Raw genomic sequence first — 69,015 nt, 5'->3', positions numbered from 1 at the left:
AATTATGAAAAAACAAACAAACAAATATTTTTATTATAAAATTCAGAATTAATGAGTAACTGCATTACAAATAATCATTCAAAAATAAAGCATATCCTAATATCACAAATAGTCAATTACAATATGTTAAAGAAAATAAACTACAACAACTAATAAGTTTATATACTTAGAGTTTGAAGGATATATTGGTAAAATGTCATTTAATTAAATGGGTTAAACGTACAGGTCAAACGGGTTCTATGTGTTGAACACTAACTCAACTCATTTATTAAATGGGTCAGTCATGTCAACTCGAATATGACATGAACCCATTAAGCCTCAACCTATAACTTGTTAATTTTGTGTCGTGTCGTGTCGTATCTGATTCGCGGGTCGTGTCCAATTTTGCCACCCCTATGAATCATAGTAGATATGCTTGTGTTGGAAACTCCTCTCTTTGCCAAAAGATCAACACAACCATTAGCCTCTCTCCATAAGTGACTAGAGTGCACTTCCCAATCTCGGGTCAGTAATTACTTGCAATCCATAATCAAATTAGTAAATTTATAAGGAAATTTTTTAACTTGTGAAGTTATCCATTCTATAGACAATTTTGAATTTGATTGGAGCTAAACATTACATTATCCCCTATCCCATAATATCTTAAGACCATGTCTAATTGCCCATAGTTCAACTATCATACTGTTAAATTAAGGCATTCCTAGCAAGTCACAAACCCCAGATATTGAAAGCAAAGAAAATTCTCTAAGGGATGTGATGGATAGGAACAATTTTTCTTAAGTTTGTTCTACACCATCCTGAATTGGGGATAGGAAAATGTTTTTGAGGAAGATTGTTTTGACCTAAAGTTAACCAAAAGGCTCTAGTGAAAGTATAGTCTCTTAGAGCATGTGGGGATGTTTCTTTGTTACCACAACGAAGACCTGATTAGGCATTTGGGTTTGTATGTCTGAAAATTGTGGCCCCTGTTGGTAATTTGTTGTAAGCACATTTCCAAATAAAAATTCTCAGTTTTGAAGGTATAGGAAGTTTCCAAATCAAGTCCAAGTCCAATTCTCAATTTTATATACACCAGGTGTTAGTGTCTATCTCCCTTTGTATTGCTTTAGGCGCTTAGAGGTTACCACCCTTCCCTCCCACACATTTGCTTAAAAAAAAAAAAAAAAAAAAATTCAAGGTGATTTTAGTTTTATGTTCTTCATCATTAGTTTTATAATAATAATAATAATTGTAGGGATAAGGGGCCCAAGAATATATGTTGGGCCTTGGGTCTTGTCTGAGGATGCTTAGTAGTCTGAGGACAGATAAACAATAATGAAGATGTGAGACTCAGAACTCCATGAGCAAACTACGAATGAGAGGGCTGGGGAAGGTAGGCTGAGGAGGAATATCTCCTCGGCTAAACAAAGCAGAGATTAGAAAGTGTGTTCTGTCATCCAGAGTGACACAACCCAGAAACCCAAACTCACTGAACCCAGTGAAAGAAGAAGAAAAAAAAAAAAAGATGAAGAAGACTAGACCAAATCTAGCGTGAAAGGGAAAAGAAAAGAAGAAGAAGAAGATCACCTAGTGTGAAAGGACAAAGAAAAAAAAGAAAAAAAAGAAGAACCCAAACTCCCCAAACCCAGTGAAAAGAAAAAAAAAAAAAAAATAGAAACCCAAACTCATCGAACCCAGTGAAAGAAGAAGAAGAAGAAGATGAAAAAAAAAGCTTAGTGAAGAAGACCAAGACCCAGCGTGAAAGGGAAAAGAAAAAAAAGAAGAAGAAGAAGCCACCTAGTGTGAAAGGAAAAAGAAAAAAAGAAGATGAAGAAACAAACTCACCGAGCCCAGTGAAGAAAGAAAAAAAAAAGGGTCAAAAGTTGCGGCTGGATTCTGACCGTGGGACCTAGTATATAGTTTTAATTACGGAAATGCCATTGAAAATAGAGTTATGAAAACTGAAAACATCTAAAATGTGTTTTCAGTTTCCATAACTCATCACTCAAAAATTAGAGAATTGAGTGATAGAAACAAAAACTGGAAACAAAAACCAAACAGACTTCTCAGCCATGGGTCCCACTATTTTTAAGTTATGGGTGATGGAAACAGAGTTATGAGTTATGGAAATATAAAATCCAAACAGCCCCTTATTGGCGAGAGGTGAGCATGAGAGTTATCTAGGTTGGGGAACGACGATCTTTGTGTCGAGATGAGGTGGTGGATCTTGGCGTTGATTCCTACCGGTTGGGTCGAGTTCGATAGTGGCTAGCTATGGACCTCTTGGTAGTGACTGAAAGAAACAATTATTGACCGACATCAATACTGGGAGGTGGGTCTCTCATTGGAGGCTTTCTTTTTTGGCTAGGTGGTTTGTCAAAAGCCTCACAGACCAAAGATTCATTGGCTCTTATGTCTAGTAAGCTCTTAACATCACCCAGAGCATCAGACTACCTATGCCTATGACTTCTAAGTTTCCTTCTAAATTGAAGCTTCTGGCTAGGTGAAGGGAAAAAGACCCAGACTAGGGGAAGGGGAAAAAAGAAAAAATAAATTAATGCTGTTTGTTGAATCGTTTCTTTAGACAGATGGCAACAATTTAAAAGGGGTACCTAAGGAACAATACCTAAGGCACTGTATCTAAGTTTTGTCATTTGCATAAATAAAAGAGCCCAAAATTTGGTAAGGATGAGTTGTAAAACCCAAGTTTTACACCATCTAATAAGTGATTGCCACATCAGCATTTTACTTAAAATTCAATACATCCTACCACACTTAATAATATCTCAATTTGGTTAGATTTATACAAGGGTATTAGAATTAATTAGACATGGTTATACTTATTCTTAAATATGTAATAAGATAATGTGGCGTGTTAAGATTGGAGCGGTAAAACATGAGTTTTATACTACATCCTTATTGAATTTAATTTATAAATAAAAATAAAAAATACAATAAATTTCATTTCACTCCATTTTAAATGGCATCTTACACTTTGTTATTTCAAATCCATCAATAAATTTTATCAATAGAAAAAAATTCCTTTCCATATTTTATTCAATTTATTTAAGCTAAAATTTAACATCAAAATCTTTCTCTTTAAATACATCTATCCAAATTACAATAAGCACAAGCTTAGATTGTAGGTGCATCGTTTTCTTATAAGTGTTACAACTTTCCATACTTATACAAATGAAGTGATGTGAAATTATTATTATTATTATTATTGTGGGGTACAGAAATTAATAAGGTGATAATGCCACGTGTCATACCCAAGGGTAAGGAGGCCAATACAGTTCCGAGGAGCCCATACACTCGAACGGTAAAGCTGGAGAGGCAAGCCATAGCCACGTCAAGGGCACATTACCAGAGGGGGGCCACACTGTAGAGGAAGAGTTTCAGAGAGGGGGTTAACCCTAACGTGATTGGAGGGATAATAGCTGCCACTACATTTATGCCACCACATTTATTGTACTTCACCAAACCCTCTGGCCGCATTTATGTGGAAAAGACCCCTGAACAGTGTTGTCTTGGTTGCTGCAACTCACAGAAGACTAGGAAGGGCGTCTGATGGGATAAGCACTCAAGTAGTAGCCTGCATAATCAACAAATGGAGAGTCAAGATCAGCGAAATGAACATATATAATGTGAGAGATCCTCCAGGGATGGGGGATTGAGAAATCTGTAGAGAAAACACTGTAGCAACAAAAACTAAAATTGTATCCAAGTCTAAAAGAAATATATTCAAGGACTACCTTTCTCGGATTTTGCCGAGGAAGGCTTTCTTTGCATAGAGTTTGTCTTTCTTTACTTTCTCACTATCTTTAATTCACTGTGCATGTTGTTCGATTAATTGAATCTTAGTTTTTAAGCTTACTCTCTACAAATTCATTGTGTCAGACTCTTTGGACCCTAATCCAACTACTTCTTGGGCTTAGGATCCAAACCGTGACCCTACAATTGGCTCTGTCTATGGGAAGCTTGAGTTTTAGTGAGATCAATATCTAGCTATGGTAGGTTCAGGGTCCAACCGGGAGGAGTCTGTTGGTTCTCAACGTCAAGACCAATTTCTCAATCTTGAATGAAGGAGGGACCACGAGGTTAGTGTGCACACCATGCATACTAGTAGGAGCCAGTCTCGAGGCGGGAGTTACATCTCTCATGAGGAGAATACCAGAAGCATGTAGTTGAAGATTGACTGTCTTCGTAGGAGGCTACGCTGCGAGCGACAGAGAAGGACTCTCTCAGATTCTGACCCTTCTTCTGATGATGATAGAGATGGCAGTTACATGCCCAGGTCAAAGACTCCCCCTAGCGAGTCTTTTTCGTGTGATGAGGGTAAACATTACAAGCACAAGAATAAGGGCCCGTCTCGCAAAGGCCTAGGGCACTGAACTAAATTTCCAAGTCACCTTTTGCACGAAGAATTGAAAGAGGAAAGCTTCCTCGCCAGTTTACGCAGCCAACGTTCACCATGTACAATGGTAGAACAGACCTGTGGAGCATGTGAGCCACTTCAACCAGAGAATGGCTATACACTCCAAGAATGAGGCCTTGATGTGCAAGGTGTTCCTATCCAGTTTGGGGCTTGTGGCGATGAGGTGGTTTGACGGCCAGAAGGAAGGCTCTATCAACTCCTTTAAGGAGCTTACTTTGGCGTTTGACGTTGGTTTTGTTACTTGCAGCAGGGTTTCTTGGCCTTTGGACTCCTTGTTGTCCATGACCATGCAGGAGGGAGAGACCCTGAAAACATATTCTGACAGGTACTAAGAGATGTTCAATGAGATTGATGAGAATTTTGACGATGTGGCCATAAGGACTTTAAGGTCGGCCTGCCCGCCGAGCATGATTTGAGAAAATCTTGAACAAGAAAGTCTGTTGGGAGTGTGTGTTAGCTCATGGATTGTAGTAGCGAGTCCAAACAGATTGAAGAGGATCAGCAGTAAGGAAAGGAAAAGGCTAAGGTGATCCCCCAAGAGCGGAGGGATTTCAGGTCGGATAGGTATAATAGAAGTCGACCTCAGAGAGATTTTGCTGGGCACACTGGCTCGGCTACCACCCATATGGTGAGTACTGTATTCGGAGAACCCGTGCATTAGGTTTTAGAAAAAATTAAGAACGAGCCATACTTTAAGTAGCCAACTAAGTGGGAGGAGACCTCATGAAGTGCAACTAAAGCCTTCATTGCTAGTACAACCAGGAACGAGGGCACACTACAGAGGATTGTAGGACTTTATGGAGCCATATAGAGCAATTAGTTAAGGCAGGAAAGCTGAAGCAATTCTTGTATCAACCCAACAGACAGGGTGGTTAGGCAGGGTTGGGGCCTCAGAGAGATACTTCTACAAGACTACCTCTAGGTACAATTAGTGTCATTCTTGCTACTCTGGAAAGGACTGGTTCTCAGCCATCTAGGGTGATGTCTATAGCTCGTCCGTCTGCAGAGGGCTCGTCCCCTGATCCGAAGAGGAGTAGAATGAAAGTCCGGTCGACTTTGAGCTTTTCGGATGAGGATAAGGTTGGAACCTTGTAGTTGTATGATGATGCGATGGTGGTCACCCTCAGGATAGGTGGGTATAATGTGAAGAGAGTGTTGGTAGATCAAGGCAGTGATGTAGAGATCATGTACCCTGACCTATTTAAGGGGCTGAAGTTGAGGTCCGAGGATCTGACTTGCTACGATTCCCCTTTAATAGGGTTTGACAGGAAGATTGTCTTTCTGAAAGGCCAAATCCGACTACCCGTTCAGGCAGGGACAGAGGTCGTGGAGGTGAACTTTATCGTGGTAGATGCCTACTCCCCTTATACTGCTATTGTGGCAAGGCCCTGGCTCTATGCCATGGGGGTTGTTTCCTCCACCATACATTTGAAGGTGAAGTATCTGTCTGGGGAGTAGGTTGAGGAGTTGGTGGGGAGCCAGTCTATGGCCAGGTAGTGCTTGGTGGCCGCAATTAGACATCAGACTGGTGGTGAGTTCTCGACCTTTGCTGGACGGGATTTATAGCAATTAAAGGTGCTAGTGTTGTCCATAGAGGTAGTGGTAGAAGGGGCAAAGTGTGAGCAACTGGAAAAAGTTGTTATTGGTGACGATGAGGAGAAGTTCTTTCAGGTCGGAGTTTAGTTGCCTCATTAGGAGAGGCAAGAGCTGGTAGATTTTCTTAGAAAAAATATTGATGTATTTGTGTGGAGTGCTTACGAAGCCCCTAGGGTGGATCCAAATTTCATTTGTTATCGTTTAAACGTCAATCCATCTACCATCTCCAAGAAGCAACTACCTCGACACTCATTTAGGGAACATTCTGATGCCACCAGGGGGGGAATACTGAAGCTTAAGCGGGTCGGGGCCATAAAAGAGGTGTTTTACCCCAAGTGGCTGGCCAACACAGTAGTGGTGAAAAAGAAAATTGGGAAGTGGCGAGTATTCGTAGACTTTACAGATTTAAATAAAGCTTGCCCAAAAGACCCTTTCCCCCTACCTTAGATAGATTAATTGGTGGACACAACTATAGGCCATCCTTGGATGAGCTTTTTGGATGCCTTTCAGGGCTATCATCAGATATTGTTAACTCAAGACAATCTGGAAAAAACTGCTTTTCATACACTCATTGGGAATTACCACTACAAAGTAATGCATTTTGGATTGAAAAATACAGGGTCTACCTACCAGAGAATGATGACCAGGATGTTTGAGCCTTAGTTAGGCAAAAATATTGAGGTGTATATAGATGATAGGGTGGTAAAAAGTAAAGCAGAGTCCGAGCATATAGATGACCTTGGGAATATTTTCGAGACACTGAGGAAACATAAATTGCGCCTTAATGCAACTAAGTGTTCTTTTGGTGTAGGCTCTGGCAAGTTTCTGGGTTATATGGTTACCCACTTTGGAATTGAAGTTGACATTAATCAGATTAGAGCAATTAACAACCTGCAGCCTCCTCAGAATCCCAAAGAGGTCCAGAAGTTGATAGGAATGACTGCTGCTTTGAACTGATTCATTTCTCGATTAGCAGATAGGCGTAGGCCCTTTTTCCAGTTGTTGCATAAGTGGAAAGGATTTGAATGGATAGGGGAATGTTCCTCGGCCTTCCAGCGGTTGAAGGAATATCTTTCTCAGCCACCTATTATGTCCAAGCTCGAGGAGGAGGAGGTCTATTTACTTATATTGCTGTAGCCTCACACGCGGTGAGTCTGGTACTGATACGGGTTGATGATGGGGTGCAGATACCAGTTTATGATGTGAGCAAATCACTACATGAGACAGAGGTTTGCTATTTACCATTAGAGAAGGCCATCTTGGCAGTAGTACATGCTATATGGAAGCTCTCACATTACTTCCAGGCTCACACTGTTGTGGTCCTAACTCAACTCCCTCTTCAATCATTGCTTCAGAAAGCTGATTACACAGGAAGAATTGCAAAATGAGGAACGATCCTAGGAGATTTCTGGTACACATGGTATTACCCATTTCTGTCACGTGACATGGAGTCGATGAGCCCACATTGGAGACCCTCTTTTTTTTGTTCAAGAAAAAAAATCATTACTAAAACAAAAGAATTTGTAGAAATAGGAACTAAAAGGAGAGCCAAGAGACACTAGACAAAACAAAATAAACAGACCAACAAACTAACAGACCCCTATCTAGTTCCACAACAACCAACAAAACAAAAACAAAAACAAAAAAAGCTAGATGGTTCTTGTCAAATATGAAGTATAGGAAATTTCCACAAATATTTCTTCAAAAGAAGCAAATCTGTTAGTCTTGAAATCCATGGAGTCCCAAAAGAAGCATTGAAATAGGAATGTTGGACATGTATTTATAGTAGATTTGCCTGTGTTGGAAACTCCTCTTCTTGCCAAAAGATCAACACAACCATTAGCCTCTCTTCATATGTGACTAGAGTGCACTTCCCAATCTCGGGCCAGTAATGACCTGCAATCCATAACCAAATTAGTAAATTCATAAGGAATTTTTTTAACTTGTGAAGTTATCCATTCTATAGCCAATTTTGAATATGATTGGAGCTAAACATTATAGTATCCCCTATCCCATAATATCTTAAGATCATGTCTAATTGCCCATAGTTCAGCTATCATACTGTTGGATTAAGCCACAAACCCTAGATATTGAAAGCAAAGAAAATTCTCCAAGGGATGTGATGGATAGGATAATTTTTCCTAAGTTTGTTTTGCTCCATGCCTGAATTGGGGATAGGAAAAAGTTTTTGAGGAAGATTGTTTTGACCTAAAGTTAACTAAAAGGCTCTAGTGAAAGTGCAGTCTCTTACAGCACGTGGGGCTGTTTCTTTGTTACCATAACGAAGACATGATCAGGCATCTGGGTTTGTATGTTTGAAAATTGTGGCCTTTTTTGGTAATCTGTTTTGAGCATATTTTCAAATAAAAATTCTCAATTTTGGAGGTATAGGAAGTTTTCAAATCCAAGTCCAAGTCCAATTCTCAATTTTATATACACCCACGTTATATAGAGGAAACTTCAAAAGGTGTTAGTGTTTATCTCTCTCCATGTTACATTGGACGTGTAGAGATTGCCAACCTTCCCTCCCACGCATTTGCTTAAAAGAAAATGAACTTCAAGGTGACTTCGGTTTTATGTTCTTCATTCATTAGTTTTATAATAATAATAATAATAATAATAATAATAATTATTATTATTATTATTATTAAGCTAAAATGAAAAACTAAGCCTTTAAGTTTTACCTTTTGTCATTTCAGTTCTCTAAGTTTCAGTTTTTTCATTTTAGTCCTCTAAGTTTTAAGTTTTGTCAATTTAGTCCTTTGTTAATCTTCTATTAAGTGCTACCGTTTACTAATCAAAACAATGCTGTTTTGGAGTTATTTATTTATTTATTATTTTAATTTCTTAATTTAAAAAAATGAAAAATGTTAATTACAAAAAAAAGAAAAAGAAAAAGAAAAATAAACTAAGGCTTAGGAACAACGTCATTTCCCTACCCACTAAAAGTCAAAAACTATCCCCATGCCCACCGATATCCTAACTTGATTAATTGAAAATTTGAGAGAGAGAGAGAGAGAGAGAGAGAGAGAGAGAGGACTCTAAAATTAATTCTTGGAGAGAGCTTCTTGATGATCTAAAACAATGGTGGGATAACCGTGATAGTAAGCGCAGTGGATCAGTGTGGACCCCTCTCTTCATGTGATTGTGTTATCCGATTGATTTTTTTGGTGAAATATATGACTTTCTTGTTTTCTTTACAGGTGAATACAAAGAGTCCTAATTTCAAACATAAGGTTAGTCAGCATTCACTCTGGCTTACCGATGCACCAAGATGGGTTTTGTCAGAACTTGATAGAGTGGAATTTGATATGCAAACTCAAAAATCAAAACAACTGAAGTGGCATAGAGGTGAGCACGGACACTTTTGGCTTGGCAAGAAGACCAAAAAAAAAAAATCACTTATTTAATTTAAAAGAATAAAAGTGATAGTATATATCTCTTTATCGTTCTTTTAGTAATAGTATATAACTATATATCTCTATGTTTCAAGTGAGGACTTTTTTTTTTTAATTAACATTTTTCAGTTTTTTTTTTTTTTTAAATTAAGAAATTAAAAAAAAAATTAGTTAGTAAATGTTAGCACTTAACAGAAGATTAACAGAAGATTGAATTAACAAAACTTAAAACTTAGAGGACTGAAATGATAAAATGTGAAATTTAGAGGGTCAATTTTGCATTTTAACCTTATTATTATTATTATTAAAATATTTATTATGTTAGGTGATTGATTCACAATCATTAGCCACCAAAGGATGATAGATAGCCACAAAAGGATGATAGATTGACAGCGATTAAGCCAAAACGCCATTGACTTAAACATTAGTTTACTAATATAAAATTATAGTGACAATACATTGCTAATCTTGTAACTCAAACTCTTTTACTATTAGTGAGTTAACGGTAGCGACTAAATCAATTGCAAGTTGAAAATAACAAGAACCAAATTAATTGAGGCAAAAATGTAGGGACTAAAATAATATTTTTACTAAAAGCTTATTTTGCATGAATTATTTTCAACATGAGAAAGTAGTTTAGCTTTAAGCAAAGTACTTGAGTTTCCCTCATTTATTATGCCTCAAGCAAAGTGCATTTGATAGCAGGGAATAGGTCACTCCATTCAATTCACATAGGTACATAAATACGCAACATATATCATATAGACTTTATTAGTCCTCTTAGTATTCTCATTTCACAGTCTAACTTTCTGTATGAAAGATTTGCTATCCAAACCCTTGCTGTAAAAGTTTTCATAAAATTCCGGCACCGTGAATTTGCGGTAAAGAGCTGGTTTATCTGGTGATAATAATTCTGGCAGTGGTCCGAAGTAATTAGAATCAGCTATAGTGCCCACATTGAAAAATGTTAGGACTGAAATACGAGGCTCTTTAGATGCCTTAGCCAAAACACGGTGCTCCACGCTTATGTAATTATCGTTGGAGATTATCTGTTAGAAAATATAAACAAAAATTACAAAATTAAAGAGAAAGATGACAAATATTTTTAACATCCATGTTGAGAACATGAAATGGCAAAAATCAGGTGATGCAAGTGTTTTTAATGCATAACATACACAAAACCTTACAAATGACGTTTGAAGTTGAGGATTTTAAATTAAGGGAGTTGAAGAAAAATTTCTCATTATAAATTGAACATAATTGGAAGAAATGACAATGACAGTTGGCTACCAAAGGTGGAGAGCACAAATAAGCCAAAGCTTTTGAACATCAATTTACTAACATATAATCGATAGTGACAGTTTGTTAGAAACAATTTTAATTTCTCAAAAAATTTACTTAATATAATAATTATGTTAATTTTTTAAAAATATACATGTGTTACCTCATTATTTGTGAGAAATTAAATAAAAAACATTAAAAAGTTTTTGTAATTATTTATTAATTTTTTAATGTTTTTGAAGAGCCGTGTAACTCAATAGAATAATATCCTCTCTTTTATTAAAATAATTAGGATTTAAAACACATTAATTATTTAAAAAATATCCACATTTCTTTCTATAACTTACAATACATCTTGTGATGTGATTCATTGTGATACTACTTACACTATTTTATTAGGTCCCAACAACAATTTTTAATGCATAGTGGCGGCTCCAAGAAATTTTTTTAGGATGGTCACTATAAGAAACTTAAATCCTACAAAATTTAATATAAAAAAAACTTGAATATATCAACTTACAAAATATGCATACAAAATCATAAAATTTTATAATTTCATTATTCGAGTTTTCATATTTTGAATTCATTACCTGATAGTTTCATTACCAATGCTATAAGTTAAATATCTTCAATATACATAACTAAGCATTATTTTTGTATTGTATACATATTATTATGAATTTTTCTTAATACTTAATTTTTTTTTGTGTGTAACTAGTGTTACTCTATCAACAATTCAATTTGTAAAAGTTGTAAATACGCTACCTCACCCCCAATGACTTTAATAGTCTAATTTTTTTCTTTAATAATTACTGCCATACTCCCACACATGCCCCACTCAAGAGACTATTAGACAATAAATCAATAGTAAACATACTAAGAGGACTCACATAGGTTAATGCAAAATAGTATAAAAAAGTTATTTTTGTACATTTAACCCCAAAATTCACCTACAACAGATTAGCCAAAATTGTGTTAAAAAAAAACTACATTGTTACTATCGCTATGTAAATTGATAAAGAAATAATAAAAAAATAAGAAAAAAAGATATATGAATTGGGAGAATAATAAAAAATTGATAAAAAAATTAATATTTAAAAAAAAAGTATTTAAAATAAATAATTTGATATAAGATGTTTTAAAAAATGATTATATAAAATAAAAATAACACGTTCTTATACTAAAATAGACAAAAAAAATTGCACATTGACGCAAATATCACAATAATTCAGTAAATAATATAACATATAATTTAAAATTTAGGTTTTAAAGCTTTTTACATGAGGCTCAAAGTCCCATAGAAAGAATAAATAACTTAGAGCATTTGTAGCAGTGGAGCTAAATACCTATATAGCTATTTTAGCTCCACCAAAACACAAAAAACACCCATACAGCAGTGGATCTATATCTATATTTTTTAGCTTCATTGCTACAGTGCACATCTATCTATGACTGTGCACTGTAGCTTGGAGCTAAAAAAAACAAAAGTTTATTCAACCCGGGATTAAAATAATTCTTTTGTTCTCATCGTGCCTCTCTCTTTAGTCACTCTCATCTATCTGAAGCTCTCTCTCAAAACTCTCTCCGCAAGCTCACTCTCTCAACGTCACTCTCTCAAGCTCACTCTTTCACCGCTGTCAACCCGACTCATCCTCAACGTCGCCGCCATTGAAGCTCGACGTCACCGACCCACCAGCCGTCCCAAACCGCCGATCAGACCCACTTCTCTTCCATCGTTCAGACCCACGCCAATACTGTCCTCCTCACCGAAACTTAGCTCTGTGATTGGTGATTTTTTATTTTGTTTGTGATTGGTGATTTTGTTTGGTCTGGGTTGAGAAAAAGGATTGGAGATTTGGGTTGGTGTTTTTTTTTTTTCTTGCTATGGACTACTGGTGGTGGTGGTGGTGGTTATGGGTGTGGCTAATGGTAGAGGTGGTAGTGGTTGGTGCTGTGGATGTTTTTTGGGTAATGAGATATATTATTTTATTGTAGTGAATATATTATTTTATTGTGTTGAAAGTTAAAATAGATCCACAGCATGTGTGTAGGTAAAATAAATAAAGTAATTTTTTTGTGATGCCAAATAGCTAAATTTTTAGCTTCACTACTGTGAATGCTCTTACGTCGCTTTATTCTCTAATTTACTATCCAGTAGTACTCTACTATCAACATTTGCACAACTCATCACCGATATACCCACAAAATTCCTAGCTCAAACTAACTCAAACTGGAGAAATTTATAGAGCCACAATAACAAAATAAAGGAGGGCGAAGCATAGTACCGAAGACTAAGGAGGGAGGAGGTGATGAGAGCAATTTGGGTTCGGTGAATGGATGAAGAGGGAGGCGATGAACAGTGCTTGAGAGCAATTTAGGTTCGGTGAGTTTGGGTATTGGGGGTTGAAGAAAAATAATAATAATAATAATAAGAAGCTCTGGGTTCGGTTTTTTTTTTATTTTTATTTTATTTATTTTTTATCATCTATGAGACCTGATGAGAAATAATTGACAACAAATAAGGGAATTTGAGGAAAACCCAGGTGGGAAATTGAGCTCGGCATAGCAATACGCCTACTAGGTACTACTAAAATTTGTAGTCTTTTACAGAGAATACCAAACATAATTTTGACTCACTGGTGTTTGGCTATGTACGCTTCAACTATAGGAAGAACCCTCTTCCAGATTTTGACGGAGAACAGCTTCAATTTGATAATAAAGGTTGTATATTGCTTCATTGGCCACCCCTTATGACAGTTACTAGAGAAGCCCTAGGCGCGCAAAAAGTTCAAAACCCTGCAACTTTAAGCTTGGGGTTCAGTGAGTTTGGGTATTGGGGTTGAAGGAAGGAAGAAAGAAAAAAAAAAAAAAAAAGGTTATGTCAAGTCATTGGGTTCACAAAAAGTAAAATTTTTTGAGTTATCATAAGTTAAAAATAAGTGTTAAATATGTCACCTTAAGAAATTGAGATATTTTAAATAATAAATGGTGATGCTTGAGTGATGATTGATAATAATTAAATGAGGAAGGATGAGTGAAATATCTTGTTACGTCGCTTTATTCTCTAGATGGTAGTACCCTACCATCTTTATTGAAATTTCAAACTCTATAATAACTTCATTCACGTGGGGGAGGGCCCGACAATAGCAGGAGAGAGAGAGAGAGAGAGAGAGAAAAAAAGAAAAAAAGAAGAAAGAAAGATAAGAAAGAACTGAAGAATACAAACTACAGGAACTGAGCAAGAAGATGAAGGTGAAGGACTGAAGAATAAGCCGACCAAATTTCTTCTAAAGGTTTTTTTCAGGATGGTCAATATTGTGTAGAGGAACTTACTGATTTTTATTTTTTATTTTTAAAAGAAGAAAGTTTATACCTGAATGAGGTCGCCAATGTTGACAGTCAATGCTCCAGGGATGGGCTCCACATCCACCCACTCATCGCCATGCTTGACTTGCAACCCTCCCACCTGGTTCTGCAACAACACAGTCAGCCCTGAATCTGTGTGAGATGTGATCCCCACCGTCAGATCCGGCTGTGGACAATACGGATAGCAGTGTCCCACAGCCAACTTACCCTCCAAAAACCCCAAATCCTTAAACCTCTCAGTCTCCACACCCAACCCTTCAGACAGTAACTCTAACAAAGCCTCAGCCACCTTTGTTGAATGCGATTCCCATGCAACTATCTCTTTCCTACAAACCTCTGGAATATCCTCCTCCTTTGCACGCGTTGCCTCGGGGGCCATCCAAACAGTGAGAGAGTCATGCCAGCTGGCAGCTTTGGCTCTGTACAAGTCGTAGTTGCTCGAGTACATAACCCCATGCTTGTCGTTGTCACGGTTATAGAGTTTAGACTTGACCTCATGTGGTTGGTCGTGGAAAGCTTTGATTGCGTTTATGGTTTCATCTAGGACTGGTTTGGGTATCCCATGATTGATGACTTGGAAGAAGCCCCATGTGGAAGTGGCATCTCTGATTTGTTCCACAAGTTGGTGTCTTTTAGTGGGGGAGTTGAAGTGGGAAAGGTCTATGATTGGGATGCTTTTTTGGGTGCATGTTCGAGAGTTGGGTTTTTTGATGTCAGAGAGAGTCTCAGGTGGGTGAATGAACATACGGGGTATAGAGGTGATGCCAGATTCAGCGAGACCTTTGACACCGATCCTGGATTCGTCGAAGTCCTTAACCTCTTTCATACGGTCATAGGTGGGACTAGCATGATCAGCAGCTGCCATGTTTTGCTCGATGAAGGTGTTTGTGATCCTGGTTGTGCGGTTGAATGAATGTGTTTGAGCAAGGCTACAGATGCAGATTTTTATGGAGTACGTGCACTTAATAATTGCTTGGTGGTATATGATATATTTGACATTAATTAATGTAGTAGATTATTAGTTAGGTATTGGTAGAGAAGTAATTAGAACTTAAGATCTGATCTTAATATAAAAATCACAACTTGCCTGTCAAATCTTCACCTACCACTTAAAACCTTTTTTTTTTTTTTTTTTTTTGAGAGAATACCACATGTTAAACCTCATTCACATTTAACTAGTCCACACGGAACATGTCTTATATATATATATATATATACACACTATTATTATTATTATTCCTGATGCCAAGTTATGCGCGATTTGATAAAGATTCATATGTAAGTTAATTTTTATAAAAATAATTAAAACAAAATTATTAAATAAATAGTATTAATAAATTATAAAATAAGTAAATAATTTTAATCAAAACAATTGCTTTAATTAAGTTCTAATTGTTTAGAGTTTGAAGTTTAATTTGAAGAAATATATTATAACAAATAATATAAAATTAATTTACTAATTAATTATTCTTAAAATATTGATAGTAGACTTCTAGTTGAAGTAGAAATCAAAGCGTTGGTTTTTTCCTTTTTTAGAAAGAAAACGTGCATGAGTTGTTGTTTGGGATTTAAGTTTATAATTTTTTATAATAGACTTTCAGTTTAAATAGAATTTAAATGATAAGGTTTTATCTAAATTAAATAAATGTTAAATATTATCCCTTAATTTGAGGACATTTATCCTAACAAATAATACAAAATTAATTTACTCATAAGTGAAAGTAGTCACTTGACGCAATCACAAAGCCCAACTTAATTGCACTTAATAATTGCTTGGTGTCGTATATGATATATTTGACATTAATTAAGGTGATAGATTAATTATTTGTTATTGGTAAAAAAAAAGAAGTAATGTTAGATCTAAGCTTAATATAAAAATCACTGGTAACTTGCCATATATATATATATTTGTATGATTTATTTGACTAGCCTTAATCATTCTTTAATTTTTTATACACAACATTAACATCGCTATTGATATGATTTATTGTTATTGAAATATAATAAAAGTATTGTCAGTGGTAGATTGTGAAGGTAGCTATGTTAGGGGCCCGAGCAACACCCTATGTTTATTTGTTTTCCATCTCATGTCATAAGAGAAATAATATTAATAAGTTTAAAGATGCACCAAAATTGATAAATAAAAAAAAAAATTCACAATTGTCTAAGATGACAAGTTGTTAATGATGGATAATAAGAGTAATGCTACATACATAGAATTTCACAATAGTTGAGTAGGCTATCTTTTACTGGTTTTCATTTGAACCCACTACTGACATTATTTTTTTATTTATCAGTAACAATATGCTATATCAACGGGTGTGAAAATTTTGTGTCTATAGCCTTTCTTGATTAATAAAATAGTTTTAATGATGGAACCATATGAGAATAAAAAATAACCTACTAACTCAACAAGTATGAAGTATGTTGTGAAAATTGTTGTGACTGTATCATTGATCAAATAAAAATTCTCATTGAATGAATGGGAAAAGTTCAACTCTAGTTATATTTACAAGGAGCAGAGCCAGTCGAGTGAAACGAAAACAAAGGAATGAAAAACATGGCTTAACTAACCACACTAAGGAAACAAAACACCAATTAGAACATATTGGTGCATTTTAATGTTAATTAACAAATAAAATGAAATATTTATTCTTATGCTATTTATTTATATTGATTTTTTGATGTTAATTGAAAAAGTGTAGGAGTTCCAAAAAATAATGGAGAGTTATTGTATTGCAAATAACTCCAATCTTTAATTCTAGAAATTCCTACCATTACAATAATAAGTATAATATTTAGGAAAATAAATAAGGTGATAATACTTGTTAATTTTGAGTAATTACTATGAGCTTATATATAGACCTATATGCGCCATTCCTCTACATATGTCTATATACATAACAATATCTATGTAAGTAAGAAGTGATTTACGATAATACATATTTTGAGAATGGTTGGACAAAGAAAGATTTTTTTTTTTCCTTTTTGTTGAGCTTTGGGCTTAAATATTAGTTTAGAATTAGCTTCAGCTGCACAACGATTTAGTTGGGCTGTTGTATCCTCAAGGAAACAAGTCAAATAGAAATTTTGCCACACCGGTTTATGAAAATTTCCTATCACAGAACTTGAATTTCTTTTAAAAGAGCAAGTGCCACACCTCCGCCAAATTGCTTTTGTTCTAGTTATTATATTATGTATCTACAATTTAATTCATTTTGTTCTAATCTTCAATTTAATTTGAATTTTATTATATTTTAGTGAATTGTCACTAATAGAACATGACACATTGACCCCTGTACTGTAAACACAAATATTTAAAATTTAAGAAATAGACAACGTGAGAAACGATGTCGTGTAAGTCGTGTTGTTTACTGTTGCCCCTTTGTAACTTCACTCTCTAACTCAGAAAGCACTGCACTTTCAATCCTCAATTTCATCTTTGTATATAATATCTCAAAATAAATTGTTTTAAATAAATATTTATAATTTGGTCTTAAAAGTTAAAAACATACATAAATCTCAACAATTCAATTGACCCAAATAGATCATAAAATATTAAATAAAATGATTCGCTATTCCGTGATGTGAGGCCCCCTCCCATAAAAAGAAAAAAAAAATTATTTAAAAAAAAAAGATTTTTAGAGTTTCAGTTAGCTAAAATATTTTTAGTAAACAAAATATAATTTCCTAATTAGGATAGATTAAGAACAAACCAAGAAATAAGAAGCTAATAATATTCAAGCGATGAAACTCTTTTATTTATGTTTTAAGGTAATTGTTTGTTTTTTTAATTTTCATTTGTGTGTTGACTTTTTTTCATCAAATTTCATTTTAATTCTTTTTCCTCAAAATTTTGATGGGGATGATAATAAACCCAAAGAAAATATATGTTTTTTATTAATCAAAATTTTCCTTGAATTGTAACAAATGGTTGGTAACGAGGAGAAGATCAAAAACCTATCAACTTATTTATAGAGTTATTATACTTCTGCTGACTTTATAATGTTTAAATTATAACTGTTGAACGGGAACTTTTAATCATGAATAGATTTTTTTTTTTTTTTAATATATTGTAGACACTAAAATCATGTTATTTTTTTTTTTTTTTTTTTCATGTATTATTTTGGTTTTAAAATCTTAGTCCCCTTTAAAAAAAAATTTGAGGTTATATTCTCCCTTCGTCCCACTTTTTTTGTCCTGTTTGAAAAGTCAAACTTTTTAAGGGAACATCATTTATTATCTTGTCTACCTTTTAAAAATGTATAAGTTTCCAAAACTACCCTTAAAAAAATTTATCAAAAAATTGGATTAGTAAATTAATAGGGGTATAATAGGAACATTAGTAAATTAATGACTTTTATTTTTAGAAACAGGACAATATTTTGGGACACCTTAAAATGGAATAGAGGACAAAAAAGTGGGACGGAGAGAGTATTTTTTTATTATAAAAAAAGTCCATACTTTGGCCTTCCCAAAGCTGAATTTCTGGCTCTGTCTCTAGGTGGACTCATATTAAAGTGGGATCTAAGTAAGAGTAATTTTGCGCTAATTAGAAACGCATGTCCATAATTAAAACGCATGTCCATAATTCTAAGTACAGAACATTATTCATAATTGTTGACATGATTTATTGTTATTGGTACTTAATAAATGTCTCGTAGGTGATAGATTTAGGTGAAAGTGAGACCTAAGTGAGAGTGATTTAACACCCATCACAAAACAATCAAGCTTATAAATAAAAAATAAAAAAAATATTGTGGTGGCTAAGGTTACCATCATTGCAAAATTTGTTCTTTTGACTTGTTCTTTTGACTAAGTAAAAGACATATCTTACCTACACAACTGAGCACTACAATAATTTTCTTAAGATGACCTTAGAAAAGAAAAGAGAAGGGAAAAAAAAAAAAAAAAAACTTTGGATGGGACGTGAGTTGAGACATAACCAATGAGTTCTAAAAAGACTAACGGTTAAAACAATATCATTAAATGTTATTTCTTCTACCTTATTATCTAATTAATACTAGCATTCTCTCTCTTTCTTTCTCTCTCCTTATTTATTGCTTTCCAAAAGATAATATTTTGTTCAACACAACTTAACCAAAAAATCTCATTTTCTCTAATTTCACAATTACTACCAAATACAAGGCTGTGTTTGGTTCATGTAAAATATTTTCCGGAAATACTATTTTCTGGAAAGGAAAATATTTTCGCGTGTTTGGTTGTGTTATGAAAATTTTTCTAGAAAATAATTTCATGTGTTTGGTAACACTCTGAAAATGCTATTTTCCACCATCACCCCCACAAAACCCACCACCACAAAATAGGAAAACCACCAAAACACCACCACCCACGCCACCACAACAACAACAACAAAATCAGAGATCAAAGAGAGAAAGTAAAAAATCAAAATCACAAAAATTTCAAACGAGAACGAGAACGAATCGGTGCAAGTGGGTTCGCGGTGCGACGATCTCTCTACTCTCTCTGTCTCTCTCTTCGCGCGTGGTCCAGAAATGGTGAGACGATCTCGATGATCGGTGACTGGGTTCGACGAGGGTGGGTTTGAACGATCGGAGCGGTGCGATCGTCTTGCTCCGATGCGATCTTCTTGCTTTGACGTTGGCGATCTTCTTGCTCTCTCTCTCTCTCTCTCTCTCTCTTCTATTTTCCAAGGGCGGAAATCATTTGAAGTGAAAATGAAAACGGAAATGATTTTCCGTTGTTTTGGCTCTCATTTTCGGTCAACTGGAAATGCTTTTCAGTTTGACCGAATTTGAAGTAACAACCAAACACCGAATTTTCTGGAAAATCATTTCCATAATCAGTTTGAAGTCAATTCAAACGCATCCCAAAGTCACTTGTTATTTTTATTTTTATTTATTTATTTTTTAACGGTGAAGATAGAAGTATATATTTATGTAAACAAAAAAAAAAGAAAAAATTGGGTCTGAACACAGGGGCCACCCCGGTGGGTCATGGCTGCCAAACACTAGTAAACAAAACAAAAAGAAAAATTCCATCCAAAAAAACTTCCAATTGCTCCTTTAAAAAATAAAAAGCCAAAACTAATATGAGCCTATCATACACTAAACAAAATATCAATTTTTTAAAATTGCATTCTACAATATCAACGCTTTAATAGATACATATAAAGAAAAAAAATATTTACATAATTAAAATTTTTAATAAACCTACACAATTATTATATCAAGTGTGATATATGATTTTTTTTTTTTTTTTTTTGTTAGACAGCGTGAAGCAGCAAGTCCAGACAGAAGGTCTACCTTTCAAAATTTCAATTGCTTGGTGAGAAAAAGGGAGGTTTGCTTGTTTAGTGTATGATAGGCTCAGATTTGAAGTTTTGTTTTGTTTTGTTTTTTTTTTTTTTTTTCAAGGAACAATTGAAAGTTATTTTTATTTGACTCTTGTTTTTGGTAGTTGTTGTGAAATCAGAGAAAATAGATATTTTTTTTCTATTTCTTTTGTTAGGTTGTGTTGAAGAAAATATTATCTAGTGGAAACTAGAAAGCAATAAATAAGAGGAGAGAGAGAGAGTGTAAAAAAAGTGCAACTTTACAAGAGTTACACTAGGTGTAAGCGTTATTTCTTGACCTTAATGCTGTATATTCATTTTTGAGTGAGCTTTTCGTATGCCTTGGTTCCATTAGTGTGATGAAGTTCTAATGCAGGTCCCCCTCCAAAAAAAAGTTGTAATGCAGGTGAAAATGTTGAAAAAATTAAATTTATATGACAATATCCCAATGGGTACTTTTCTTAGACAAAATGATACGGACATTTGGCTGTTCCACTTCTAATTGATGATTTCTTAAATTTCTTTTATCTTCTAACTATGAATAATTTTCTTCATAAAGTGAGTTGCAGTTTTCAGCTAAAAGCCCATCTAGAGATTCTAGAGCAGAAAATAGGGGAAAAGAAAGAAGTGGGGTAAATGGTATGGTCCATTTTGGAACCCATTATAATTTTGGGTGCTTCTAGTTAATTGGATAGTTATTGTGGATCCTAGTAGTTTTCTTATTTTGAAGAGGAACGACTCAGGTTGAAAATTTGGTTTGAGAAAAAAGATAAAAAAAAAAAAAAAAAATTGTGAAACAAATTATTTGCTAAAAATTTATTTAGCATAAATTATATAGAAAACAATTTAGCTTTAAGCAGGGGACTTGAATTTGCCTTATTTATTATGCCTCAAGCAAAGTACATTCTTGAGCAAGGAATGGGTGGCTCCATCCCATTCACACAGGTACATAAATATGCAACATATATCATATATATGGACTTTTACCAGTCCTCTAAGAATTCTTATTTCACACTCTAACTTTCTGTATGAAAGACTTGCTGTCCAATCCCTTGTTAAAAAAACTTTCATTGAATTCTGGCACTGTGAATTTGCGGTAAAGAGCTGGTTTATCAGGTGACAATAATTCTGGTAGTGGTCCAAAGTAATCAGAATCAGCTTGAGTTCCCACGTTGAAAAATGCCACCACTTATATACGAGGCTCTTTAGATGTCTTAGCCAAAACACGATGCTCCACACTTACGTAATTATCATTAGAGATTATCTGTTAAAAGATAATTATATAAAAAATTGCAAAATTAGTGAGAACCATGAAATTTTTTTAACGTGTGTGCAAAAAACATGATACAACAAAAACCAAGTGATGCAAGTGTTTTTATTACATAACATACACAACCTTCTAAGTGATATTTGAATTTAAGGATTTTAAATTAAGGAAATTGATGGACAATTTTTTTTTTTTTTTTTTGGTTGAGAAATAACGATTTCTTATTATAAATTGAACAGAAAAAGATTATTGAAACTTTAGATATTTGGCATAAATACAAATATTTGCGATTTCATGGATTTGAAATAATATCTTACACATATTTCAAATCCATCAATCAATTTCATCAGTAGAAAAAACAATTATCTTCATTAGTTTTACAATAATAACAACAATAATCTGTTAGTTGGTGGATTGGCAATTATTAGCCACCAAATAAGGATGAGAGCCATTAAACCAAAACGCCATTCACTTAAACATCAATTTGCTAATATAAAATTGATAGTGACACTTTTTTTGAAATAATTTTTCTCACATTATTCATTTATCATTCAAATAAAGTTTGGTTGCAACTCTACTTAATATATTTTTATTGAAGTCGTTTTAATTTGGTGGAGTTGTAGCCAAATTTTAGTCTTGTTAATTTTGTCCTTATCAAGATATGTAAAACATTTTTTATTTATTTAAATTATACATATGTCACATGAGTTGTGAGAAAATTAGGAGAAAGAGTGTGTCATTTTTTTTTTTTTCTTTTGAGTTATATCGGGATAATATTTTCACAAACTAAAGCCAAGAGTTATATATATATAGCTCAGTAATATAGTACTCTCTTTTATCATGAGAATCAAGTTTGAGTTCCATTTCTGTTATACTATCAAATTATATATATATATATATATATTTATATATTCATAATTCTTTTCATATCTATTTATAAGGTTTAATAGGATTGAAGTGGCATCAATCGTGGATTATAAAGTGAAATACTATAAGCGGTATAAAATATTTCTATTCATTTTACATAAATTTATTAAGTACCAAATTGTGAAAAATATTGTGTCTAGAAATTCAAGGGGTGTTTGGTTTAAGCAAAATCATCACTCAAAATTTAGGGGTTGTTTTGGTAATGTTGTTCTACTAACGTTGTTTAAGAATTGTAGAAATACATGTGAGTGAAAAAATGTTGTGGAAATACGTGTTGTGCTGTTTAAACAATGAAAACTGTTATTCAAACAACGTTACCAAACAGACCCAATTCTATCACTCAATTTTCAAAATTCGTGAACCCCACTACAATTCAGTTTATTTGGTTTTGTTCCCATAACTCAATTTTCATCACTCAAAACTCAAAAAATTAAGTATGGGTGATAAAAATTGAATACAAGTTTTTGATATTTTTGAATCATAAATGAGCACTAGCATTGGGGGTGTAAACACTCCCAGTTGTTATTTTACAACCCAAGAGAACAAAAACCCACTCCATCCGGATTTGTATACCTAAAAAAATTTGCAACCTATGAATAGTAAGGTTGTATGTAAAGAAAAAAATAATATTTAATCTTGTAATTGTATGAAGAGAAAAAGATAATAGGAGGAAAGAGAGAGATTTTTATTATTTTATTAAGTAGTTTATATTATTTTATTAGATTGTATGTAAAAATAAAATTTAAGATGTAAAGTGAGTTATAAAATGAATTGGTAAAATAAATAAAATAATATTTAAAGATGTAAAATAAGTATTTTTTTTTTCATCCCAGATGCTAGTGATTTATGAGTTAATTTTGTCGAATTCCGGTAAATTTTGGCAAACATGTGGGACCAAACTCAACGTCAAATCCACATAAAAAATGGGGTGCCAACACTCTTTTTTTTTTTTCCAGCTTTTTTTTTTTGCTTTTTTTCTATCTTTCTTAGCACTCCAATTAGGGTTGTGATCTATGTCTGTGGGTTTTATTTCTTTCTTTACTTAGAGTTTGTGGGTTTTATGAGGTAATTTGTTGTGGTGTTGAAGGTGTTGGTGGTGTGAGTGGATCTGCTATGGTGGATGGGTTTGGATGGGTTTGATTTTTTGTGATTTGTGAGGTGGTGGATGGAAAACAACGGTGATAGGTTAGATTTTTGAGGGTTTTGATTAGTGGATTTGTGGGTTGCTGTTGATGGTAGGAGGCGGGGAAGCTTTAAGTTGGCTACTGGCCTCTTGGTGCTGTATACAATATAGGAAAATTATTAGTTATTTTTGGAATATCATAAATGTGTAGTTTTTCCTTTCACATGAATGGTGAGTCTCACTATGAATTTAATTAGTAAGATCCATTATTCATGTGAGAGGAAGAAGTATATATTTATAGTACTCCGAGAGTTAGGGGTGTCCACGGGTCGGTCTGGGTCGGGTTTGTGCCCAACCCGAGACCGACCCAATAGAATCGGGTTGAGAAAATCCTGACCTGTCACCGACCGACGAGGGAGTCGGATCGGTGCGGTCGGTTTTGCGCCAGAAACATGGTCGGTTCGGTCGGAACCGTCCACGGTGAAAAATCCAGCCAAAATAGTTGATTTCAGGAGAAAAAAACTCCAAATCCAGCGGAGATCTAACCAGATCTGGTGAGATCTCGCTAGATCCGGTGAGATTTTACTAGATTTGGACGAAATATCACTAGATCTACTTGATAAGTCGCCGAAATATGAAAGTTTGTTGCCAGAATCTAGAAATTTGAGTCCGGAATCTGGAAATTTGAGGTCGGAATCTGGAAAATATTGCCGGATTCTGGAAACTTCTGCCGGATTCTGGAAATTTTTTGATGGAAATCTTAGTACATCGGTCGGATCGGGTTTTTTCGGGTTTTGGGGAGGAAAACCGAGACCGACCCGCTGGAGACAGTTTTTGGAACAAATGACCCGCCGCCGACCGGTGACTTGATCGGGTCGGCCGGTTTTCAGGTCGGATCCGATCGAAATCTTCGGGTGGGTCGGGTCTTCGGATTGGATGGACAGCCCTACCGAGAGTACACAATAATTTCTCTATAATATATATATATATATATATTGACATTAATTAATGTGATAAATTATTAGTTATAAGTAAAAAAATAATATTAGATGTGTGCAGTGTGCTAATATTAAAATCACTGGTAACTTGCCATATATTAACTAGTCTTCACCTATCACAGGTTAAACCTCATCCCCACATGTAACATGTTGTTTATATATATATATAAATATATATTGTATTATTTATTTTTTAAACTTTTTATATCCGAGATACAAGAAGTTGAAAAACAACGTGCATGATTCAATGTATTTGACTAGACCTAATCATCCTTTAATTCTATATACACAACATTTGTGTTGTGCCACCTAAGGAAAATAATTTTTGGTCATCTCTGCTTGTTCTTTCATAGACATTTCCCTTTGTGCTTGAACTCCTTTAAAAATTTCCATAAACTATTTGTTTTCTGCTTATCAAACATAAGTGAGAGTTCTCTTGTTAGTTGTTAGTCTTATAATATGTTGAACCATGCTTTTAGCTATGAATCATATAGCCTGACCAACTATTATAGCCTATTTGGATGGAGAGGAAAGGAGAGGGAGTAGAATAAAGTTAGCTAAAAATAAGCTAATTTTGTACTAAGGGTGCGTTTGTTTCCAGAGGTTGCGTTTCCTTGCGTTTTTATTGGCTGGTTCATGACACTATTCATGGACCAACCAAGTGCTAAAAATGGGTGAACAGTAATTTGTAGCAATAAAAAATATTTTGCTACAGTGTTTTCAGTAATAAGTTTTCAGTTTTCAGCAATATAAACGGTATCCAAACGCACACTAATTCTACTCTACTCTACTCTCCCTTCTCCCTCAATTCAAACAGACCATTAATCATCATACGAGTTCCACAAAAAGGAAAAAGAAAAAGAAAAAGAGAAAAGAAGGCAGCATCAGCGACAAAATGAAGAAATAGCAATCCATTGGTAAGGCCGAGGCCCATCATATGCTAAATGAAGAAAAAGCTAAAAGGTTTTTTTTTTTTTTTTTTTTAATAAAAAAATAATAGTGGTGAGTCTTGTGACTAACATTGTAACACATCACCATGGCCATGTGCTGTTCTGTCACTTTTGTGCATTTGATATTGTTTTTGGCTCTTTTTTTTTTTGGCAAATAATTAAAGAGATTATTTTCAACTTTGAAATTTATTGATTAGTTGTTGAATGCTTGTGAGCGTAGTGCTTGTCTATTGTATGTAATGATGTTGTTCATTAAAAGGGACATCGATGTGACAATGATGTTTAAATCATAACTATTGAATGAGAACTTTCAGTCATGAATAGATTTTTTTTTTTTTTTTTTTTTGTTTATATATTGTAGACACAAATCATGTTAGTTTTTATTTTTCATGTATTATTTTCGTTTTAAAATCTTAGTCCCTTATATATATATATATATATATATTTTTTTTAATTTATTTATTTAAAAGTCCATACTTTGGCCTTTCCAAAGCTGAATCTCTGGCTCTACCTCTAGGTAGATTAAGATTAAAATGGGATCTAAGAGCATCCACATCAGTGGATGCAAAGTCTTACAAAATGCAAAAAAACCCTTCATTTTACACATTTTGACCCAAAAAAAAAAAACCCACATCAGTGGGTGTAAAATTGTGCATAAATGCACAAATGCTATAATAACTGTGCATATATGCACGATTACTGTAGCACTTGCATTTAATATTTTAGTAATTTTTTCTCTCTCCTTGTCTTTGGTTGCTCTCACTCTCAGTTTTTCTCATTTGATCAACTCATCAAACCACTGCCGCCGATCAACTCATCAGACCAGCATGAAGCCTGATCAAATCGCTGATTGCCACCACCACGAAGCCTCTTCGATCGTTGCTTGCCACTAATTTCTCGTTGATTGATCAGTGGGTTTCGAGTTGGGTGGATGATGATTTGGCTTTTGGATTGAATGGGTTTCAGATTGAATGGGTTTTGGATTGAGTGGGTTTCGAATTGAGTGGGTTTCGGCTTGAATGGATTGGTTTTCCTTGATGATGCTGGTTGGGTGGGTGATGATGGTGGCTGGGTGTGGAGTGATTGAGTGATGATGCTGATAATGGTTGGGTCTCAGAGAGAGAGAGAGAGAGAGAGAGAGAGAGAGAGAGAGAGAGAGAGAGAGAGAGAGAGAGAGAGAGAGAGAGAGAGAGAGAGAGAGAGAGAGAGAGAGAGAGAGAGAGAATAATAAAAAATTGTAAAAGAATGAATATTTTATTGAATAAATGTGTGGAATAGATAGGCTAATATGGGTGTTTTGTAAAAATGGATGTGTAAAATAGAAAAAGTAGTTTTTTGTGTGCAAAATAGATGGCAAGTTTACATTCACTGATATGGATGCTCTAAGTAAGAGTAATTTTGCGCTAATTAGAAATGCATGTCCATGATTTTAAGTATACAACATTTTTCATCATTGTTGACATGATTTATTGTTATTGGTACTTAATAAAAGTCTCATAGGTGATGGATTTAGGTGAAAGTAAGACCTAGATGAGAGTAATTTTACACCCATCACAAAACAATCAACCTTTATATATATATATATATATACACACACACACACATTGTGTGGCTAAGGTTACCATCATTGAAAAAATTGTTCTTTTGACCAAGTAAAAGACATATCTTACCTACATAACCGAGCACTACAATAATCAAGATTTTCTTAATATGACCTTAGAAAATAAAAGAGAAGGGAAAAAAAAAAAAGAACTTTGTATGGGACATGAGTTGAGACCTAACCAATGGGATGCAAACAACACAAAAGAAAAAAAAGAAAATATTTGGTCATCTCTGCTTGTGCTTTCATAGACATTTTCCTTTGTGCTTGAACTCCTTTAAAAATTGTTTTCCATAATCTATTTGTTTTCTGCTTATCAAACATATGTGAGAGCTCTCTTGCTAGTCTTATAATATGTTGAACCATGCTTTATTTTTAGATCATGTAACCTGACCAAGTATGAATCATTACAAGAGTTCCATACAAAGGAAAAAAAAAGAAAAAAGAAAAAAAAAAAAGGCAGCACCAGCGACAAATTGAAGAAATAGCAATTTGTGGAGGTCCAAATAGGAACCCTCCTAGTGGAAACCGGAGTGGGGCCGAGTATAACCAAAATCGTGAGGCCCAAGTTGGAGGCTGCAGCGGTGGGCCAATCCACTGCAAGGCCGGAGACCACCATAAGCTAATGCTGGGAGTTGGCTATCCAAATTACTCAAGGCTAAAAGAACAGATTATTTATTTATTTTTTTTAGAATACTAAGCATTTAACACACATACAGGAGATGGGAGAAGGTTTTAAAGAAACTAACAATTGTGTATATCTAAAAGGGCCTAACTCTTAGATACACAACACAGACTTTAAATCTCTTTAATTCACATCCATTTTCCAATGTGGGATTAATCCACTATTTTTTCTTTTGAAAATACTAAGTATTTAACACACACACAGGAAGAGGGGAGAAATAATTTTTTTTTTTTTTAGAGCGTTTCAACTTATGACATCCGCTTTTGGTGAAAGTTCTTTATTATCAGACCAAGACACCAATCGATTTTTGGTGTAGGCGGATATTAAACCCCAAAGTGTGTTGTAGATCTATTAATTATTTCTTGAACTTAATGCTGTATATTCATTTTTTGGTGAGCTTTTCGTATGCCTTTGTTCCATTAGTGTGATCAAGTTGTAATGCAGGTGAAAATGTTGAAAAAATTAAATTTATATGACAATATCCCAATGGGTACTTTTCTTAGACAAAATGAATCTGACATTTGGCTGTTCCACTTCTAATTGATGATTTCTTAAATTTCTTTATCCTCTAACTATGAATAATTTTCTTCATAAAGTGAGTTGCAGTTTTCAGTTAAAAGCCCATCTAGAGATCCTAAAGCAGAAAATAGGGGAAAAGAAAGAAGTGGGGTAAATGGTCCATTTTGGAACCCATTATATTTTTGGGTGCTTCTAGTTAATTGGATAGTTATTGTGGATCCTTGTAGTTTTCTTATTTTGAAGAGGAACGACTCAGGTTGAAAATTTGGTTTGAGAAAAAAGATAAAAAAACAAAAACAAAAAAATTGTGAAACAAATTATATGCTAAAAGATTATTTAGCATAAATTATATAGAAAACAATTTAGCTTAAAGCAGGGCACTTGAGTTTGCCTTATTTATTATGCCTCAAGCAAAGTACTTTCTTGAGCAAGGAATGGGTGGCTCCATTCCATTCACACAGGTACATAAATATGCAAAATATATCATATATATGGACTTTACCATTCCTCTAAGTATTTTTATTTCACAGTCTAACTTTTTGTATGAAAGACTTGCTATCCAATCCTTTGCTGAAAAAACTTTCAGTGAATTCTGGCACTGTGAATTTGCGGTAAAGAGCTGGTTTATTGGGTGATAATAATTCTGGCAGTGGTCGAAAGTAATCAGAATCAGCTTGAGTCCCCACGTTAAAAAATGCCACAACTGATATACGAGGCTCTTTAGATGCCTTAGCCAAAACACGATGCTCCACACTTACATAATTATCATTAGAGATTATCTGTTAAAAGATAATTAAATAAAAAATTATAAAATTAGTGAGAACTATGAAAACTTTTTAACATGTGTGCAAAAAACATGATGCAACAAAAACCAAGTGATGCAAGTGTTTTTATTACATAACATACGCACAACCTTCTAAATAATGTTTGAATTTGAGGATTTTAAATGAAGGAAACTGATGAACAATTTTTTTTTTTTTTTTTTTTTTGGTTGAGAAATAACGATTTCTTATTATAAATTGAACAACAAAAGATTATTGAAACTTTAGATATTTGGCATAAATACAAATATTTGCGATTTCATGGATTTGAAATAATATCTTTCACTTATTTCAAATCCATCAATCAATTTCATCAGTAGAAGAAACAATTATCATTTCATACATTATTTGAATCATTTAGACTAAAATTTAAAATCAAAATCTCTCTTTAAATACAATAAGCACAAGCATAAATTATAGGAGCATTATTTCTTATAAATGATTGTTACAACTTATGATAGTTAAGTGACGTGAGATTCTTATTATTATTATTAGTACTATTATTATTAAGTACCCGTTTGGATTGGGCTTATTAGCATTTGCGTCTGCGTTTTGTTTTGTTTTGTTTTTGTTTTTGTTTTTATTTTTATTTTTATTTTTTTTTATGCGCGTTTCTGTGGCTAGTGACTTTTTCAGTGGGTCTCATGCACTGTTCATGAGACCTACAAACCTCTTTTTTCAACAAAACTTTCATTAAAAATGAGTTTCACGCATTATTCAGACATTTAAAAATTATTTTACTACAGTGTTTTCAATTTTCAGCAAAATAAGCGGTATCCAAACACACCCTAAATCATTTATAAAACATAGTCTAGTACCCCATTTTGGTATACACCCAAGTTTATATATATATATATATATATATATATATAGAGAGAGAGAGAGAGAGAGAGAGAGAGAGAGAGAGAGAGAGAGAGAGAGAGAGAGAGAGGAAACTTCAGGGTGACTTCAATTTTTTATGCTCTTCATTAGTTTTATAATAATAATAACAATAATCTGTTAGTTGGTGGATTGGCAATTATGAGCCACCAAATAAGGATGAGAGCCATTAAGCCAAAACGCCATTCACTTAAACATCGATTTACTAATATAAAATCAATAGTGACACTTTTTTTGAAACAATTTTCTCACATTATTCATTTATCATACAGATAAAGATTGGTTATAAGTCTACTCAATATATTTTTATTGTAGTCATGTTAATTTGGCGGAGTTGTAGCAAAATTTTAGTCTTGTTAATTTTGTCCTTATCAAAATATGTAAAACAATTTTTTTTTAATTATAGACATGTCACATGAGTTGTGAGAAAATTAGGAGAAAGTGTTTGTCATTAAATTTTTTTTTTTCTTTTGAGTAATATTGGGATAATATTTTTCACAAACTAAAGCCAAGAGTTATATAGCTTAGTAATATACTACTCTCTTTTATCATGAGAATCAAGTTTGAGTTCCATTTTTGTTATACTATCAAATTATATATATATATATATATATATAAATTTCATAATTCTTTCATATCTATTTATAAGGTTTAGTAGGATTAAAGTGGCATCAATAGGTGGATTATAAAAGTGAAATACTATAAGTGGTATAAAATATTTCTATTCATTTTACATAAATTTATTAAGTACCAAATTGTGAAAGATATTGTGTCTAGAAATTCAGGGGGTGTTTGGTTTAGGCAAAACCATCACTCAAAACTCAATTTCCATAATTCAATTCTCAAAATTTGTGAACCCCTTATTTTGTTGAAACTGAAATTTTTTTTTAATAGTACTGTAGATAAAAGTAAAAGTTAGCTTAAATAGTTCAGTGAGATTCATGAATAGTATCAAAAAGTGCAGTAAAATCCATAAATAATAACATAAATAAGCTAAATAGTAAATAAGTTGACCTTTTAACTTGGAACGAAACGTACACATAGTTTTGTTCCCATAACTATTTTTTCATCGCTCAAAACTCAAAATACTGAGTTGGGAATAAAAATTGAAAATAAGTTTTTGATGTTTTTAAGTAATGAATTATGAGTTATGTGGGACCCAACTCAATGTTATGTTCACGTCAAGGAAAATTATTTAATATTCCGAAAGTACCCAATAATTATCCCCATGTCAAAGCAGACACACTCTTTTTTCTTTTCTTTTTTTCTTTCTTTCTTTCTTCAGTTTGTACACTTCTTCTTTTTTTTCCTTTTTTTTTCTTTCTTTCTTTCTCCTTCACCCATATTTCTTTACTCTCAGCTTTTTAACTTTCTTTTCTCACTTTTTTTTTTTCTTTCTTACAACTCCGATTAGGGTTGTGAATTTCATTTGTGGGTTTTATTTATTTCTTTATTTCGAGTTTATGGGTTTTATGAGGTAATTTGTTGTGGTGTTGATGGTGTGAGTGAATCTGTTTTGGGTAATAAAAATTGAAAACAAGTTTTTGATACTTTTGAGTCATGAATTATGAGTTATGTAGGACCCAACTCAATGTCAAGTCCACGTCAAAGCCGACACTCTCTTTCTTTCTTCAGTTTGTACACTTCTTCTTCTCCTTCTTTTTTTTTTTTTTTTTTTTCTCCTTCACCCAGATTTCTTTGCTCTTAGCTTTTTATCTTTCTTTTCTCACCTTGTTGTTTTCTTTCTTACGACTCCGATTAGGGTTGTGATTTGCATTTGTGGGTTTTATTTCTTTCTTTATTTAGAGTTTGTGGGTTTTATGGAGTAATTTGTTGTGGTGTTGAAGGTGTTGGTGGTAAGAGTGAATCTGCTATGATGGATGGGTTTGATTTTTTTGTGATTTGTGAGGTGTGGATGGAAAACAACGGTGGTAGCTAGGTTGGGTTTTTAAGGGTTTTGATAGGTTGATTTGTGGTTTGCTGGTGGTGGTGGTGGTAGGAGGCGGGGAAGTTTTAAGTTGGCTGCTAGCCTCTGGGTTTGGCCTCTTCTATTCCTAGAGGGTTGTCTCAACTCTTAGTTGGAGAAAGAATGTTTGCAGGTAAGGGAAGACCGTTCGGACCCAAGCAGATGTGTGGGCTCCATCTTTTTGAGTTAAAAGATGAATTTTTAAGGATATCTTTTAGATACTGTTTATTATTAAAAATTAAAAATACAAATTTTTTTTTTTCTAAAATCCGTATTTGTGGGACTATAAACAATATATGAGATCCACATAAAAAAAAGCAGATGTGTACGTCTGCTGTTTTTCAGTGCAATCAAAACATACACAAAGTTGAAATCTGAAGCCAAATTTTTTAGCCAAATGGGCGGGCTCCATCATCTTGAGTTAAAAGATTAATTTTAAGCTGAAAACTGAAGCCAAATGAGATTGAGTTAAGATAATAAAAAAAAAAATAGAGAATAGAATATGAGATGAAGTAGAGTTTTAAATTACAAGAACTGAATAATGAGTTATGAAATCTGAGTTTTGAGTGATGCTTCAATCTAATCAGGTGAATTGATTTGAATTTTGTTTTTGGTTTTTTTGGTGCATGTTTGAGAGTTGGGTTTTTTGAGGTCTAAGAGAGCCTCAGGTGAGTGAATGAACATACGGGGTATTGAGGTGATGCCAGATTCAGCGAGGCCCTTGACACCAATCTTGGATTCGTCGAATTCCTTAACCTCTTTCATACGGTCATAGGTGGGAGTAGCATGATCAGCAGCAGCTGCCATGATATGCTCAATGAAGTGTGTGTTTGGTTCTGGTTGTGGTTGAATGACTGTGCTTGAGCAAGGCTACGGACACAGATTTTTATGGACTGCAGTTACTTGCTTGGTGTCGTTTATAAAAATAAAATACTATAATTGTCCTTGTAGTGTGGAAATCCGGGTGCAGTTAATGCAGATCCCTCTTCTCTAGTGCCCACTGACCACTGAGCCGTAAGATATGGTAACTTATCCAGTTTTAAATATGTGTCCGCAATCTAACGTTCATCCCTTTTAACCAAAAAAAAAAGAAAAGAAAAGAATAATAAATAAAAAGTTGACGTTCACATGACAGCTTGTCAATAGTACGTAAAAAACAGTAATTGCCTCATTGAAAATCGGTGATAGCTTGCCATAAATATGTTGACAAGTCTTCGCCTACCACTTGTTAAATCCCGTCCACATGTTGTTTTATATATGTAACTTTTTGTATGAATTTTTTTATTTAATTTTTTATCTAATCGGATGGAAAAAAAGGTTGAAAAAGAACGTGCATGATTCATATATAATTGCAGTTAATAATTTGTTGGTGTCGGTATATAATATATTTGACATTAATTAATGTGATCAATTATTAGTTATAAGTCAAAAAGTAAGTCAAAAAGTATTAAGCAAAAAAAAAAAAAAAAAGTCAAAAAGTAATATTATATATGTGCTAATATAAAAATCACCAGTAACTTGCCATATATTAACAAGTCTTTAACTATCACATGTTAAACCTCATCTCCTCTTTATTGTTTTTAACTTTTTATATCCAATCTAATAAAAGGTACAAAAAGTTCCACATGTAACATGTTTTTTTATTTTTTATTATTATATAAAAAATAGGCTCTCATAGTAGCTCGATGGTTTGAATTGGGTTCTAGGGCTGGTGAGATATATATATATATATATATATATAACAAAATCGTTAGTTGGATCACTCGTCCAATCCGGAGTATTAGACGATCTTGTAGGACCTGCAAAATAAATGAGAAATTGATCGGAGAGATCATCGGGTTGTGCTCAGTGAGAGAGCCTCCGATACTTAAGTTAGTATCAACCCATATCTTTCGTATATAGATAGTGTTTTTGTAGTAGTTTTTGACGTACCTTAGCTAGTGAGACTAAGAGGGTGTTTGGTCATTGATTTCAAAACATATTGTTTAGTGTTTAAACACTGAATATTATTGTTCAAAAATAAAAAAAATATGTTTGGTAGACCATTCCAGAACAGGGGTATTTGAAAAATATTGTTCAAAACATATGTTTAAAACAATGGTTTTTGAAATCACCTTCAGGCTGATTTTAAACAACAAAAACTAGTGCTGAGTGGCACTTTCGTAATTAGATTGAACAGTATTATGGGTCCACCGGTCAGCTTTTTGAAAGAATGGGTCCACCGGTCAACAAAAACTACTCTCTCACCCACACAGACAGGCGGGACAGCAACCCAGTAGCATTTAAAAAATATTTTATATTTATTTTGTACTTTGCTGATTTAAAAAATATTTATTTTCTACTTTGTTTAGCTTTTTTTTACCATCTAACACACACATACCAAACACATATTTTATATTTTTGAACACTGAAACATGTAATTTAAACCATGATACCAAACACATTTTTTTGTTTTATAAACACTAAAAACATGTGTTTCAATAACACTTTTTAAACTACAATTTTCACATCTTTTTAAACAACAATTTTTGAACACTATAACCAAACGGGCCCTAATTGTCCCTTTTATAGGTGACTTAGGTAGTTGTTGTACATAAATTATGGTAATTATTATCTTGATTGTAACGTTCTTTGTCCTGATGAGAATTTAAGACCTTTGATGGTTGTTATTGAATGTGTTGAGCGGCTATCTTTAATGGTCTACTAATGATGCAAGATCGTCAATATTAATGAACGACCTTAATGATTTTTTTGGACTCATCAATATATATATTTTTTGTAATATTTATTTTTTTAACCTTTTATATCCGAGATACAAGAAGTTTTTATTTTTATTTTTATTTTTTTTGAGAAAGAGAAGCAAGAAGTTGAAAAACAACTTGCATGATTCAATGTATTTGACTAGACCTAATCATCCTTTAATTTTATATACACAACATTTGTGTTGTGCCACCAAAGGAAAATAATTTTTGGTCATCTCTGTTTGTTCTTTCATAGACATTTCCCTTTGTGCTTGAACTCCTTTAAAAATTTCCATAATCTATTTGTTTTCTGCTTATCAAACATAAGTGAGAGCTCTCTTGTTAGTTGTTAGTCTTATAATATGTTGAACCATGCTTTTATCTTTGAATCATATGGCCGGACCAACTATTAATCATCACACGAGTTCCACAAAAAGGAAAAAAGAAAAGAAAAAAAAGGCAGCATCAGCAACAAAATGAAGAAATGGCAATCCACTGGCAAGGCCGAGGCCCACCATATGCTAATGATGGGAGTGGTATGCCTATTGCCTCGTCCTAGTCAAAGAGGGGCTTATGGCGGTTGGCAGCAATAGTAGTTGAGAACCGATGCTTGGAATGAAGAGAAACACAAAAATGGATTGTAATATGGATACTTGTAGTTTTCTTATTTATTTTGAAGAGGAACGACTCGAGTTGAAATTTTGGTTTGAGAAAAAAAGATTAGAAAAAAAATTGTGAAACAAATTATATCCTAAAAGATTATTTAGCATGAACTATATAGAAAACAATTTATCTTTAAGCAGGGCACTTGAGTTTGCCTCATTTATTATGCCTCAAGCAAAGTACATTCTTGAGCAAGGAATATGGGTGACTCCATTCCATTCACAAAGGTACATAAATATGCTCCATATATCATATGGAGTATACCAGTCCTCTTAGAATTCTTATTTCACAGTCTAACTTTCTATGAAAGACTTGCTATCTGAAAGTTCAAATAGTGTAAAAACACCCTTGAATGTTTAGACCCCCAATTTACAAATTAACCAATTCAAGCTTTATGTCAAACAACTAGCGTGCGGAAAATGAACAAAAGCTATAAAACAGAATTGGAAAACAATCTAAGCCAAATTAAAATCACAACCCACAACAGATAATAAAAGGCAAAGATAAAAGGGAAGGAAGATGCAAACACAAGGACAATAGGCGATGTGTTATCGAAGAGGAAACCGAAGCCCTCGGCGTAAAACCTCTCCGCCGCCCTCCAAGCAGTAAGTAATCCACTAGAAAATGTAGTTGGGATACATGGACAGTAATAGACCCTCCAAGCCTAATTTACCCAGTGCACCTAAGCCCTCCAAGCTTCTTGCTCCAACGAGGTTGCGCTGAACCTATTTCTTTTCTAGCTTCTCGGATTCCACTACTTGACCATAGCATCAACCAATGTAAATTGGTTCCTTCCTAACTGCTTCCCAGAACACCAAAATAGCCATCTCACAGTAATGGATATGGTGAGAAAATGTTTTGGTAAAATGCCACTCAAGGATTTAACAATGGAGAGGAAGAGAGTTGAGAAATTTGAAGAGACTCTTATGTAAAGATTGTAGATGAATCAATCTTGTTTTACTCTAAGGTTTCTCTCAAAATTCTCTTTGGAAGCTCTCATTCTTTTGTGGGTATAAGGGGTATTTATACTAGGGTGAGAAAAGAATGTGAAACGTCAGATTTTTCAAAACAGGGGTGGCTCGCGGCTTGGACTCGCGGCTTGACTGAGTCGCGAGATCCAGCCGCGCGATAACAGAACGGCTAGTTGTCCTATTTTGTCCTGTAGTGCTCCAGCTAGCATGACGCTTCAACTTCTGGCATGCTTGGCACGTGTGCTGCTTCTGGCGACTTGTAGCCGCGAGTAACCCGTGAGATCAAGCCGCGAGACTCTGTTTTTTTGCACACTCTTGAGCATTCAATCACTCTATCTTACTCACTACCCTTACAATAAGCCCACCTAAATACAGGGTTACTAATTGCTGAAATACAAGCAAATTTGGTACGGAATAAAGCCAACAAGATGGTTGATTAAATTCAACCTTACACTATCCAATCCCTGGTAGAAAAAACTTTCATTAAATTCTGGCACTGTAAATTTGCGGTAAGAACTGGTTTAACAGGTGACAATAATTCTGGCAGTGGTTTAAAGTAATTAGATCGAATTGGCTTGAGTCCCCACGTTGAAAAATGCCACTACTGATATATGAGGCTTTTTAGATGTCTAAGCCAAAACACGATGCTCTATGCTTACTGTTGATGCTCATTTTGGGAAAAGCCCAACAGCATGAAAAAGCAAAGCAATATTGGCAGGAAAGTGTTAGCAGGATTAAGAGAAAATCCATTTAAGCCCAATTTGCAGGAATAATGGGTCATAGGCCCATAAAGTAAACAAAAGGGTCTTGAGGAAAGCAAATGGGCCCAAAGGAGCCCAAAGAAAGAAGTAGTAAATCCATGGGCATTATATGATGTAGAAGAGTAAGAATGGGCCACAACAGGCCCGAAGTAATGAATTAAGAAAGTAAGGGGTTGGTGGAAAGCCCAAGAACTCCAAGGATGAAGGATATGGTAATTGGGTCAGGGAAGCTCAAAAGAGTTAATAAAAGCCCATGGGAATGCAGAATTAGAAAATGAGCTAAAGATGCCCAAGGATAGCAAATGGGCTGAGGATGCCCAAGGTGAAAGAAATGGGCCAAAGGAGCCCACAAGCAATGTAGTGGGTCAAGAAAGCCCAAAGTAGCATGAGTATGAACCTAATGACCATACTAGGTCATTGTAACCAATTGAGAAAAGAGTATACGAAAGAGGCCCAACAAGCATGGATCAAATAGCGCCGCAGCAGGAATAACAAAATGACATGGTAGGAATACTGGCAAGCCAACGGGAGGAGCAAACGGTGGGCTAAAAGGGAGAAAAGCCCATAATCAAGAAAGGCCCAGCCCTTGGAGGAAGCAAGCCATAAAGAAGGGAGGATCAGAAAACATTTCACGCCATAAGAAGTCAAGAATGAGTAGCAAAACGCACATACGAACCTTCAGTCCACGACAAACGCATAAGTAACAAACAAGTTTTGGACATACAAGGAATTGAAGTACGCACAAGGCCTAGGCACCACCAACCTGTACCCAGCCAATACAAGAGTGGTGGGTCATGGGTCAGAGGTAAGAGAGGGTATGGTTTGGCTGTAGGGAGAAGGGTAAGCTTATTTTGGGGTTTCCGCTTAAACTCTTTTGGGGGAAATGTCCTGCTGGGATGACATGCCACCCAAAAGAGAGAAGGATGAGCTGGAACCACTAAGTGTCAGCCATGATGGATAGCAAGAGAGAATGCCACGGTGAACAAGCAAACAAAACAGTTTTCTTTGTCTAGTAATGGGTAGTGGCATAGTCAGCACAGGTAAGTGGTGGTAGCTAGGCAGCTAACAAACCAATAGGTGGTCGGAAGGACATCCAAATCCAGACTAAAGTAGTTAAAGGGTAAAATGGTAAAACCAGTCACGACAAACAGTATATAAAGGGCCCTCGCCGTGCACAGTATCAGCATCGCAATAGTAGCAACCACTAGGAGAGAATTACAGCACCACCATCACCATAAAACTACACGAGGAAGCTCTAAGAAAGAAAGAAAAGAGGGGGAAAGGACTAAAGTAAAAAAAGGGAAAAAAAAAGAAAAGAAAAAGAGAATCAGGAAGAGAAATAGAGAGTGTGAAATGGCATGCATGCACCAATAGACTAATTCATTCTCTCCCTCTAAAAGCCTACCCTCTGTTGAGGATAAAGGATTCGTTCGGGCATAAGCCAAAGTGGATAATTTTTATAGCAGGATCCTCCTACGAGGTTACCCACATTGAGGAAGTAGTTCCCTCCTTAGTATTAGTCCCGTAACACAATTGAACACAGCAGACTAACATTTTCCTTCCTTAATTTCATTACTTATCGTTATTATTCCCTTTCTTGTCTTTGTAATTTCACTTATAACGTGTTCATTGTTCCTATATCGTTCTTTTCCTTGTTTTAATTTAGGATCTCTTATTTGTTTGGCTTGGCAGTAAGCACATCTCTTTTATTATTGTTTTATTATATTTATCTACCATAAATGTTTTGTAATAGTTTCGTTTCGTCTAATAGTAAGTGTGTTGCCTTTATTATTGTTCCATTGTATATGTCTGCCATAACTCTTTTATAGCAGCTTCACCTGCCATGGGCATGTGACCAAAGTTTCAAGAAAAAATGGGCATAGTTTGTGCATAAGGCGAACCAAGGTGAGTTGCAATTGGACTGGTCTTGACTCTTCTACCCAAAACACTTGGGCCACAGTGTAGCAAAAGGCAGCCTAGCCCAAAGGTGCAAAAAGGCCCCCCACATTTATGTAATTATCATTAGAGATTATTTGTTAGAAGATAATTAAATAAAAAATTATAAAATTAGTGAGAACCATGAAAACTTTTTAACGTGTGTGCAAAGAACATGATACAACAAAAACCAAGTGATGCAAGTGTTTTTATTAAATAACATACACACAACGTTCTAATGATGTTTGAATTTGAGAATTATAAATTAAGGAGATTGATGATTTTTTTTTTTTTGAGAAATAACAATTTCTTATAATAAATTGAACAACAAAAGATTATTGAAACTACATATATTTGGCATAAATACAATTATTTGCAATTTCATGGATTTGAAATGATATCTTACACTTATTTCAAATCCATCAATCAATTTCTTCATTAAAAAAAAACTATTATATCATTTCATACATTATTCAAATCATTTAGACTAAAATTTAAAATTAAAATCTCTCTTTAAATGCAATAAGCACAAGCATAGATTATAGGAGCATTATTTCTTATAAATTAATGATTGTTGCAACTTATGATAGTTATACATAGATGCACACATAGAGTGACACAAGATTCTTATTATTATTATTATTATTATTAGTACTATTATTATTAAATCATTTATAAAACATAGTCTAGTACCCCATTTTGGTATACACCCAAGTTTATATATATAAATATATATATATGTAGGTACTCAAGAATTCTTTGCCTTTGGCTTTTTTGGTTTGATTGCCTTGCCTTACCTTTGGCTTGAATTCTTTTGTCCCACATTGAAAAGATCTCTTTCCTCTTTCTACCTTATAAGGGATGAACCAATGGAGTTAGAGTACCATTAGTTTGGTGATCCTTTTATTGTAGGTACTCAAGAATTCTTTGTTCGGATAATATTTTTCACAAACCAAAGCTAGTAGTTATTATAGCTCAGTGGTACAGTACTCTCTTTTATCATGATAATCAGGTTTGAGTCCCATTTCTGTTATACTATCAAATTATATATAAAAAAATATTTCACAATTTTTTTGAGCAAGGTTATCGCATGTAATATTTAAGTAGTCTTGAAGCACAGAAAATGATACTCTCTCTCAGAGGCGGTAGCAATGTAGCAAAAGCAAACTAGCACCACACCAAACGCCACCACCAATCCACTGCAACACTGCCCAATTTTTGGTAATTATATCTAATCTCTTCTTTCTTTTTATTTTTCTTTTTTGTATGAGAATATTTTATCCCTCTCATATCTGAATCACTAGTGCTTGGTTGATTAACTTAGATTTGATAATTGAAAGAGAGGCAGAGATGAGAGAGCTCCACACAATCCACACTCCACATTCGAAAATAAAAGAGAGAAAGAGAGAGGCAGATTCCATCTTTCTCTTTCTCTCTTAATAAAGCTAAAACGATTTTTTTGTTTTTTTTTTAAATAATAGTGGTGAGTCTTGTGACTAACATTGTAACACATCACCCATGGCCATGTGCTATTTTGTCACTTTTGTGCATCTAATAGTGTTTTTGGCTATTAGTGTCTTTACAAAAGAGGTTGTTAGGTTCATGTGTTTCGATATTGTCAAACCGTGTCAAATTATGTGTCTTTTATTGAGTTTTGATGTGTCTTAAAGTTGTAATTGAAGACCAAGTTGAAAACATAAAGATTTTTCAAGGAAAGGTCAAGAAAAATACATTTTCAGTATGTACCTTGATAGCAGCTCGATAGAAGTTGAAACTTACTATCTCTTCAATAGCAGCTCGATCTATCGAGATTGTTCTCAGTAGAAACTCGATAGTAGCTCGATCTATTGAGATTTGCATATCAACAAAAATCAACAACACGAAAAAGCTCATAACTTATTCGTTTGAAACCGAATTGAGATCCGTTTGAACTGGTATTTAAAGGACATCATAAGCCATCTACTAGAAGGCTTTTCAGAGAGAGAGAGAGAGAAACACTTTGTTTATGCGGCTAGGGTTTTGTAACCAAGTTTTCTCTATTTCACCAAACCAAAGAGTTTCAAAGTAGATCTGAAGATTCCATTGGTGAAGAAGCTCAAGTCATAGCAACTACCACAAACTTGCTACTGTGAGGAAAACTTTCAAGAGGTTTTTGAAGTTAATTGGAGGTTCCGATTGTGATTATGGGTGGAGCATTCATATATTGAAGAGTTCAGAGGTTTTGAAGCGATAAAAAGTTTCTGCTATAAGTTCATCTACTATTGTAGAGTTTAGGCCCAAAAGTTTTATACTAGATCTGAAACTTCTCTTTATTATAGTGGATTGCATTTTGGGAAAGTTTTCCCTTAGGTTTTTTTTATTGTGAAACTAGTTTGTTTCATTGGTTTTCCTAGATTATCATATCTTGTCTTATTTATTATTCCACTATGCATGATATTGACAAGATATTGATGTTTGTTTGTTTGAACAAGGATTATTCATAATAGATCTAATTAACAACTTGGGTTTAAAACTTGTTAATTTTATCAACCGAGGTCTAAATTTCCCAACAGAGGTTTTTTTTGGTAAATAATTAAAGAGATTATTTGCAACTTTGAAATTTATTGGTTAGTTGTTAAGCATTTGTGAGTATAGTGTTTGTCTATTATGTGTAATGATGTTATTTATTGAAAGGGACATCGATGTGACAATTAGTATGAATTCAATCATAGATGATTTCAAAGATTTAAAAAAAAAAACGGCGAGTTCCATTTTCATAAATAATTTCATTGTAATATATTAAAAAATAATAATTTTGTGTATTTATCTTTGTTGATGGTTTACTAATACTAAATGAATGCTTATTTGGATTTTCATATATATATATATATATCATAAATAATTTTATTGTAATATATTAAAAAATAATACTTTTGTGTATTTATCTTTGTTGATGGTTTACTAATGCTAAATGAATGCTTATTTGGATTTTCATTTATATATATATATATATATATAATACTTAAAAATTTTCCATACAGATGTGCTCCGCGACCCATGGAGAATTATTATAGTTCTAATATAGGTTGAAATCTGGTGCTGGATTGAAAGCCGTCCCGCTACATTATCTTTTAATGGATTAAACCTCATTAATGTGTTTTTTTCTTAATTAATTAATTATATATATATATATATATATATGATTTTTTAAGCATAAATACTAGTACACATCACTTATTGCACACAAGTGTATACACACTCTTTTTGCACTGGAATCATGACTATGTGAGCGTTTGGATTCAACTGAATCCTGCGTTCACGTTTTCTAGTTTTTTTTTTTTTTTTTCCTGCGCGTGAACAGTAACCTCACATGGGTTCACTATGCAGAGGACAAAAATCACTGTTCTGTCACTGTTCATAACTGTAGCAGCACTGTTCATGCACTAAAAAATATTAAAAATGGGTCCCACGGTACTATTCACACATTAAAAAATTATTTTGCTACAATGTTTTCAGTTTTCAGTTTTCAGTTTTCAATTTCAGCAACAATAAGTTTAATCCAAACGGACCCTATATATTTGTTTGCAATAAGTGGTGTGAAATAAACACCACCTCTTTTTTTTAAATGAACTTTTAATTTGTATCTTAATTCTTATCCAATAACAAATACAAAAATATAAAAAGCACTCGAATGTAGTCGATCAGGACTGAGAATTAGGGGTGGATCTATTGTTGGTTGCATGTGGTGGCTTCGGCCCCTAGCTTTGTTGCTATTGTTTAAATTTTTTTAAAGGATTGAGTTGTTTGTTTTGAGTAAAATTGGTTGATTGGAGTTAATTGTTTTTGTTTTGCTATTGGTAATATTTGTTGTTGAGTTAATATTTTTGGACTAGTATATTTTATTTTAGATTTTAGATCTATATTTTTTTTTAATGGCCTTTAAAAGGAGGAAGATGATAGAAATACTAATTTTTTTACAAATTGATGAAGTAATGAGTGGTATTAGCAAGTAAAATAGTGATGTAAGAGGTGGGCCCATATACGAATCAATAAGAATTTGTTACCTCAATAGTTTATAAATATGTTATAGAAAAGTTTGTGATTGTAATATTACTTTTAAAAGAATTACTAATATTATTAAAGAGGCAAAGTGTAAATTTTATAGAACAAAATTACTAAATTAGTACTTGTATATATATTAGTATTTTTTTTATTAAAGGAAAATTGCATTTTTTTAGAGTAATGCAAGGACCACAACTTTTATTACAACTTGCTCAAGTGGCAAGTTGTAACAAAAATTGTGGTTCTAGCATTGTGGTTCTGCTTGGATCACTTGTCAATGCATCTGACTTCGCCAGCGTTAAGTCTCAATCCATCCTTGTTCACACAAATTTAAAGTCATTGTTTTTTTTTGCTAGAACATTAACATCATTGTTGACATCATCCTGTATTGATATATAATAAGTAGTGGTGGTCCTGGTGGACGCTAGTAAAAGTGAGATCTAAGAGCATTAGAGCATCCACATCCGGATCTCATATCTCATCTTATTTTACTATTCCAAAAAGCTATTTTATCAATTATACCATACCATTTTACAATACACCCAACATCCTAACTTTTATTTTCCTATTCTACTCATTAAAATAATATTTCTACACAATAAAATAATATATCCCACAATTACCATCATTTACAATAAAACACATTATTTATTCTTTCTCTCTCTTTATTTCTGTTCAACAACCACAATCACCACCACCGCTGCACTACACACACTTGACACCGCCACTGCCACCACTAGCAGCAACCCATAATCTACCGTCAACACCAAAAAAAAAAAAAAAAAAACCCAGGCAGCAAACCCACGCCGCCACCCACTAACCCAAAACCCACTCCGACGGAGCCATAGACACCCACCCCACCGTCGGCTCACCAGCCACAACTACTTCCACCACCTCCACCATCGGCCCACCAGCCACAACCACAAACCCCAATAGCTGAACCAAAAAAAAAAAAAAAAAACACAATCCAACGGCAACATAGCATAGCCAAATCCAGCCAAATCAAAATCAAAATCAAAATCCAAAATCAAAATCAAAATCCAAAATCCAAAATCCAAAATCAAACCCATCTGTTCTCACCAAACCCAAACCCAAACCCATCTGTTCTGATCGGCAGCGATGGCGAGAGAGAGAGGGTCGCCCGTCGCCGTCTGGATTCATCCCAAACCCGTCATCATCATCATCATCTTCGACCCAAACGCCAAACGCCAAACACCACCCAAACGCCAGCCCAAACACCACCCAAACGCCACCTAAATTCGACCCAAACGCCGGAAACCCACGACCTCCACGCCTCCACCATAGCTTTTCTGATCGAGCCTCCACACCGTTGCCTCCATTCCGTTGAAGAAGAGAGAGCAGGAAGAAAAGAAAGCAGAAAGAAAGAGAGAGAAAAGAAAGAGAAAAAATGAGAGAGGAGAGAGAAATTTACCGGGATAAATGAGAGAGGAGAGAGAAATGAGAGTATTAAAAAAAAAAAATTTATATCATTCAGCTACAGTACCATCTTACATTTGAGATGGTACTGTAGCTAAATCTCAATTGTTTTTTGGCATATTGCATATGGCCTTCCCATTGTTGAGCAGTTTTGGGGCTTAAATGCCAAATGTTCCTAACATTTGGCATATACAAGCCCCACTGCTGATGCTTTTAGCATTGGAGAATGCTAATGCCAAATCTAAGGGAAATTTGGCATTTTAAGCCCTAAAACCATCTACATCAGAGAATTGTATACCCAAGAATTGCAATTTTTTTTACAATACTGCTATAGTGCAATTCTACATGTAGAATTGCACTGTAGCAGTATTGTAAGAAATAAATAATATTTTATCTCTGACTCTCTCTCCTTTGTCTCTCCTCTCTCTCCTCTGTCTCTCATCTCTCTCATTATTTCTGTTCTCTTCTCTCTCTTCCTTCTCTGTTTCTCCATCTGCTCTCTCATCTCTGAAGCTTCATCGCCATCCCCTGGGTTTTGGATTTTGGAGGTTGGATCAACGTGGATCGGCGAGCTGAGTTTGGATCGGTGGGCTGGGATCGGTTGGGTTGATCATCGGTAGCTCCGATGGTGGCTTCGGTGATGATTTTTTTTTTGAATGGGTTTGCTTCGGTGATGATTTTTTTTTGAATGGGTTTGCTCCGGTGATGATTTTTTTTGAATGGGTTTGAATGGGTTTGCTACGGTGATGATTTTTTTTTGAATGAGTTTGAATAGGTTTGCTTCGGTGATGATTTTTTTGATTGGTGGCTTGGGTTTCAAATCGACGGCGTGGGTTTCTGATCGGTGGCTTGGGTTTGTTGATCGGTGGCTTGGGTGATGGGTGCGGTGGCCGTTGTTGGCTCCAATTGGTTTGATGGTTTATGCGTGTGGCTCTGTTGATGGTTTGATGGTTTGTGTTTGTGTGTGTGTGGCTTTGTTGATGGTTTGTGTTTGTGTGTGGCTTTGTGTGTGTGGTGATGGGTTTGGATAGGTTGATCGGTGTATCATGGGTGTGTGTGTGTGGCTCTGTGGGTTGAATCGGTGCTAAAGTTTGAGAGAGAAAAAGAGGAATAAAAATGACTGTTGGAAAGCCCAGGAAAATGGGACTGAAAAACGGTTGGAAAGAAATGATAAAGAAAGGGTAAAAAATAATATTTTAATAAAAATATAGTTTTGGGATGCTGGAGGTATTGTACAATGGTATGGTATAATGATAAAGTGGCATTTTAGAATGGTAAAATAGAGTAGCATTGGAATTTTCCAATGCTGATGCTCTAAGTACGAGTGATTTTGCGCTACTCACAAAATATTCTGTCCATAATTCTAGATACATAACATTATTCATCATTATTGATATAGTCTATTGTTATTGGTTCAAATAGAAATATTGTTAAAATTTGCCTCAAATTCTTAATTAATTTTCTTTGACATCTTATAAATAGACATTATTGCAAAAGGTTTGATAACTTTTACTCAATAGTCTTCTCATATGTAGGGAGGAGAAGTCTGTTAGAAGAATACAGAGTTGGTTTCTTCGAATAATAATTTGGTAAATTTTTTGGGTTGAAAGATACTTATGTGTTGAGAATTTGTTTGTTTGTGAGTATGAGAGAATAATTGGGTCTATTGGGGTTTTGGGATTGTGAATTTGTGCGTGTAAGAATTGTAAATTAGTTTGTGTTTGTGAGAGGTTTCATTTTTGTTAGTGAGGATTGTTTGTGTGAGTTGCGAATGTTGTGAGGTTTGATTAAGTGTTGTTGTAATTCATATCATTCATAATAAATTTTGGTTGGTGTTAGTGCGGATATTTTATCTTGTTGTTCGTATGAATGAGATTCCACTTACCCCAAATAACAACAATTATAGTAGAGCTTCCGCTATCGCAAAACATATACCTACTCTCTCATCCTCGGGTTGTTACTATCTTATGATTCTTATTCTACTTTTTTTTTTGGGCTGAATACTCATGGGTTTTATTACACAAAACAAGCTAGGGACTCGTTTCCATCTGCTAATCCTTCGGAGACCATAAGGTCCAGAATTTCTTTTTCTGAGATAGAAATGGCTCCTTCGCGTTTTCAAAACAAAGCCCATATTTCTAGCAATAGTGTGGGCTAAGGAATTACAGAGTCTAGGTACACGCTGGGCATGCCAGCAATTCCTAGTACACAAAAGAGATCAAATGTCTGTAATTACGTTGTCAATGGCCCAGTTGGGTTTTCAAATAGAACTTTGAATAGACTCAATGACATTCACACCATCACCCTCTATCATTACATATTGTAATTCATATCATTCATAATAAGTTTCCCTCATTTATTATGCCTCAAGCAAAGTGCATTTGATAGCAGGGAATAGGTCACTCCATTCAATTCACATAGGTACATAAATACGCAACATATATCATATAGACTTTATTAATCCTCTTAGTATTCTCATTTCACAGTCTAACTTTCTGTATGAAAGATTTGCTATCCAAACCCTTGCTGTAAAAATTTTCATGAAATTCCGGCACCGTGAATTTGCGGTAAAGAGCTGGTTTATCTGGTGATAATAATTCTGGCAGTGGTCCGAAGTAATCAGAATCAGCTATAGTGCCCACATTGAAAGATGTTAGGACTGAGATACGAGGCTCTTTAGATGCCTTAGCCAAAACACGATGCTCCACGCTTATGTAATTATCGTTAGAGATTATCTGTTAGAAAATATAAACAAAAAATTACAAAATTAAAGAGAAAGATGACAAATATTTTTAACATCCATGTTGAGAACATGAAATGGCAAAAATCAGGTGATGCAAGTGTTTTTAATGCATAACATACACAAAACCTTACAAATGACGTTTGAAGTTGAGGATTTTAAATTAAGGGAGTTGAAGAAAAATTTCTCATTATAAATTGAACATAACTGGAAGAAATGACAATGACAGTTGGCTACCAAAGGTGGAGAGCACAAATAAGCCAAAGCTTTTGAACATCAATTTACTAACATATAATCGATAGTGACAGTTTGTTAGAAACAATTTTAATTTCTCAAAACATTTACTTAATATAATAATTATGTTAATTTTTTAAAAATATACATGTGTTACCTCATTATTTGTGAGAAATTAAATAAAAAAACATTAAAAAGTTTTTGTAATTATTTATTATTTTTTTTAATGTTTTTGAAGAGCCGTGTAACTCAATAGAATAATATCCTCCCTTTTATTAAAATAATTAGGATTTAAAACACATTAATTATTTAAAAAATATCTACATTTCTTTCTATAACTTACAATACATCTTGTGATGTGATTTATTGTGATACTACTTACACTATTTTATTAAGTCCCAATAACAATTTTTAATACATAGTGGCGGTTCCAAGAAATTTTTTTAGGATGGTCACTATAAGAAACTTAAATCCTACAAAATTTAATAAAAAAAAAACTTGAATATATCGACTTACAAAATATGCATACAAATACATAAAATTTTATAATTTCATTATTCGAGTTTTCATATTTTGAATTCATTACCTGATAGTTTCATTACCAATGCTATAAGTTAAATATCTTCAATATACATAACTAAGCATTATTTTTGTATTGTATACATATTATTATGAATTTTTCTTAATACTTAATTTTTTTTTTTTTTTTGTGTAACTAGTGTTACTCTATCAACAATTCAATTTGTAAAAGTTGTAAATACGCTACCTCACCCCCAATGACTTTAATAGTCTAATTTTTTTCTTTAATAATTACTGCCATACTCCCACACATGCCCCACTCAAGAGACTATTAGACAATAAATCAATAGTAAACATACTAAGAGGACTGACATAGGTTAATGCAAAATAGTATAAAAAGTTATTTTTGTACATTTAACCCCAAAATTCACCTACAACAGATTAGCCAAAATTGTGTTAAAAAAACTACATTGTTACTATCGCTATGTAAATTGATAAAGAAATAATAAAAAAATAAGAAAAAAAGATATATGAATTGGGAGAATAATAAAAAATTGATAAAAAAATTAATATTTAAAAAAATGTATTTAAAATAAATAATTTGATATAAGATGTTTTAAAAAATGATTGTATAAAATAAAAATAACACGTTCTTATACTAAAATAGACAAAAAAATTTGTACATTGACGCAAATATCACAATAATTCAGTAAATAATATAACATCTAATTTAAAATTTAGGTTTTAAAGCTTTTTACATGAGGCCCAAAGTCCCATAAAAAGAATAAATAACTTAGAGTATTTACAGCAATGGAGCTAAATACCTATATAGCTATTTTAGCTCCACCAAAACATAAAAAACACCCATACAGCAGTGGAGCTATATCTATATTTTTTAGCTTCATTGCTACAGTGCACATCTATCTATGACTGTGCACTGTAGCTTGGAGCTAAAAAAAACAAAAATTTATTCAACCCGGGATTAAAATAATTCTTTTGTTCTCACCGTGCCTCTCTCTTTAGTCACTCTCATCTATCTGAAGCTCTCTCTCAAAACTCTCTCCGCAAGCTCACTCTCTCAACGTCACTCTCTCAAGCTCACTCTTTCACCGCTGTCAACCCGACTCATCCTCAACGTTGCCGCCACCGAAGCTCGACGTCACCGACCCACCAGCTGTCCCAAGCCGCCGATTAGACCCACTTCTCTTCCATCGTTCAGACCCACGCCGATACTATCCTCCTCACCGAAGCTTAGCTCTGTGATTGGTGATTTTTTATTTTGTTTATGATTGGTGATTTTGTTTGGTCTGGGTTGAGGAAAAGAATTGGAGATTTGGGTTGGTGTTTTTTTTTTTTTCCTACTATGGACTGGTGGTGGTGGTGGTGGTTGTGGCTAATGGTAGAGGTGGTTGTGGTTGGTGCTGTGGATGTTTTTTGGGTAGTGGGATATATTATTTTATTATAGTGAGTATATTATTTTATTGTGATGTTTATATTATTTTATTGTGTTGAAAGCTAAAATAAATCTACTGTTGCAGCATGTGTGTAGGTAAAATAAATAAAGTAATTTTTTGTAGTGCCAAATAGCTAAATTTTTAGCTCCACTACTGTGGATGCTCTTACGTCGCTTTATTCTCTAATTTACTATCCAGTAGTACTCTACTATCAACATTTGCACAACTCATCACTGATATACCCACAAAATTCCTAGCTCAAACTAACTCAAACCGGAGAGATTTATAGAGCCACAATAACAAAATAAAGGAGGGCGAAGCATAGTACCTAAGACTAAGGAGGGAGGAGGTGATGAGAGCAATCTGGGTTCGGTGAATGGATGAAGAGGGAGGCGATGAACAGTACTTGAGAGCAATTTAGGTTCGGTGAGTTTGGGTATTGGGGGTTGAAGGAAAAAAAAAATAATAATAAGAAGCTCTAAGTTCGGTTTTTTTTTTTTTATCATCTATGAGACCTGATGAGAAATAATTGACAACAAATAAGGGAATTTGAGGAAAACCCAGATGGGAAATTGAGCTCGGCATAGCAATACGCCTACTAGGTACTACTAAAATTTGTAGTCTTTTACAGAGAATACCAAACATAATTTTGACTCACCGGTGTTTGGCTATGTACGCTTCAACTATAGGAAGAACCCTCTTCCAGATATTGACGGAGAACAGCTTCAATTTGATAATAAAGGTTGTATATTGCTTCATTGGCCACCCCTTATGACAGTTACTAGAGAAGCCCCAGGCGCGCAAAAAGTTCAAAACCTTGAAACTTTAAGCTCGGGGTTCAGTGAGTTTGGGTATTGGGGTTGAAAAAAAAAAAAAAAAAAAAAAAAAAAAACTGCGTCAAGTCGTTGGGTTCATAAAAAGTAAATTTTTTTGAGTTATCATAAGTTAAAAATAAGTGTTAAATATGTCACCTTAAGAAATTGAGATATTTTAAATAATAAATGATGATATTTGAGTGATGATTAATAATAATTAAATGAGGAAGGCTGAGTGAACAATTTTTTTTCACCCGAACAGCGCCTAAATATCTTGTTACGTCGCTTTATTCTCTAGATGGTAGTACTCTACCATCTTTATTGAAATTTCAAACTCTATAATAATTTCATTCACGTGGGGGGAGGGCCCGACAATAGCAGGAGAGAGAGAGAGAGAGAGAGAGAGAGAGAGAGAGAGAGAGAAAAGAAAAAAAAAAAAGAAAGATAAGAAAGAATTGAAGAATACAAAGTACAGGAACTGAGCAAGAAGATGAAGGTGAAGGACTGAAGAATAAGCCGACCAAATTTCTTCTAAAGGTTTTTTTCTGGATGGTCAATATTGTGTAGAGGAACTTACTGATTTTTATTTTTTATTTTTAAAAGAAGAAAGTTTATACCTGAATGAGGTCGCCAATGTTGACAATCAATGCTCCAGGGATGGGCTCCACATCCACCCACTCATCGCCATGCTTGACTTGCAACCCTCCCACCTGGTTCTGCAACAACACAGTCAGCCCTGAATCTGTGTGAGATGTGATCCCCACCGTCAGATCCGGCTGTGGACAATACGGATAGCAGTGTCCCACAGCCAACTTACCCTCCAAAAACCCCAAATCCTTAAACCTCTCAGCCTCCACACCCAACCCTTCGGACAGTAACTCCAACAAAGCCTCAGCCACCTTTGTTGAATGCGATTCCCATGCAACTATCTCTTTCCTACAAACCTCTGGAATATCCTCCTCCTTCGCACGCGTTGCCTCGGGGGCCATCCAAACAGTGAGAGAGTCATGCCAGCTGGCAGCTTTGGCTCTGTACAAGTCGTAGTTGCTCGAGTACATAACCCCATGCTTGTCGTTGTCACGGTTATAGAGTTTAGACTTGACCTCATGTGGTTGGTCGTGGAAAGCTTTGATTGCGTTTATGGTTTCATCTAGGACTGGTTTGGGTATCCCATGATTGATGACTTGGAAGAAGCCCCATGTGGAAGTGGCATCTCTGATTTGTTCCACAAGTTGGTGTCTTTTAGTGGGGGAGTTGAAGTGGGAAAGGTCTATGATTGGGATGCTTTTTTGGGTGCATGTTCGAGAGTTGGGTTTTTTGATGTCAGAGAGAGTCTCAGGTGGGTGAATGAACATACGGGGTATAGAGGTGATGCCAGATTCAGCGAGACCTTTGACACCGATCCTGGATTCGTCGAAGTCCTTAACCTCTTTCATACGGTCATAGGTGGGAGTAGCATGATCAGCAGCTGCCATGTTTTGCTCGATGAAGGTGTTTGTGATCCTGGTTGTGCGGTTGAATGAGTGTGTTTGAGCAAGGCTACAGATGCAGATTTTTATGGAGTACGTGCACTTAATAATTGCTTGGTGGTATATGATATATTTGACATTAATTAATGTAGTAGATTATTAGTTAGGTATTGGTAGAGAAGTAACGTTAGAACTTAAGATCTGATCTTAATATAAAAATCACAACTTGCCAGTCAATTCTTCACCTACCACTTAAACCTTTTTTTTTTTTTTGTTGAGAGAATACCACATGTTAAACCTCATTCACATGTAACTAGTCCACACGGAACACGTCTTTTATATATATATATATATATATATATATATATATATACACACACTATTATTATTATTTCCTGTGCCTAGGCGTTGCACGATTTGATGAAGATTCATATGTAAGTTAATTTTTATAAAAATAATTAAAATAAAATTATTAAATAAATAGTATTAATAAATTATAAAATAAGTAAATAATTTTAATCAAAACAATTGCTTTAATTAAGTTATAATTGTTTAGAGTTTGAACTTTAATTTGAAGAAATATATTATAACAAATAATATAAAATTAATTTACTAATTAATTATTCTTAAAATATTGATAATAGACTTCTAGTTGAAGTAGAAGTCAAAGCGTTGGTTTTTTCTTTTTTTAGAAAGAAAACGTGCACTAACTTTTTCAGTCAAAAAGAAGAAGAAGAAAGAAAACGTGCATGAGTTGTTGTTTGGGATTTAAGTTTATAATTTTTTATAATAGGCTTTCAGTTTGAATATAATTTAAATGATAAAGTTTTATCTAAATTAAATAAATGTTCAATATTATCCCTTAATTTGAGGACATTTATCCTAACAAATAATACAAAATTAATTTACTAATAAGTGAAAGTAGTCACTTGACACAACCACAAAGCCCAACTTAATTGCACTTAATAATTGCTTGGTGTCGTATATGATATATTTGACATTAATTAATGTGATAGATTAATTATTATTTATTGGTAAAAAAAAAGTAATGTTAGATCTAAGCTTAATATAAAAATCACTGGTAACTTGCCATATATATATATTTGTATGATTTATTTGACTAGCCTTAATCATTCTTTAATTTTTTATACACAACATTAACATCGTTATTGATATGATTTATTGTTATTGAAATATAATCTTTCCAAAAAAAAAAAAAGTATTGCCAGTGGTAGATTGTGAAGTGTAGCTATGTTAGGGGCCCGAGCAACACCCTATGTTTATTTGTTTTCCATCTCATGTCATAAGAGAAATAATATTAATAAGTTTAAAGATACACCAAAATTGATAAATAAATAAAAAAAATTCACAATTGTTTAAGATGACAAGTTGTTAATGATGGATAATAAGAGCAATGCTACATACACAGAATTTCACAATAGTTGAGTAGGCTATCTTTTACTGGTTTTCATTTGAACCCACTACTGACATTATTTTTTTATTTATCAGTAACAATATGCTATATCAACAGGTGTGAAATTTTTGTGTCTATAGCCTTTCTTGATTAATAAAATAGTTTTAATGATGGAACCATATGAGAATAAAAAAAAACCTACTAACTCAACAAGTATGAAATAAGTTGTGAAAATTGTTGTGACTATATCATTGATCAAATAAAAATTCTCATTGAATGAATGGGAAAAGTTCAACTCTAGTCATATATACAAGGAGCAGAGCCAGTCGAGTGAAACGAAAACAAAGGAATGAAAAACATGGCTTAACTAACCACACTAAGGAAACAAAACACCAATTAGAACATATTGGTGCATTTTAATGTTAATTAACAAATAAAATGAAATATTTATTCTTATGCTATTTATTTATATTGATTTTTTGTTGTTAATTGAAAAAGTGTAGGAGTTCCAAAAAATAATGGAGAGTTATTGTATTGCAAATAACTCCAATCTTTAATTCTAGAAATTCCTACCATTACAATAATAAGTATAATATTTAGGAAAATAAATAAGGTGATAATACTTGTTAATTTTGAGTAATTACTATGAGCTTATATATAGACCTATATGCACCATTCCTCTACATATGTCTATATACATAACAATATCTATGTAAGTAAGAAGTGATTTACGATGACTAACCATGACTAACCACTGTCCGGCGACCAAGGCCTAGCCTTTTAGCCCGCTCTCTACAAATTTTATTATTTGGGCCTTCGACGTATGAACCCAATATCAGTTTGAGATCGTTACAAATTGAGTCCTTACAATTGGCGCCGTCTGTGGGAAAGGCTTGTGCGTTGGCACAGGCGGCGGTTAGTCATGGTAGGATCGAGCTCCTGTCAAACAAGGGTTTGTGGAAGGTCCCCCATCATTTCCGGCAGCACGGGGTTGTCGTCCTAACTCAGCTCCCACTCGAGGCTGCACTTCGAAGTGCCAGTAGCGCGGGCAGTTCTAGGGGCTTCCAACATCAAACTTATGTCCCCCACACCTTTGTCAAGGGGCTAATCCCCTCGGGTCTAGTAGCCCGATGCACCGAATTCCTATAAGTTTTGGACAGAATTAAGGTCTTGTATGATCTTCGGACTCAAACCTATGGGGAAATCAACTACTTTCAAAAAAGATAAGTTTTGGACAGAACCAAGGTCTTGTATGGTCTTCGGACTCAAACCTATGGGGAAACCAACTACTTCCGAGAAAAGATAAGTTTTGGACAGAACCAAGGTCTTGCATGGTCCTCGGACTCAAACCTATGGGGAAACCAACTATTTCCGAGAAAAGATAAGTTTTGGACAGAACCAAGGTCTTGCATGGTCCTCGGACTCAAACCTATGGGGAAACTAACTACTTCCAAAAAAGGATAAGTTTTGGACAGAACCAAGGTCTTGTAAGGTTCTCGGATCCCCGGCTCTAAGGAAACTAACACAACTGCGTGTTTAGACAAGGTACAATCGTATCTTGGTCCTCAGACCGGATGCCAAAAACAGGTTAAGGCTATGAATGTTATCAGGAACGTGGCAAAGTACCCTAGTGCCCGGTGACCCTCTCAGATAGTTCCTTTTAGGTTATCCGTCTTCGGCTGATCACCACATATGCAATACAGAACATTCAGCCATTATCTCGGTTAGTCTCATATGGTTAACCTACTTCAAATCGGCATTATTATGCCCATCAATTTTTATAAGTTCAACGTGATAGCTCTTTGTTAACAAGGGTTTCGGCCCTAAGTGCTATTCAAAAGAAAAGGACACTAGCGCATCCATTCATAGAATAATTACTGTAGAGAAGAAAGAACACGCAAAAGGGGATAAAGTCATCTTTTATTAAACAAAGAAGTAATACAGCGTACAATAAGAGGCTTAAACAGGCCTATACCAGAAGCTAACTACAAAAGCCAAAAAGAAAAACAAAAAGAAAAAGATACAGGGAAATGATAAATCCTTCAATTCTGCTCTAGCAGCGACTAAGCACGTTCGGATGGCACCAAAAATGGAAGAGAAGAAGAAGCAGAGGCACCTAGAAGGCATTAGTGATGGAAGAGAGGAATAAGCGGAGGTGCCTAGGTGGCACCAGTGATGGAAGAGAGGAAGAAGCGGGGATGCCTAATCCTCGTACCAGCTCTGATTGCAATCGAGCCAATATCATATTAGTAGCGATCAAGTGAGAACGAATGGTACTGACGATGAGAAACCTCAGTGCTGTCGCACCAAAAATCTGATGCGACCTCCACCTGCTTCGGATTTTGGCTGAAGGAAGGAGAGGCTCCTTTCTTGCCTTATCAAGGGGAAGAAGTGTCTTGAGTCTTTGTCTCCCTTGCCCCGACCGAGCCATCTTGAGTTTCGGAGAAACCCAATGCTTCTAGAGAGGGTGTGGTCCCTTTGCCCTCATCTTGGACTTGGCCATATCACTCCCTAGGGCTTCGTCACACTGGTAGTGGGAGCTTTGAGCACAACCGGAGGGTTAGGGATTTGAAAATCTTGGAGGGTCTGTACATAGAGGAAATGACCTCCCACCGTGCTTCTTATATGGAGGGCAAGCCTGGTGGCATTTAATCTGTACAAATCTCCAAGAAAAACTACGAAAGAGATAAGTCTCGCTCAATTCCCAAAGCAGTCTTCAGCCGTTGGATTTGCGTCGCCTCGTAAAGAGACCTTATTAAAGGCGTGCCTCGTGTACCGAAACGGCAGGAGCACGACATGGGTAAACCAAAAGAATGTCTCACAACTAGGGGCGTGTCCCAGGCGAACAATGAAGCTCCGGCATTGATAAAGGACAAGTCTTGGCAAACTGTGACATAGGCCCTACGTCATCAAAACCCTCCTCTCCGTCCGAGGAGCTGGACAACAGGATTTTGAGGGGCTATTGTAGGGCCAGAGAATTCGAGGTCCCGGCCCACTTTACATTAGGGCCCAAGGCCCACGCCGAGGAGAAGCGTTGCCGAGGACAAGCAACGGAAGTCCAAACGGTCTAGAGTTATATCCGAGGACGATTCTGTCCTCGGCATCCCAAAGCGCTCTTAGAAGAAAGGGTGAGTGCGGTATGAGAGCGGTTCGAGGAAGAGCTAAACACCTCCGCATTGATGAGGAAAAGACTCCTGAACGGTGTGGCGACAAAAGGACAAGGGAAAGGCTGTCATTACTATGATTAAGTACTCTGCGCCTGACAGAGCAATACTTTTCAGCTTTTCAACCACCCCCAACCACTTCAGGTATGGGCTGATGGGACAAGTATCAGCCCTAGAAAGTTGAACCTACACGTGCACGTTGAAGGGAGGGTAAAAACTAGTATAAAAGGAGAAGGAAGCAAGCCAAAGAAGGGCGGTTGGGACCAGGGCCAAAAACCAGAGCCTCCCAAACCGTGCCGAGGAGAAAGTCTTATTGGGCAAGCACGGTTCATCACTGTGCAAACACCACGAGAACCATGACTAACCACTGTCCGGCGACCAAGGCCTAGCCTTTTAGCCCGCTCTCTACAAATTTTATTGTTTGGGCCTTCGACGTACAAACCCAATATCAGTTTGGGATCGTTACAAATTGAGTCTTTACAGTAACAAATGGTTGGTAACGAGGAGAAGATCAACAACCTATCAACTTATTTATAGAGTTATTATACTTCTGCTGACTTTATGATGTTTAAATTATAACTGTTGAACGGGAACTTTCAATCATGAATATATATATATATATATATTTGTTTTGTTTTGTTTATATATTGTAGACACTAAAATCATGTTATTTTTTATTTTTCATGTATTATTTTGGTTTTAAAATCTTAGTCCCCTTTTTAAAAAAAATTTGAGGTTATATACTCCCTTCGTCCCACTTTTTTTGTCCTGTTTGAAAAGTCAAACTTTTTAAGGAAACATCATTTATTATCTTGTCTACCTTTTAAAAATGTATAAGTTTCCAAAACTACCCTTAAAAAAATTTATTAAAAAATTGAATTAGTAAATTAATGGGGGTATAATAGGAACATTAGTAAATTAATGACTTTTATTTTTAAAAACAGGACAATATTTTGGGACATCTCAAAATGGAATAGAGGACAAAAAAAGTGGGACAGAGAGAGTATTTTTTTTTTTTTAAAAGTCCATACTTTGGCCTTCCCAAAGCTGAATTTCTGGCTCTATCTCTAGGTGGATTCATATTAAAGTGGGATCTAAGTAAGAGTAATTTTGCGCTAATTAGAAACGCATGTCCATAATTAAAACGCATGTCCATAATTCTAAGCACAGAACATTATTCATAATTGTTGACATGATTTATTGTTATTAGTACTTAATAAATGTCTCGTAGGTGATAGATTTAGGTGAAAGTGAGACCTAGGTGAGAGTGATTTAACACCTATCACAAAACAATCAAGCTTATAAAAAAAAAAAAAAAAAAATATTGTGGTGGCTAAGGTTACCATCATTGCAAAATTTGTTCTTTTGACTAAGTAAAAGACATATCTTACCTACTCAACTGAGCACTACAATAGTTTTCTTAAGATGACTTTAGAAAAGAAAAGAGAAGGGGAAAAAAAAAAAAAAAAAAACTTTGGATGGGACGTGAGTTGAGACATAACCAATGAGTTCTAAAAGGACTAACAGTTAAAAAAATATCATTAAATGTTATTTCTTCTACTTTATTATTTAATTAATTCTAACATTCTCTCTCTTTCTTGGGACAGGCTCCCCTCCCGTTCAAATTTCTCCCATTTCCTCAGTTTTTATCCAGATGCAAGACACGTGTCAGAAAAAATATCCAATGGCAAAAAACAAGCCATCCAAAAAACTAAATTATTTCTCTCACATTCAAACCTTTCAGCAACCAGCAACCAGCAACCAACTTCTCCTTAGCAAACCCACCAGAACAACAACAACTTCTAGTGGCAGACCCACGGCCGGAAATACGCCAAGACCGTTGCCGTCCACTGTCAAAGATTACTTTGTAATTTTTAGGACAATCCTAGAGTGGAGATCGGTGCTGGGTGAGGTGGAGATCGACACTGGTGGAGATCAACGCTGGGTTCGTCAAGGGTTTTGGGAGAAACAAGGCTGAAGGGAAAATTTTTGGAGAAACAGGACTGAAGGGAATGAAGGGAAAAAAAAAATGAAATGGCAGCTAGTGTGTTACGCGGGTATGCAAACCCACAGACCACCAACAACTTCTAGTGGCAGACCCACGGCCGGAAATACGCCAAGACCTTGCCGTCTACTGTCAAAGATTACTTCGTAATTTTTAGGACAATCTCCATTGCCGAAAAGACCTCAGATTTCTCAAGATTTGCTTCCTCAGATAATTTACTCCTTTTCTTTTCCCATTTCGTAAATTTTAATTGTGTTTTCTTCAACTGTAAAATCATTTTGTTGGGTTCACTTGGTTTGCCTTTGTAACTCACGTTGTCTTTACCTTCAATTGCTTTATTTTTGGGTTTGTACTAAATTAATACGAACAAACTAGAAATAGTATGGGATGAAATTAGGTTGTAGTTATGAAATTTATGGAAATTGGAAAAAAAGAAAAAACTAATGAATGAAAACGATAATGGCAAGAGACCCAAAATAATGGGTTTGTATATGTTGGGTGTGTTTTAAGGGTTTGTCCACCTTAAAATTATTGAAACCCAGTTTATTTATGAAATGTTTGCAGTCTTGGCAGCGCTGTGATGGTGTTGGTGTATGGCGATGGCAGTGGTGGTAGCAGTGGCGGTGGTGGCTCTGCTATGGGAAGTGGCCAGCGGTCCAGTGGGTTTGACAAGAGAGGTTGGTTGTTGAGAGAATAATAAATTGAGTTTTTTTAAGGTCGTTTGTTTTGTGCCTTTGGATATTTTTTCTGACACGTGTCTTGCATCCGGATAAAAACGGGAGGAAATGGGAGAAATTTGAACGGGAGGGGAGCCTGTCCCCTCTTTCTTTCTCTCTCTCCTTATTTATTGCTTTCCAAAAGATAATATTTTGTTCAACACAACTTAACCAAAAAATCTCATTTTCTCTGATTTCACAATTACTACCAAATACAAGTCACTTGTTATTTTTATTTTTATTTATTTATTTTTTAATGGTGAAGATAGAAGTATATATTTGTGTAAACAAAAAACAAAGAAAAAATTGGGTCTGAACACAGGGGCCACCCCGGTGGGTCATGGCTGCCAAACACTAGTAAACAAAACAAAAAGAAAAGTTCCATCCAAAAAAACTTCCAATTGCTCCTTTAAAAAATAAAAAACCAAAACTAATATGAGCCTATCTTACACTAAACAAAATATCAATTTTTTTAAATTGCATTCTACAATATCAACGCTTTAATAGATATATATAAAGAAAAAAAAATTTACATAATTAAAATTTTTAACAAACCTACACAATTATTATATCAAGTGTGATATATGAAATTTTTTTTTTTTTGTTAGACAGCGTGAAGCAGCAAGTCCAGACAGAAGGTCTACCTTTCAAAATTTCAATTGCTTGGTGACAAAAAGGGAGGTTTGCTTGTTTAGTGTATGATAGGCTCAGATTTGAAGTTTTGTTTTTTTTTTTTTCAAGGAACAATTGAAATTTATTTTTATTTGACTTTTGTTTTTGGTAGTTGTTGTGAAATCAGATAAAATAGATTTTTTTTTTTTTTTTTTTTTGTATTTGTTTTATTAGGTTGTGTTGAATAAAATATTATCTAGTGGAAACTAGAAAGCTATAAATAAGAGGAGAGAGAGAGAGAGAGAGAGAGTAAAAAAGATGCAACTTTACAAGAGTTACACCAGGTGTAACCGTTATTTATTGACCTTAATGCTGTATATTCATTTTTTAGTGAGATTTTCGTATGCCTTTGTTCCATTAGTGTGATGAAGTTGTAATGCAGGTCCCCCTCAAAAAAAATGTTGTAATGCAGGTGAAAATGTTGAAAAAATTAAATTTATATGACAATATCCCAATGGGTACTTTTCTTAGACAAAATGAAACTGACATTTGGCTGTTCCACTTCTAATTGATGATTTCTTAAATTTCTTTTATCTTCTAACTATGAATAATTTTCTTCATAAAGTGAGTTGCAGTTTTCAGCTAAAAGCCATCTAGAGATTCTAAAGCAGAAAATAGGGGAAAAGAAAGAAGTGGGGTAAATGGTCCATTTTGGAAGCCACTATAAGTTTGGGTGCTTCTAGTTAATTGGATAGTTATTGTGGATCCTAGTAGTTTTCTTATTTTGAAGAGGAACGACTCAGGTTGAAAATTTGGTTTGAGAAAAAAGATAAAAAAAAAAAAAAAAAACAAAAAATTGTGAAACAAATTATATGTTAAAAATTTATTTAGCATAAATTATATAGAAAACAATTTAGCTTTAAGCGGGGCACTTGAATTTGCCTTATTTATTATGCCTCAAGCAAAGTACATTCTTTTGAGCAAGGAATGGGTGGCTCCATCCCATTCACACAGGTACATAAATATGCAACATATATCATATATATGGACTTTACCAGTCCTCTAAGAATTCTTATTTCACAGTCTAACTTTCTGTATGAAAGACTTGCTGTCCAATCCCTTGCTGAAAAAACTTTCATTGAATTCTGGCACTGTGAATTTGCGGTAAAGAGCTGGTTTATCAGGTGACAATAATTCTGGTAGTGGTCCAAAGTAATCAGAATCAGCTTGAGTTCCCACGTTGAAAAATGCCACGACTGAAATACGAGGCTCTTTAGATGTCTTAGCCAAAACACGATGCTCCACACTTACGTAATTATCATTAGAGATTATCTGTTAAAAGATAATTATATAAAAAATTACAAAATTAGTGAGAACCATGGAATTTTTTTAACGTGTGTGCAAAAAACATGATACAACAAAAACCAAGTGATGCAAGTGTTTTTATTACATAACATACACAACCTTCTAAGTGATATTTGAATTTGAGGATTTTAAATTAAGGAATTAATGGACAATTTTTTATTTTTTTTTTTGTTGAGAAATAACGATTTCTTATTATAAATTGAACAGCAAAAGATTATTGAAACTTTAGATATTTGGCATAAATAAAAATATTTGCGATTTCATGGATTTGAAATAATATCTTACACTTATTTCAAATCCATCAATCAATTTCATCAGTAGAAAAAACAATTATCATTTCAAACATTATTCAAATAATTTAGACTAAAATTTAAAATCAAAATCTCTCTTTAAATACAATAAGCACAAGCATAAATTATAGGAGCATTATTTCATATAAATGATTGTTACAACTTATGATAGTTAAGTGACACGAGATTATTATTATTATTAAGTCATTTATAAAACATAGTCTAGTACCCCATTTTGGTATAAACCCAAGTTTATATATATATATATATATATAGAGAGAGAGAGAGAGAGAGAGAGAGAGAGAGAGAGAGAGAGAGAGAGAGAGAGAGAGAGAGAGGAAACTTCAAGGTGACTTTGGTTTTTTATGCTCTTCATTAGTTTTACAATAATAACAATAATAATCTGTTAGTTGGTGGATTGGCAATTATTAGCCACCAAATAAGGATGAGAGCCATTAAACCAAAACGCCATTCACTTAAACATCAATTTACTAATATAAAATCGATAGTGACCTTTTTTTTGAAATAATTTTTCTCACATTATTCATTTATCATTCAAATAAAGTTTGGTTGCAACTCTACTTAATATATTTTTATTGTAGTCGTTTTAATTTGGTGGAGTTGTAGCCAAATTTTAGTCTTGTTAATTTTGTCCTTATCAAGATATGTAAAACATTTTTTATTTATTTAAATTATACATATGTCACATGAGTTGTGAGAAAATTAGGAGAAAGAGTGTGTCATTATTTTTTTTTCTTTTGAGTTATATCGGGATAATATTTTTCACAAACTAAAGCCAAGAGTTCTATATATATATATAGCTCAGTAATATAGTACTCTCTTTTATCATGAGAATCAAGTTTGAGTTCCATTTCTGTTATACTATCAAATTATATATATATATATATATATATATAAATTTCATAATTCTTTTCATATCTATTTATAAGGTTTAATAGGATTGAAGTGGCATCAATCGTGGATTATAAAGTGAAATACTATAAGCGGTATAAAATATTTCTATTCATTTTACATAAATTTATTAAGTACCAAATTGTGAAAAATAGTGTCTAGAAATTCAAGGGGTGTTAACGTTGTTTAAGTATTGTAGAAATACATGTGGGTGAAAAAGTGTTGTGGAAATACGTGTTGTGCTGTTTAAACAACGAAAAATGTTGTTCAAACAACGTTACCAAACAGACCCAATTTCTATCACTCAATTTTCAAAATTCGTGAACCCCACTACAATTCAGTTTATTTGGTTTTGTTCCCATAACTCAATTTTCATCACTCAAAACTCAAAAAATTAAGTATGAGTGAAAAAAATTGAAAACAAGTTTTTGATATTTTTGAATCATAAATAAGCACTAGCATTGGGGGTGTAAACACTCCTAGCTGTTTTTTTACAACCCAAGAGAACAAAAACTCACTCCATCCGGATTTGTATACCTAAAAAAATTTGCAACCTATGAATAGTAAGGTTGCATATATACAACCTTACTATTCATAGGTTGTAAAGAAAAAAATAATATTTAATCTTGTAGTTGTATGAAGAGAAAAAGATAATGGGAGGAAAGAGAGAGATAAGAAAATTTTATTTTATTTTATTAAGTAGTTTATATTATTTTATTGGATTGTATGTAAAAATAAAATTTGAGATGTAGAGTGAGTTGTAAAATGAATTGGTAAAATAAATAAAATAGTATTTGAAGATGTAAAATAGGTTTTTTTTTTTTTTTTTTTTTTTTTTTTTTTTTTTTTTTCATCATCCTTAGATGTTAATGCTTTATGAGTTAATTATGTGGAATTCTTGTAAATTTTGGCAAACATGTGGGACCAAACTCAACATCAAGTCCACATCAAAAATCGGGTGCCAACACTCTTTTTTTTCTTTTTTTTTTTTGCTTTTTTTTCTTTCTTTCTTTCTTAGCACTCTAATTAGGGTTGTGATCTGCGTCTGTGGGTTTTATTTCTTTCTTTATTTAGAGTTTGTGGGTTTTATGAGGTAATTTGTTGTGGTGTTGAAGGTGTTGGTGGTGTGAGTGGATCTACTATGGTGAATGGGTTTGGATGGGTTTGATTTTTTGTGATTTGTGAGGTGGTGGATGGAAAACAACGGTGATAGGTTAGATTTTTGAGGGTTTTGATTAGTGGATTTGTGGGTTGCTGTTGGTGGTAGGAGGCGGGGAAGCTTTAAGTTGGCTACTGGCCTCTTGGTTTAGCCTCTTAAGTTCCTAGAGGGTTGTCTCAACTCTCAATTGGAGAGAGATTGTTTGTGGGTAAGGAATGACCGTTCTGAACTAAGGAGATGTGTGGGCTCCATCATTTTTTGAGTTAAAGATGAGTTTTTAAGCTGAAAACTGAAGCCAAATTTTTTTGCCAAATGGAAATGAGTTAAGACAAAAAGAAATAAAATATAGAATTTGAGATATGGAATAGAGTTTTGAATTATAAAAACTGAGTTATGAAAACTGAGTTTGAGTGACTTCAAACCAAACAGGTGAATTGTTTCGAATTTTGTTTTTGGTGTTTTTTCTATAAGAAAACATGTGTATTGTACCTGTATGAAGTCGCCAATGTTGACAGTCAATGCTCCAGGGATGGGCTCCACATCAACCCACTCGTCGCCATGCTTGACTTGCAACCCTCCCACCTGGTTCTGCAACAACACAGTCAGCCCTGAATCTGTGTGAGATGTGATTCCCACCGTCAGATCCGGCTGTGGACAGTAGGGATAGCAGTGTCCCACAACCAACTTGCCCTCCAAAAACCCCAAATCCTTAAACCTCTTTGCCTCCACACCCAACCCTTCAGACAGTAACTCCAACAAAGCCTCAGCCACCTTTGTTGAATGCGATTCCCATGCAACTATCTGTTTCCTACAAACCTCAGGAATATCCTCCTCCTTTGCACGCCTTGTCTCTGGGGCCATCCAAATCGTGAGAGAGTCATGCCAGCTAGCAGCTTTGGCTCGGTACAAGTCATTGTTACTCGAGTACATAACCCCTTGCCTCTCCTTTTCACGGTTATAGAGTTTGGACTTGACCTCATGGGGTTGGTCATGGAAAGCTTTGATTGCGTTTATGGTTTCGTCTAGGACTGATTTGGGAATCCCATGATTGATAACTTGGAAGAAGCCCCATGTGGAAGTGGCATCTCTCATTTGTTCCACAAGTTGGTGTCGTTCGGTGGGGGAGTTGAAGTGGGAAAGATCGATTAAAGGGATGGTTTTTTTGGTGCCAGTTTGAGAGTTGGGTTTTTTGAGGTCAGAGAGAGCCTCAGGTGAATGAATGAACATACGGGGTATTGAGGTGATGCCAGATTCAGCGAGGCCCTTGACACCAATCTTGGATTCGTCGAATTCCTTAACCTCTTTCATACGGTCATAGGTGGGAGTAGCATGATCAGCAGCAGCTGCCATGATATGCTCAATGAAGTCTGTGTATGGTTGTGGTTGAATGAATGTGTTTGAGCAAGGCTACGGACACAATGACTTTTATGGAGTGCACTTATTTGCTTGGCGCCGTATATAAAAGTAAAATACTATTATTGTCCCTGCGGTGTGGGAATCCGGGTGCAGTTACATACATAAAAAAATAATAACTAAAAAGTTGACGTTCACATGACAGATTGTCTTTTTTTTGGGTGAAAAACATGACAGATTCTCAATAGTATGTAAAAAACAATAATTGCCTCATTGAAAGTCGGTGATAGCTTGCCATAAATATGTTGACAAGTCTTCGCCTACCACTTGTTAAATCCCGTCCACATGTTGTTTTATATATGTAACTTTTTGTATGGATTATTATTATTATTTTTTTATACCTAATCCGACGAAAAAAAAAGGGTCGAAAAAGAACGTTCTTGATTCATATATAATTGCAGTTAATAATTGCTTGGTGCTGTATATAATATACGAAAATTATTAGTTATTTTTGGAGTATCATAAATGTGTAGTCTTTCCTTTCACATGAATGGTGAGTCTCACTATGAATTTAATTAGTAAGATCCATTATTCATGTGAGAGGAAGAAGTATATATTTATAGTACTCCGAGAGTTAGGGGTGTCCACGGGTCGGTCTGGGTCGGGTTTGTGCCCAACCCGAGACCGACCCGATAGAATTGGGTTGAGAAAATCCTGACCCGTCGCCGACCGACGAGGGAGTCGGATCGGTGCGGTCGGTTTTGCGCCAGAAACACGGTCGGTTCGGTCGGAACCGTCCACGGTGAAAAATCCAGCCAAAATAGTTGATTTCAGGAGAAAAAACTCCAAATCCGACGGAGATCTAACCAGATCTGGTGAGATCTCGCTAGATCCGGTGAGATTTCACTAGATTTGGACGAAATATCACTAGATCTACTTGATAAGTCGCCGAAATATGAAAGTTTGTTGCCAGAATCTAGAAATTTGAGGCCGGAATCTGGAAATTTGAGGCCGGAATCTGGAAAATATTGCCGGATTCTGGAAAATATTGTCGGATTCTGGAAACTTCTGCCGGATTCTGGAAATTTTTTGATGGAAATCTTAGTACATCGGTCGGATCGGGTTTTTTCGGGTTTTGGGGAGGAAAACCGAGACCGACCCGCTGGAGACGGTTTTTGGAACAAATGACCCGCCGCCGACTGATGACTTGATCGGGTCGGCCGGTTTTCAGGTCGGATCCGATCGGAATCTTCGGGTGGGTCGGGTCTTCGGATTGGATGGACAGCCCTACCGAGAGTACACAATAATTTCTCTATAATATATATATATATATTGACATTAATTAATGTGATAAATTATTAGTTATAAGTAAAAAATTAATATTAGATGTGTGCAATGTGCTAATATTAAAATCACTGGTAACTTGCCATATATTAACTAGTCTTCACCTATCACAGGTTAAACCTCATCCCCACATGTAACATGTTGTTTATATATATATATATATATATTGTATTATTTATTTTTTAAACTTTTTATATCCGAGATACAAGAAGTTGAAAAACAACGTGCATGATTCAATGTATTTGACTAGACCTAATCATCCTTTAATTCTATATACACAACATTTGTGTTGTGCCACCTAAGGAAAATAATTTTTGGTCATCTCTGCTTGTTCTTTCATAGACATTTCCCTTTGTGCTTGAACTCCTTTAAAAATTTCCATAAACTATTTGTTTTCTGCTTATCAAACATAAGTGAGAGTTCTCTTGTTAGTTGTTAGTCTTATAATATGTTGAACCATGCTTTTAGCTATGAATCATAGAGCCTGACCAACTATTATAGCCTATTTGGATGGAGGGGAAAGGAGAGGGAGTAGAATAAAGTTATCTAAAAATAAGCTAATTTTGTACTAAGGGTGCGTTTGTTTCCAGAAGTTGCGTTTCCTTGCGTTTTTATTGGCTGGTTCATGGCACTATTCATGGACCAACCAAGTGCTAAAAATGGGTGAACAGTAATTTGTAGCAATAAAAAATATTTTACTACAGTGTTTTCAGTAATAAGTTTTTAGTTTTCAGCAATATAAACGGTATCCAAACACACACTAATTCTACTCTACTCTACTCTCCCCTCTCCCTCAATTCAAACAGACCATTAATCATCATACGAGTTCCACAAAAAGGAAAAAGAAAAAGAAAAAAAGAAAAAAAGAAAAGAAAAAAAGGCAGCATCAGCGACAAAATGAAGAAATAGCAATCCATTGGTAAGGCCGAGGCCCACCATATGCTAAATGAAGAAAAAGCTAAAAGGATTTTTTTTTTTTTTTTTAATAAAAAAATAATAGTGGTGAGTCTTGTGACTAACATTGTAACACATCACCATGGCCATGTGCTGTTTTGTCACTTTTGTGCATTTGATATTGTTTTTGGCTCTTTTTTTTTTTTTTGGCAAATAATTAAAGATATTATTTTCAACTTTGAAATTTATTGATTAGTTGTTGAATGCTTGTGAGCGTAGTGCTTGTCTATTGTATGTAATGATGTTGTTCATTAAAAGGGACATCGATGTGACAGTGATGTTTAAATCATAACTATTGAACGAGAACTTTCAGTCATGTATAGATTTTTTTTTTTTTTTTGGTTTATATATTGTAGACACAAATCATGTTAGTTTTTATTTTTCATGTATTATTTTGGTTTTAAAATCTTAGTCCCTTATATATATATTTTTATTTATTTATTTATTTAAAAGTCCATACTTTGGCCTTTCCAAAGCTGAATCTCTGGCTCTACCTCTAGGTAGATTAAGATTAAAATGGGATCTAAGAGCATCCACATCAGTGGATGCAAAGTCTTACAAAATGCAAAAAACCCTTCATTTTACACATTTTGACCCAAAAAAAAAAAAAAAACCCACATCAGTGGGTGTAAAATTGTGCATAAATGCACAAATGCTATAATAACTGTGCATATATGCACAATTATTGTAGCACTTGCATTTAATATTTTAGTAATTTTTTCTCTCTCCTTGTCTTTGGTTGCTCTCACTCTCAGTTTTTCTCATTTGATCAACTCATCAAACCACTGCCACCGATCAACTCATCAGACCAGCATGAAGCCTGATCAAATCGCTGATTGCCACCACCACGAAGCCTCTCCGATCGCTGCTTGCCACTAATTTCTCGTTGTTTGATCAGTGGGTTTCGAGTTGGGTGGATGATGATTTGGCTTTTAGATTGAATGGGTTTCAGATTGAATGAGTTTTGGATTGAGTGGGTTTCGAATTGAGTGGGTTTCGGCTTGAATGGATTGGTTTTCCTTGATGATATTGGTTGGGTGGGTGATGATGGTGGCTGGGTGTGGAGTGATTGAGTGATGATGTTGATAATGGTTGGGCCTATTTGCCGATCGGGGTAGTGATGATGATGGTGGTTGGGTCTGAGAGAGAGAGAGAGAGAGAGAGAGAGAGAGAGAGAGAGAGAGAGAAAATAATAAAAAATTGTAAAAGAATGAATATTTTATTGAATAAATGTGTGGAATAGATAGGCTAATATGGGTGTTTTGTAAAAATGGATGTGTAAAATAGAAAAAGTAGTTTTTTTGTGTGCAAAATAGATGGCAAGTTTACATTCACTGATATGGATGCTCTAAGTAAGAGTAATTTTGCGCTAATTAGAAATGCATGTCCATGATTTTAAGTATACAACATTTTTCATCATTGTTGACATGATTTATTGTTATTGGTACTTAATAAAAGTCTCATAGGTGATGGATTTAGGTGAAAGTAAGACCTAGATGAGAGTAATTTTACACCCATCACAAAACAATCAACCTTTATATATATATATATACACACACACACACATTGTGTGGCTAAGGTTACCATCATTGAAAAAATTGTTCTTTTGACCAAGTAAAAGACATATCTTACCTACATAACCGAGCACTACAATAATCAAGATTTTCTTAATATGACCTTAGAAAATAAAAGAGAAGGAAAAAAAAAAAGAACTTTGTATGGGACATGAGTTGAGACCTAACCAATGGGATGCAAACAACACAAAAGAAAAAAAAGAAAATATTTGGTCATCTCTGCTTGTGCTTTCATAGACATTTCCCTTTGTGCTTGAACTCCTT

General features: G+C 34.5%; 3 protein-coding genes across 5 annotated transcripts; all 3 read right to left on the bottom strand.

Moving 5' to 3' along the window:
• Window positions 1-10,046: 10,046 nt before the first annotated feature.
• Window positions 10,047-15,055, bottom strand: LOC126732374 (1-aminocyclopropane-1-carboxylate oxidase homolog 4-like). The gene is made up of 2 exons (XM_050435171.1): window positions 14,066-15,055; window positions 10,047-10,460 (listed from the first exon to the last, which is right to left on the bottom strand). Exons 1-2 carry the CDS (start codon window positions 14,921-14,923, stop codon window positions 10,206-10,208), a joined length of 1,113 nt encoding a protein of 370 aa, XP_050291128.1. The 5' UTR covers window positions 14,924-15,055; the 3' UTR covers window positions 10,047-10,205.
• A 6,164-nt stretch (window positions 15,056-21,219) lies between these two features.
• On the bottom strand, window positions 21,220-65,012 carry LOC126732371 (1-aminocyclopropane-1-carboxylate oxidase homolog 4-like). Of its 3 annotated transcripts, none has more exons than XM_050435169.1 (2): window positions 64,016-65,012; window positions 21,220-21,638 (listed from the first exon to the last, which is right to left on the bottom strand). In XM_050435169.1, the coding sequence occupies exons 1-2, from the start codon at window positions 64,874-64,876 to the stop codon at window positions 21,564-21,566; spliced, it is 936 nt and encodes a 311-aa protein (XP_050291126.1). In that variant the 5' UTR covers window positions 64,877-65,012; the 3' UTR covers window positions 21,220-21,563. The 3 variants fall into 3 exon arrangements, with proteins under 3 accessions (XP_050291126.1, XP_050291125.1, XP_050291124.1); XM_050435168.1 differs by lacking the exon at window positions 21,220-21,638 and adding an exon at window positions 28,805-29,222; XM_050435167.1 differs by lacking the exon at window positions 21,220-21,638 and adding an exon at window positions 60,713-61,132.
• Window positions 46,994-52,020, bottom strand: LOC126732375 (1-aminocyclopropane-1-carboxylate oxidase homolog 4-like). The gene is made up of 2 exons (XM_050435172.1): window positions 51,038-52,020; window positions 46,994-47,393 (listed from the first exon to the last, which is right to left on the bottom strand). The coding sequence occupies exons 1-2, from the start codon at window positions 51,893-51,895 to the stop codon at window positions 47,139-47,141; spliced, it is 1,113 nt and encodes a 370-aa protein (XP_050291129.1). The 5' UTR covers window positions 51,896-52,020; the 3' UTR covers window positions 46,994-47,138.
• Window positions 65,013-69,015: the final 4,003 nt, after the last annotated feature.

This window comes from Quercus robur, chromosome 6 (assembly GCF_932294415.1).
Source record: "Quercus robur chromosome 6, dhQueRobu3.1, whole genome shotgun sequence".
NCBI lineage: Eukaryota > Viridiplantae > Streptophyta > Magnoliopsida > Fagales > Fagaceae > Quercus > Quercus robur.
This window is presented reverse-complemented; position numbering and strand designations above follow the sequence as displayed.

Coding starts and splice junctions, on each gene's coding strand:
- LOC126732371 (XM_050435168.1), bottom strand. CDS start 64,876: ATGGCAGCTGCTGCTGATCATGCTACTCCCACCTATGACCGTATGAAA. Junction 29,223..64,015: donor ACATTGGCGACTTCATACAG/GTACAATACACA, acceptor ATCTTTTAACAG/ATAATCTCTAATGATAATTA.
- LOC126732375 (XM_050435172.1), bottom strand. CDS start 51,895: ATGGCAGCTGCTGATCATGCTACTCCCACCTATGACCGTATGAAAGAG. Junction 47,394..51,037: donor ACATTGGCGACCTCATTCAG/GTATAAACTTTC, acceptor ATTTTCTAACAG/ATAATCTCTAACGATAATTA.
- LOC126732374 (XM_050435171.1), bottom strand. CDS start 14,923: ATGGCAGCTGCTGATCATGCTAGTCCCACCTATGACCGTATGAAAGAG. Junction 10,461..14,065: donor ACATTGGCGACCTCATTCAG/GTATAAACTTTC, acceptor ATTTTCTAACAG/ATAATCTCCAACGATAATTA.